Genomic DNA, 72089 nt, shown 5'->3' on the forward strand with positions numbered 1-72089 from the left:
TCATCCTGAGGGTAGACCCGCTCCCAAGTAGCCGAGATCAACTGAAACAGATAAGGTCCATAGATGGGGACCTTGCGGTTGTAGACCGCAAACCGAAGTTCAATCCACATGATATGTGAGACATCAAGTGGCTGTGTCTGAGAGTTGCGAGCATCTTCACACAAGAGCATCATATCCACCAGATAGGCATGCACCTTGTCCTTGTCCCCAATGCGTGGGAAGAGAGTGTTGCGGAAGATCCGGTGCATGATGTCAAGAAAGGAGTTGAGTACCCAAGTTGACTTGCCATTGGAGAGCTTCTTCTCCACAAGGTAGGGCATGAGCTTGTTCTTGTTGGCAGACTCGGGATTGGCATGAGGGCGAACACCTTGGGGTGTGGTGAGCCCCTCATCCGGAACCCCAAGCAGGGTCATGAATTCCTTCCAGGTAGCAGTCAGCTGTCGGCCATTGGTCATCCAAGTCATGGTCCTTTCCTCATTGGGATGAAAATGCACGGAGGCAAAGAACTGGGCAAGGATCTCAGGATCATAGTCTTTGTGGAATGAGATGATATGCTCAATGCCAAATTGCTCCACGAGGTCCAAAGCCTCACCAAAGTATTCCCGGTGCGCCTCTTTGCGCATGTGATGCATGTTGATCCACTTCACCTCCACATGGGTATTTTGCTTGGCCTTGATGACATCCAGATAAATGAGATTCTGCTGCTTGGTCCAAAATAGATCATTCCCTCGAAAGTTAGCACGAGGGTTTCCATACGGATTGACCTTCCTCCGAGCGATGAACTCAGCAAGCGGTATCTCATCCATGCCCTTGGCGGGTTCCTTCTCTTTGCTGGCGGTGGTCTTGGTTCTGCGTTGGGGGCATTGGAGCCCTCTGCTTCCTCTGTGTTGCGCATACGTTTGGACCCCGTGTCACGGCTTGGATTGGAGTGGCGAGCTGGAGCACCTGAGCCACCACCTAAAACACACACCACAAAACAAACACGCACGAAACACGAGAAGGATCAATGCAAAGACCACAGCAAAGCAGGTGAAACAAGTAGACATGGCACGTGAGAAGTGCCACAAGAGGGATTTGAGACGACGGTAGTAACGCGTGTTGTGCCACGTGCAGTAGTACCGCTCCAGGGAGCGGTAGTATCGGACGTGCGATAGTACCGCGCCCGCAGGGCGGTAGTACCGCGCCAGTAGGGCGGTAGTAGCGGACGTGCGGTAGTACCGCACCTGAGGAGCGGTAGTACCGCACGGTTGCAGATCTGAAATAGCCATGGAGATCTAAGCACAACCGTGTCAACACGCGGTACTACGGTCGGTCAAATCCATCACGGGACAACTATAGCAAGTACCAACACTACACAAAACTACTCTCCTACATCCTACTCTTGCATAGATTTGTCCTAAAATCTCAAGAACAACTTGCATCTCCCCAAAACCTAAAAGCAACAAGACGAACAAGAAAATGAGAGGGATTGGGGAGAAAACTTGTTCCATGGCAAGAGGGAGTGGGGAGGAACGGTCCCACCGGTCGGAATCCGAGGAGGGCGGCCGGAGACGGAGATCCGGCGAGGGCCTCCGGCGCCGTTCTTGAGCGAGAGAGAGAGAGAGAGAGAGACGAAGTGGGGAGAGAGACGAATGGGTATGGGGGAGTTAGAACTCCCCCTGCCCGTGTTTAACCTCCACGCGCCCTTGACCGCACGGTAGTACCGCACGTCATCGCGGTACTACCGCCCGGGCGGAAGTACCGCACCGAGCCCGTAGTACCGCTCCCCCAGGCGGCAGTAAAAAATTACTGCCGCGCTGGGTGCGGAAGTACTGCTCACTCCTCTTGCGGTAGTACTGCACGTCATCGCGGTAGTACCGCCCGGGCGGAAGTACCACACCGAGGCCGTAGTACCGCTCCCCCAGGCGGCAGTAAAAAATTATTGCCGCGCTGGGTGCGGAAGTACCGCGCGCCCCCCTTGCGGTAGTACCGTGGCAGGCCGCGGTAGTACCGTGGGCTCAAAAAAAGTTTCAACCAAAGATAACTCCTAAGCACGGAACCTTCAAGCGAGAGACCACAATAAGGAACTAACACACTAGACACCACAAGCACGAGCGCGCCACGAAGAAGGAGAGGCAAGAACCAACACAGACCAAAAACGAGACACAACCTCTCCAAGGAGAGGGCGGTGGCCGGAGCCACCTATGTTTGAGTCAATTGGTATGGCACCGCGAAGAATTATCCTTGGGCCCATGACCAAAACTCGTCTTTGAAGCACAAGTACCATCAAAAATGGCTAATGTGAAAGAGTTGATCACTTTATGCATAATGGGGGGAGGGAGAGTTCATTGAGAGAACCACACTCCCCCTATGTCCATGACTACACCTAGAATAGACAACAAGTTGAGTGTGGTGGGGTGTGCAAGGGGTCAAGCAACATTGCTCGAATCAATGATATTTAGCTCATGCCTTAACTCGCGAAATCTTGCTTCATCCAAAGGCTTCGTGAAAATATCTGCAAGGTTATCATGGGTGTTGACGTAGTTGAGCTCGATCTCCCCTCGCCTAATGTGATCTCGGATGAAGTGATACCGAATCTCAATATGCTTCGTCTTGAAGTGTTACACGGGGTTGAGAGAAATCTTGATGGCACTTTCATTATCACACCAAAGAGGCACTTTTTCACAAATGACACCGTAATCCTTTAAAGTTTGCCTCATCCATAAGAGTTGTGCACAACAACTCCCGGCCGCCACATACTCCGCTTCGGTGGACGAGAGAGACACACAACTTTGCTTTTTAGAAGACCAACTTACCAAAGAGCAACCAAGGAATTGGCACCCTCCGGAAGTGGACTTCCTATCCACTTTGTCTCCCACCCAATCAGAGTCCGAATATCCTACAAGCTTGAAGTTTGCTCCTCTTGGGTACCATAAGCCAAAGTTTGGGGTATGAGCCAAATATCGAAAGATTCGCTTGACCGCCACAAAGTGGCTTTCCTTAGGTGCGGCTTGAAACCGTGCACAAATTCCCACACTCAACATGATATCCGGTCTAGATGCCCAAAGATAAAGCAAGGAACCAATCATGGAGCGATATACCTTTTGATCCACCGCTTTACCATTGGGATCGATGTGAAGTTGGCACTTGGTGGGCATTGGAGTGGACGCCGGCTTGACATCACTTAGTTTGAATCTCTTGAGCATGTCTTGAGTGTATTTGGCTTGGTTGATGAAGGTTCCTTCTCTTCTTTGCTTTACTTCGAAACCGAGAAAGAACTTCAACTCTCCCATGGAAGACATCTTGAACTTTGAGGTCATGAGTGCGGCAAATTCCTCATTGAAAGCTTTGTTAGGGGAACCAAAGATAATGTCATCAACATATAGTTGGCATACAAACAACTCCCCTTTGACCTTCTTAGTAAAAAGAGTGGGGTCGATTAGCCCAACTTCAAACCCACGATCTTGTAACAACTCGGTAAGGTGGTCATACCACGCATGTGGGGCTTGTTTAAGGCCATAGAGTGCCTTATCGAGTTGATACACATGATCGGGAAAGTAGGGATCCTCGAACCCGGTGGGTTGCTTGACATAAACCAACTCATTAATGGGACCATTAAGAAAAGCACTCTTCACATCCATTTGTTGCAACTTAAAGTTGTGATGAGAAGCATAAGCAATCAACAAACGAATAGATTCAAGGCGAGCAACGGGAGCAAAGGTTTCACCGTAGTCGATACCCTCGACTTGGGAGTAGCCTTGTGCCACCAATCGTGCCTTGTTGCGAATGATGGTCCCATGAGCATCTTGCTTGTTCTTGAATATCCACTTGGTTCCAATGACATTGTGGTTCCCCGTTGGCCTCGGCACTAATCTCCACACCTTGTTGTACTCGAAGTTGTTGAGTTCTTCATGCATGGCATTAAGCCAATCCAGATCTTCGAGTGCTTCATATACCTTATGGGGTTCAACACAAGAGACAAACGCGTGATGTTCACAATAGTTTGCCAATTGTCTACGAGTGCTTACCCCCTTTTGAATGCTTCCAAGCACATTCTTCATCAGATGACCCTTGGTGGAGAGCTTGGATGCAATCTTGGCGGCACGACGCTCCAATTCCTCCTCGGTGGTGAGTCGAGGAGCGGTCACTTGATCATCTTGAGCACCGTCTTGAGCTTGTTCTTGATCTTGAACTTGCTCGGAGGAGAGAACTTGACCTTGGGCATCACTTGGTGTGTCACCACCGTCTTGAGCATGATCTTGACCTTGGTCTTGTTCATGAGGTTGAGGGTCTTCATTTTGTTCTTCGGAAGCGTGTGGGCCTTGGGTTGGTGATGGCTCCACTTGGGTGGAGCATTGTCCTTCTCCTTCGGCCACAAGGGGTTCCTCAATGGGTAGTATAAAACCAACACCCATTCTTCTTATGGCTTGAGGAGGAATTTCATCACCTACATCACAAGTGCCACTTTGCTCCACTTGGGAGCCGTTATTCTCATCAAACTCCACGTTACACGTCTCCTCAATAAGTCCCGTAGATTTATTGAGGACACGGTAAGCATGAGAGTTTGTAGCATAACCAACAAATATGCCCTCATAAGCTCGAGCCTCAAATTTAGACAACCGAACACCTTTCTTGAGAATGAAACACTTACACCCAAACACCCGAAAGTACTTGAGGTTGGGCTTGTTAACGGTGAGTATCTCATATGGAGTCTTGTTCAAGCCCTTGCAGAGGTAGAGCCGATTGGATGCATGACACGCGGTGTTGATGGCTTCGGCCCAAAAGTTGTATGGAGACTTGAACTCCGCCATCATAGTCCTTGCCGCATCCATCAACGTCCGGTTCTTCCTCTCCGCAACACCGTTTTGTTGAGGGGTGTAAGGTGCGGAATATTGATGCTTGATCCCCTCATCACTAAGAAACTCATCCAAGGTGTAGTTCTTGAACTCGGTGCCGTTGTCACTTCTTATTGTCAAGATCTTTGTATTGTGTTGACGTTGGGCTTCATTCGCAAAGTCAATGACGGTTTGTTGGGTCTCGCTCTTCCTCTTGAAGAAATACACCCAAGTGTATCTTGAATAGTCATCCATAATCACCAAGCAATACTTCCTACCCCCAAGACTATCAAAGGATGGAGGCCCAAAGAGATCCAAATGAAGGAGCTCCAAAGGCCTCTTCGAGTAAATGATAGTTGTGGGAGGGTGAGCCGTCTCATGTAGCTTTCCTTCGATACAAGCACTGCAAGCACGATCTTTAGCAAAACTAACATTCGTTAGTCCACGGACATGGTCCCCCTTGAGAAGACTTTGCAAAGATCTCATATTGACATGGGCTAACCGGCGATGCCAAAGCCATCCCACGTCAACTTTAGCCATTAAGCATGTCGCGGTCTTAGTGGGTCGCTCCGAAAAGTTAATCACATAGAGATCGTTTTCGACATGCCCAACAAAGGATACTTTAAGAGTCTTGCTCCACAAGAGGGCCACGGTATCAATATCAAAGAAAGTGGCAAAGCCCATGATTGCAAGTTGACGAACGGAAAGTAAATTGTATGCAAGGGACTCAACTAGCATGACCTTCTCGATCGTGAGATCATGAGAAATGACAACTTTGTCGAGTCCCAATACCTTAGAAGACGAGGCATCACCCCACTCGACATTGGTGGGCATAGATGGAATCTTGTGCACGTCCACCACCAAGTCCTTGCTTCCGGTCATATGGTTTGTAGCTCCACTATCGAGCAACCATGATCCCCCACCGGAAGCAAACACCTACAAGAGATCAATGCTTGGTTTTAGGTACCCATTTTGTAATGGGACCTTTGATGTTAGTAACAAGGGTCCTAGGAACCCAAATAGACCATTCAATATACTCATGAGGAGAACCAACAAATTTGGCATAAACATGCCCATCACTAGCACGGCATAGCACATAAGAAGGATTAAAGTCGCCGGCTTTGTTGGAAGGGGTGGCATTGCCCTTCTTGACACCGCCACCCTTCGTATTGTTCTTCTTCTCCTTGGAAGCACCCTCTCCCTCCTTCACAAAAGTTTGCTTGAGAGGAGGAGGTCGTTTGGTCTTGTCATTCTTCTTCTTGTTCTTGGGCTTGGATGCGAACCCAATCCCCTCCTTGGCCACAACTTCCTTTTGATTGCTCAAAAGGTCGTTGAGGTTCTTCTCACCTTGTATGCATGACACAAGGCCTTTCTCAAGTTGCTCCTTCAACTTAGCATTCTCCTCAACAAGATGCACATGCTCACAACAAGGATTAGTAGCATTTGCATTATCAATTAACACCATATGAGGAAAGGTGGCTTTCTCCTTAGTTAGCTTCACTTGGAGTTGATCATGAGACTCCTTGAGGCTAGCATGAACACCCTTCAAGACTTTGTGACCCTTGTCAAGAATGTCAAACTCCTCTTTCAGTCTAGCAAGATCAACCCCAAGCTTTGCCTTCTCAGAGTTTAGCACACGAGACACAACAAGAGCATGATCAAGATCTTTCTTTAACTTAGTATGATCATCGTTGTATGACTCCTCAAGAGCCAAACGAAGACCATGCTCTTCGTCAAGAGCATTGGAGAGATCCGAAATCTCATCGGCATAGTCACGACTATGCCCCTCCATCTTAGAGATGGTGTCTTCGTGAGCCTCGATCATGTCATTGGCTTCACCAAGTTGTTCCAAGAGAGCAACGAAGTGCTTCTTGGATTTGCCCTTGAGTTTACCCATAAAGGTCTCAAACTCATTTTCCTCCACATTTGTCGCCTCATGTTCATCAATGCTATCCGTCGAAGAAGGATGATTAATGATGGTAGTTTTGATGTTGGGGGTTACCTTGTTGGTGGCTTTAGCCATGAGGCACTTGGCGGCGATGTTCTCATTGGGTGAGTCGAAGAGAGACATCCGTGGAGTCATCGCAATGGCCACAGAGGCCATGGCAACCGACTCACCATCTTCATCATCGTCATCATCCTCGTTGTAGTCTTCTTGTACGACTAATGCCTTGGGAGGAGTCTTCTTGGTGAAGTTGCTCTTGTTGGGGAACGACTTGGCCTTGTCCTTTCGGATGAGCTTGCCACCATTGTCTTCCCTCTTCTCGTAAGGGCACTCCGCAACAAAGTGGCTCAATTGCCACAATTGAAGCAAGTCCTCACCCGTTGCTTGCCCTTTGCGCCACTTGAATTGTTCTTGTTGAAGTTTGGCCTTGAGTTCTTCTTGCTCCAAAATTGCCTTGAAGCAAGAGCCATGTGTTCATGATAGGCATACTTCGTATCTTCAAGGTTGCCCTCCTCTTCTTCCTCTTCATCCTCTTCCTCCATACTAACCTTGGCCTTTAGAGCAAGGTTGGGCTTCTTTACTCGTTGAGAGCGAAGAACCGCATTGTCGGCGGTCTTGTCCAAGATGCTCATAGCAACGAACTCATCCAACACTTCACTTGAGGACAAGGTGTGGAAGTCCGGCCTTTGACGAATGACGGAGGACATGGCTTTGTGGTAGGGCATCATTGCCTTGAGGAATTTGCGCTTGATCCAATTGTCATCAGTGTCTTTACTTCCATGATCTCGGAGAGAGACCGCGAGTTTGGTTACTCTCCGAAAAAGCTCACGAGGTTCTTCATCTTCTTTCATTGCAAACTCATCGGCTACATCTTGCACCACTTCATAGTTGGAGCATTGAATGCTTGCGCTTCCCCGATAGAGGGAAACAACTTGGAGCCAAGCATCTTTGGCCATGGTGTAGGGCCGGAGATGAGGAAGATCTTCGGGTGGGATTGCTTCTTGGATGATGAAGAGAGCATTCTCATTGAATTGATGATCCACAACTTCTCTAGGAGTGAAGTTACTTCGGTCATGCGGATAAAAACCTTCTTCAATGATTCTCCAAAGGTTAGTGTTCACATGATTTAAATGATGCTTAAAATGATAGACCCAAGAATCAAAATCTACATTCTTCTCAATCTTCGGAGCCGGGCCGGCATGATTCAAATGAGTGGAAGGGAGCGGTCCATCATAGACAGGTGGAGGTTCCACATGGGCAAAGATGCCGGTGCCATTTTTACCACTAGAAGAAGGAGCTTTCTCGCTAGTAGCTTCCCCTTTGTCGGAGGTAGCATCCGTCACCTTGTTGGCGGGATCACCCACTTTCAACGGTGCGGCGGAAAGTTTAAGCCCTTCTAAGTATTTATTAAATATGCTTTCGACCTCGGTAGTCATGGAGGTTTTCAATGTGTCCAACGCCACATTTAATTCCTTACGAGAGACCGCGGTTCCCCCATCTCCCGTAGACGAGACCGGATTCACACCGGAGTGCTCCTCCACACCGTCTACGACGTCAACCATACTCTTCGGATGGCGAAGTCCTTAATAAAGAGACGAGGCTCTGATACCAATTGAAAGGATCGATATAGTTGACTAGAGGGGGGGTGAATAGGCAACTAACAATTCTTAGCTTTTCTTTACCAATTTAAACTTTGCATCAAAGTAGGTTGTCTAGATATGCAACTAGGTGAGCAACCTATATGATGCAACAACAATAAGCATACACGCAATCAAGAGATAAGGCACAAATAAACTTGCACAAGTAAAGGCACGAGATAACCAAGAGTGGAGCCGGTGAAGACGAGGATCTGTTACCGAAGTTCCTTCCCTTTGAGAGGAAGTACGTCACCGTTGGAGCGGTGTGGAGGCACAATGCTCCCCAAGAAGCCACTAGGGCCATCGTATTCTCCTCACGCCCTCACACAATGCGAGATGCCGTGATTCCACTATTGGTGCCCTTGAAGGCGGCGACCGAACCTTTACAAACAAGGTTGGGGCAATCTCCACAACTTAATTGGAGGCTCCCAACGACACCACGAAGCTTCACCACAATGGACTATGGCTCCACGGTGACCTCAACCGTCTAGGGTGCTCAACACCCAAGAGTAACAAGATCCACAAGGGATTAGTGGGGGGATTCAAATATCTCTTGATGGAAGTGTAGATCGGGGCCTCCTCAACCAATCCCTAGAGAATCAACAAGTTTGATTGGCTAGGGAAGGAGATCGGGCGAAAATGGAGCTTAGAGCAACAATGGAGCTTGGAGGTGGAAGAGGTAGTCAACTAGAGGAGGAAGACACCCCTTATATAGTGGAAGAACAAATCCAACCGTTATCCACCAACTCAGCCTGCGCAGCGCGGTACTACCGCACCTGAGACACGGTACTACCGCAGGGGCACGCGGTACTACCGCACCTGAGGCGCGGTACTACCGCAGGGGTACGCGGTACTACCGCAGAACCCCGCGGTACTACCGCCCACGTGGCAGAGACCAGAACAGCCACACTTGCACTAAGGCAGAGGGCGGTAGTACTGCTGGCGCGGTACTACCGCTCCCCCTTGCGGTACTACCGCAAGGCAGGGGCTGCCCAGGGATGGGAAGGCACGGATATAAAAAATTACATCCGTGGCTACTTCCGCAGAGTTGGAGTCGATGCAAAAACCCGACGCGGTAGTACCGTAAGCCAGCCGCGGTACTACCGCGCGAGGTGCGGATGTAAAAAATTACATCCGCCCCTTACAGCCGCGTAGTTGCGGAATTAAGCAGGGACCACGGTACTACCGCTTACCAGAAGCGGTACTACCGTGGGGCCTTGCGGTACTACCGCACCAGCGGGCGGTACTACCGCAAGGTCCTGCGGTACTACCGCTCTGACGAGCGGTACTACCGCACTTCCTAGTTCGGCAGACAAGAGCTATAATTGAATAGACAAGGAAAACTTAGGATGCTCCAAAGGCAAGAGAAAAGGAGGTGCAAGGGACGATGTGTACGTGATGAATCCACCCAACCTTTCCAAAGCGGACCCCCTCTTAATAGTACGGCTTCCTTATGACTCAATACCACCGAAAAGAACCGAAGAGAAACGCTGTCTTCTATAGCCTTTGAGGGGAACCCAATCATCTTGTGCCTAGTCAATATATCTGAAATATTTGATGCATATGATTAGTCCGCAAAAGCATTGTCATCAATCACCAAAACCAACTAAGGGATAAAAATGCCCTCACAAGGACGTGCACTATCCGGCCGCGTCTCCAGCACAACCTCAAGGCGTTCGACGGTTTGCTCACAAGGTACAATGGATATCGGTGATGAGTTTTTCTTTTACAACTTCATTTGCTCATCGGATGATGAAGAGGTGGTGGCTGCGTTGGTCGTACATGAACACATTAGTAGGAAGCGGCCTCGGTTCAGCGGATCAATCCCCTACCATGCTCCGGCCTTGAACCACAATAGGGAGAAAGGCCACACCCTTCTCCATGTTAATTACTTTAAGGATGTTGCACTCTTCAAACCATATCAATTTCGTCGCCGATTCCAAATGAGGAGACATGTGTTCAATCGTATTCGGGAGGGAGTGATCGCGCATGACCCATACTTTGAGTGCAAAGAGGATGCCCTAGGCAAGCTTGGTTTCTCTTCATACCAGAAATGGACTGCGGCTATCTGCATGCTTGCATATGGAATTTCTAGTGATCTTGTGGATGAGTATATTTGTATGAGTGAGTCAACATGTCTCCTCTCAATGCATAGTTTTTGCATGGCCGTGGTGGAAGTGTTCGGCCCTGAGTACTCAGAGAGCCAACTGCCGCTGATACAGAGAGGTTGTTGGCGATCAATGCCGAGAGGGGCTTTCCGCGAGGTTGTTGGCAACCAACAGATCTATCTATCGGTTTAATTTCTTTTCGTGCAAACAAATTTCAATTGGATTGTAGTAAGACTATTTGATATATTTTTGTTTTGATGGGGTTGTAATAAGACTATTTCAGACGTTGAACTATTGCCATGTTTAATTTTAGATATTTGTTATTCTCGAACGGACGAGATGCGCCCAAAATGCGGCCGGCCCATCCACAAATTCAAACGGATACGACCCTGCCATCCTAAACGGACGAATAGCGGACGTAACAGACATCTGTTTGGGAGCTTGCATTGGAGTTGCCCTGATGTGGCCTGCATGCTTGCGAGCAGTTGCTGCCACTTCGATCCGTCAAAGATTCCAGCGAGCTTTACCGAGTCCACCGTACGCTTATACTACGTGGGAAATGATGAGCGCAGCATCATGCGTGCGTGCGTGTGTGAGGTCTCAGGACACAACAAAACAGAACACAGGGCAGGGCCCGAGTTTTGAGCCCATGATCGAGGTGCCCCGCTTGTCTGATTCGATCCTCCCTTGCTCGATTCACGCAACATGTAGCTGGACTGGACTGGCGGCGTACGAAAAATGCTTGTTGCCATGCGCGCCGCTACACCTTACCCATGCATGAGCATGAGCATGATCGCTGTTGAGTGACAAAAAAGAGACGGACGTGCATGGACGCGCACCGTGCTCCGCCAATTTCGGCCGGAATCCGTGGCCGGGACATACGTATAGACAATGTCCATGTGTATCTTGTACTACAAATTTCTCATCGGTTTCTTTACAAATTTCTGCCTTATCTGTTGGGTGTTGTCCATGTTTTTTTTTTAGAAAAGGAGGATGACCCCCGGCCTCTGCATCTGGGAGAAGCATACGGCCACTTTATTGATTATTCTCGAGGACCTTACAAAGTATTACAACAATGTGACTGAATCCACCATCTTGGCAACACATGCCGCTACTCCTATCCAAAATGATGAAGGGGTGCTAACTGGGCCACTACCCAAACCACTCACCTAAGCCTAACATCAAAAGCCGGAAGCCGAAACATATTCGGAAGCCCTGGCCGAGCCACATACCGGGTCTGGGGCACAATCCGGTCAGACGCACTCGTGTGTCGTCGCCGCCATCTTCCACAGGTCCGTCTTCAGATCATATTGAGGCTTCTACCTTGTCTGGCCACTCTGCCATCGACGTCACCATGACGCCAGACAGCAACCTCCTCCTGCGCGAGTCCATCTTCGTGCATCGGACGCCGAGCCTCCACAGCGCCATGCCGCCGATATCCGCCGCCATCGATGTGTGAGATGAAACACCGCTCCACCATCCCCCTAGCCAGCACTTACTCCAAAATGATGCCCCCAGGAGGGAAAGCGATAAAACGCCATCATCGTCCGATCCGGAAGACCCAGATCTAGGGTTTCCCCCGGAGCATCCCGAGCCTGATGACGCAGACTGCAACGACGATGGCTCGACAAGGGAACGACATCTAAGACGCCGCCATCGTCCGCCATGACCGTAGCCGGCGCGATTTTCATCGGCAGTTGCTCCACCAGACGTGCGCCGCCGACGTCGCTGGTCCCTTCAACCAGAGCAAACTCCAAAACAATGCCCTAAAGAGGGACTACGACGCAAAAGCGCCGCCATCGCTCGATCCCAAGGAGATCTAGGGTTTCCCCCATAGTTGCCCGCGCTGTCAAGGGCCAGACAAGGGTAGAATCCCGCGGATCTGCCCAGCTGCCGATGAGTCGCACCCACCACCGTGCCGACGGCCGACCAGCGATCAATCCGGCCGCACCGCCGTGAACCGATCCGGTCACGCCGCCGCCGTCCCTGGCGGCCGTGACGCACCAGATCGCAAGGCCTCCTGCCGCGGGGAATCGACGTCGCCGAGGCGCCGCCACCACCCGCCGTGGCGACCAGCCCGCCGTCACGCTCTAGCCCGGCAGCGCCGGCCCCACCCGAGCGAGAGAGCCCGAGTCCCCGCCGCCGCCGGCGACGGCTAGGCTTCGCCTGGCCGCGCCCTTGGGCGGCGGCGAGGGAGGAGGAGGAGGAGTGGGGGAGGTTCGGCGGCGATGGGATCTGGGGCCTCCCGGTCGCCCACGCGGGGGGCGGCTCGGGAGGGAGACGTCTGTTTTAGGGAGGAGGAGAAGGAGTGTTGTCCATGTACCAACCTCAAGTTAAAGCAACATTCAAGACTCGAAAAAAAGTTAAAGCAACATTCTTTGAGAGAAAAAAGTTAAGACCTCTTTTGGTTTGTAGGAATTTCATAGGATTTCTATAGGATAGGATTTGCAGAGGAAAATTTTCTTTAAAGCCCTTTGGTTTGTAGGATTGGATTCGTATTTCTATGTAGGATAGGAATCAATCCTTCACATTTTGAAGAGGAAAAAGCATTAACTAAGACTTAATGGAAAAATTCTTATACTATGCATCAAGCATTTTTCGTACGCCACCAGTCCAGCCACATGATGCGTGAATCGAGCAAGGGAGGATCGAATCAGACAAGCGGGGCACCTCGATCATGGGCTCAAAACTCGGGCCCTGCCCTGTGATCCGTCATTGCGCCTTGTGTATGTTTGTCAGGTTAATGCTTTATGAGTTTTATCGTGTAGTCTTAGGGTTTCATGCTTTGTGAGTTGTTCGCGTGTTATCTGATTATATTCGTTTTCGGTCGATTTTTCGTTAACTAATTGAGAAATTCTTTTCCGCTTGGGAAAAAGAAAAGAAAACTACAAGGAAAAACATGACATGCGGGGGAGAAGCTAAACGGCCGTAATGCAGTTTTATTCCCTCGGAGTTCACAAAATGGTTACAAGTTACAGAAGCGACCCAAGCACGATGAGATGAACTACTAGGCTCTAAATTAGACACACACACACGACGAATCCAACGACGAACGCGCATGCAGATGTAGCGCAAATTTCCTATGCTTCGATGCGCATGTTCCACGTCATGGTGAAATCAAGAAATTATTGGCTCGTCTCAATTACTGCAAATCCGTAAGTTATAGTCTCAAATCATGTATGTCTGGTGACACATCTTAAAAACTGTAACAAATACTCCCTCCGTCTGAAAATACTTGTCGCTCAAACGGATATATTTAGCACTGAAATGCAGAGTCAAACCAAAATCGTATGAGAGACGTAGCAACTCTCTTAATACAATTCGATTTCTTGAAAAGGCACAACTGTGATCGAAGCAACAGAATTAGAACTTACGCAAAAAAACAACAGAATTAGAACATGTTATTCTTCTGTAAACTAATGAAAGATGGGGGGTTCTGCATGTTATTCACAGAAGGTCATATTGGAACGGTTCAATTCTCATCCGTTGTACATGTGATAAATAAGCATTCTTGGTGGAAAAGAAAGCTTGAAAATGGCATTATCTCGTGCGCCGCGGCCAATCGCTTCGACAGCTGAATTAAGCATGCAGACCACTGGATTTACTGAAATCTTCTGTAGCTCAAATCTTTGTGTTTCTGCGATGATTATCAGGGGTACTGGCCCTTTTAAGAGCAAGTTGAAGGTGGTGTACAATAAGTACTCTAACGAAGAAGTGCGCCCACCGGCATTTGGAGTCTGCAAATGAATGAAAACTTATATAATTTGTTGCATTTGCTTTAGATTGCAATGGAAATCGTGTCCGACCTTTGCTGTGTTGGTCATTTCTTGCTATAACACTGCAAGAAGAACATGAAAACTTGAGCTACAAGTCAGTGACTTTTAATAACTATTATTAGGATTCCGTTGGCAATTCCCGCCACTCGTGCGATACACATGCGTCTTCTGAATTTTATCTGTGACGTTCTAAACAAGTAAGAATGTGACTTGGAAAGTGTTACCTGTCCTGAATTTTCTCCTAAAACATATGATGTGAGGATATGCAACTGTTGTTCAAAATCTGAACCGAGTATATTTACATTGTTTCTCATGATTTGTACCAGCTTACCTTAGAACACTATGCAGTAGCAGTCTGTAGAATACACGTGTTCTGAGTGAAGTTTGCAGATTATTGCAGTAGCAAGTCTGTAAAACAAGTCAGCTTGCCGTATAGGTTGCAGATTAGAAATTTTGTAGTAGTAGCATGAATGGTACGTCGGAAATTTGCAGATGAATTTTCAAATCCGTAACTAAACAGGAACCTGGAAAAAAAGTTGACATCGGTCAAATATCCCGGCTGTTGGATACAGAATGGGTGGCTAGATTGTCGTCTCAAACTTCCATTCCAACCGTTTTGAACAGACCTTGCCGAAATGCCCTGCTGCTCCAACCGCGTCCCTCCACCCCGTGAGACCGGCGGGTCACCCTCCCCTCGACCACCGTGTGTCCGTGTCGCAGCGCTCTGTCGTCATCGTCTCCGACGAGGTCCTGGCTTGGCCTCATCGTGGTTGACGCTCGTTGCTGGCCTCCTCACGTCGCCCCCACCTTCGGCCTCCCGTGGAGCAGAAATTCAACTGACGCTAGAAATTTCTTATCCAGGCGCCTCAATTTAGGAAATCAGTTAAATAAAACTGATGAAGTAGCCAAAACGATGGTGGAATGAACTGTATGAGCAATAGGGAATGTATCAACGTATCATCACGCCATCACGCATGAATGCTGGTGCCCACGAGGCCATGCCTCCGCACAGGGTACACGGTCCCGTTCCTTTCTTCTTATCCTGTGTGCATTGAGATCCCGACCGTTGGACCCGGGATAGCAGCAAAGCGTGGCTGGTCCAATGGCCAGGTGCACGACGTCGGTTTTGTCCTAATTTTATCCGTTTATGTAGGACAATCGGGAGGCGTCCAGCCGATGCATCGGCTCTTCACCCAACACGCAAGCGCATCTCGTTCGATCGTGTGGAATATTTTGCAATTAAAATTTTGTCACCACGGCCGCCGGCCAGAGCTGCAGCGAGCGGTATACATATATCAGCCTACAGAATGATCAACCCTCAAGTTTTTACACCGGCAACAAAGTCAGCGACCGACATGCTTGCGAGCCTACAAAATGATCAACCTCCAAGTTCTCTACAACAAATCTAGCGGCATGCACACTTGCCAGCCTTGAAAAAGAATGGACATAGTCCACGATCGAGGCCTCCTAGTTCATGTCGCCTCGGTCGAATATCTCCTTTTACGATACACGAACCAACTTCTTCTCTTCGAGGACATGTTTGCCCGGTCCACGCTCATGATTGCTAGCGCCACCTCTTTTGCTTTGGTGTCGGCATTGGTGGCCTCAATGTCGAGCTTCCTCCTCTTGGCGGCCTCCTCCATGTGAAACTTCTTTGTTTGGAGCTTCAAGTATATCTTCATTTGCTCCTCCTTTCCTTGGCACTTCCTCTCATCCCTCACTTCCTTTTGAGTTATCGTGCCGTGCAAAGTTTTTTGCAAGGCGGAAGATGCGGCATCGCGCTTCTCGTCAATCTTCGAGTTGGTCTTGCCCCTCGGCCTCTTCACCGCATCTCCATCCCCAGCCACGGCCGCCGGCCCTCCTTTGTTCTTTAGAGCGGCATATTGATTTTTGAACTTGGGGTAATCTTTGATGAGCGTCCAACAACGTGTGAGAGTGAATGACTTGTTCTTATGCCGGGCCTTGAAGGCTTCCAAAGATTGGAATGCCTACATAATCAAAGAGAAGGCCACACCCTGTAATAATGAAGGACACAAGATGCAACAACATGAACATGGCATAGCAACGAAAGAGGAAGAGGTCATACCAATTCGCTCACGCCTAGGCCACTCACGAGACGGGCTTCAACGCTCTCAAGCCCGGCACAAAACTTGTTGCATTCTTGTTGAATGAATCACCATCTCTTTTGGATTGAGTTGATGCCACGGTTGGTCGCCTCCATTCATGAAAGGTTTTATGAACTCTCGTCCAAAAAACGGATCCTTTTTGCTTGGCACGGTCTTGGGATCTGGGCCTATCTCCTTCCCACTCTCGCAAATCAACATGTCCTCATCTTTGGTGTACGATCATGTGTGAATGCTTTGCCTTCACCTTTGTGCTTTGGCTCTTTGGATGAGTTCATCTATATGGCTCCTCATCAATGTCGGCGCCCTCTTCTTCCTCATCTATGCAATAGATATCCTCATCTTCATGCCATGAGTTCCCATGGTCGTCGGCCTCTTCTTCGTCGGCACCATGTTGGTCGTGGTCATCTTGGTTTCAGGTCTCGCCGGGATCGTAGTCGTGGCTTTGGCCCTTAGTGTGGAAGGTCTGCCGTCCGGCGACGTGGAAAAGCGGGTCGGAGCATGCTGCCACGCCGAATGAAAACCGGTTGTCTCTTGTGATATGGAGGAGCTCGGCAACTGTGTTGCGGAGGGCGAACGGCTAATGAGCCTGTGCTCGACGCGACCATGGCGGCGGCGGAGAGAATGGCCAACATGGTTCGGCACACCCCTAGCATGAGGAGGGCGTGCGTCGTTCCTACCTGTGTGTCCTCGGCGACGATGGCTTTGTTGTCCTCTACGACGGCCTTGTGCTATGCGGCCGCGACCTCGGCGGCGAACTCGGCATCGGCTTTCTTCTCAGCTTGAACAGTCCGCCCGACCCTCCTCTTGGCTGATTCATGGTCGAGTCGCGTGATCTTCGCCGTGAGAGGTCCGACCATGGTTTCTTTAATTAGGCCGCTGTTCTTCGTCGTCGCGGGGTGGGCGGTTGTGGCAGTCGGATCGGCGGGTTTCTTCGAGACGCCGGCCACGGAGGAGGGAGGGGAGGAGCGCGAGAAGATTTTTGGGAATGAATGGGAAAGTGGGAGGGATGTGTCCCCAACAGGCGGAAAGGGGAGGACATGGGCGCGCGTCCCGTCCATCCGTGTGTTGTCTGTTTCGACGCAAATGCGGCCCAAATTTAGGCCAAGAGTGAGTCGGCGACGGACAGAAAACGGACTTTTGTCCATTTGCTCCCGCATGTTGGACCGTAATATTTGTCCGTCTCTCATCAAGAACTGCTGGTTTGAGGTCACGCGTTGGAGTTAGCCTCACTGCCCCAAGAAGACTTTATGATGATTATAATTTAAATTAAGCCTAACTAAACAAATAGTGTCTTATATGTAAAAAATCACGCTTCTACCAGATCGAGCGGGTTCTTCTTCTCAACGTCGTGTATCTTTGTCCTTTGGCGAATCTCATCAAGAATTGCTGGCAAGAAAAACATGCGTCTCCTTTCTCATCAAGAACCGGCGGCAAGAAAAATTTGCGCCTCCTTTCTGGACATCAAAAAGGCGCGCGCACTTGTTTAGACGTGATTACGGTAGTAGAAAAGAGACAGAAAGAAAAATGCACACTATTCCACAAGAGTAATAAACGGAAATGCCGAGACAGGCAGGCCCCAGAGGGCGCCCATGTCCACGAGGCATGTTCGTTCTCGAAACCCAAAATCTTTGCATGAGTCGTCAGTGAGAGCGCCAAAAGATCCCACCAACACCGAGACATGGGTGCTGCTTTCACGCGGCGTTGTATGCAGGATCTCTGTTTGTTGTGCCTCATCTGCCATTTTGTCGCTACAGGACTTCGTCGCGCTCGCCGACACCACCCAAAAACACCTAGATAAACTGACGTGGCTTCAACTCTTTCTTTTTTCTTGTGAAAAGATGTTGCATTAACTTGAGGCTTGTCTATGGACAACATTACTATACGTAGTACGTACCACTGTACCTTACGTGCATGGTTCTGACACCCGTAAATGCAAAGCAAGCAGCAAATTCACAATTCAGGCAGAGTCAAGTTTGAACAGAAACTGCGCAGGCACGTATATCCCGGCCCGGCCACGGATTCTGGCTGAATCGGCGGAGCACTTTTTGGTCACTCAACATCGACTGTACGCATCAGCTCATGCATGGTGGTAGATCATGGCGACCGTCATGGGTGTAGTGGCGTGCATGGCAACAGGCATTTTTCGTACGCCACCACTCCAGTCCAGCTACGTGTTGCGTAAATCGAGCGGATCGGAGGAATCAGACAAGCGGGGCACCTCGATCATGGGCTCAAAACTCGGGCACTGTGTTCTGCTCTCTTGTGTTTTGTTCTGACACCTCACGCACGCACGCATGATTTGATACCGCACTCATCGTTTCGCGAGAGTATGCGTCCGGTGGACTCGATAAAGCTGGCGGGCGGAATCTTTGACGGATGGAAATGGCGCCAATTGCTCGCAAGCAGAGCATGAAGGCCAAATCAGGGAAGGAATTCGATCCCATGCGTGCAGGGATACTCCTACGTCCCTCTCATATTTTAGGTAATGTTGTGGCCAATTAAAGCATCTCCAATAGATGACGTAAAGTCTAATACCCAAAAATCCAATTACCTACCGATGATGTAAATGAAAAAAAATTAGATCACCCGCCTCAAATGATATAAATGAAAAAAAAATTGACCAATTAACGGTGTCTGATCGCTCGCCAACCGCTAACCGCACTTCAATGTCCCCTCCACCCGCATCTTTTTTCTCAGTCCGCCCGCCGCCCGCCCGCCCACCGCCGCACGGAGCCGCCGTCGCGCGCCAGATCTGGCCGCCAACCAGCCCCCGCCGCCGGTTCCGCCGCCCGACTAGAATCGGGCCTGATTCTCCACCTACGTCGCCGCCCGATTCGAAACTTCTGCCACATGATTCTCCACCCCCAAACCCTCGCCCACCCCCACCCCACCGCCGCCCGCCTTGAATCCGCCCCGATTTGGCTGCCACGCACCCGCCGCCGCCATGCCGCCGAAGAAGATTCAAAAGAGCAAGATGGGGTTCTTCGGGGGGCGCGTGCGGTGCCGTATGGGAACTTCGGCGTGGAGTTCTATGACGAGGGCCGCCGCTTTTGGCTCTGGACATACTACACCACCGATATGGCCACCCGTGCATACGACGTGGCAGCGTGGCGTGCCGGGAGGCCGAGGACGGATCTCAACTTCCAAGAGATTGAGTCCCGGACGGATGTGGAGTTCCTCGTGGCGGAGGGTATCCAGAAGAAGAAGAAGAAGAAGAAGAAGAAGAAGAAGAAGAAGAAGAAGAAGAAGAAGAAGGAGAAGAAGAAGAAGAAGAAGAAGAAGAAGAAGAAGAAGAAGAAGAACGAGGAGGACGAGGCCGGCCCCTCGACAGTGATCCCTGTCGAGTCTGAGTCGGGGGACTGGGATGACTCGGAGGGGCAGGATGAGAGGTGCGACGACCCGGACAAGGACGAGTTCTGGGAGCAGCTCAAGAGCTCCGACGAGGAGTAGTTTTATCTTCGTGCAGTACAAGTAGTTGTTTCAACTAGTAGTAGTTCTTGGAGTAGTAGTAATTCGGTGGACGTAGTAGTTGTTTAATTTATGTTTTAATTTGAACTATGTTTAAATTATGTTTTAATTGAAGTAGTAGTTGAACTTGCTAGTTTTACATCATAAATATACATCATTTATTGGCGTTGAAGTTTTACATCACAAATATACATCATTTGTTGGAATTGGCTTTTTATTTCAAAAAATGTAAAAAGCATTTTTTTCTAATGTAAATTATACAACACCCACTACTATATCTTTAAATTTGCATCATTTATTGAAGTTGCCTGGTGCAGCAAATTGCATACCAGTATTAGTCAGGGATGCGGTGGACGGTGGAAATCCAATCCAGGATTTTACATGAGGCCGACGGTGCTCACCAAGAACAGAGAGTCTCTCTATAGGTATACATCAGTCTGCACCACCTGCCAAACATGCCTTGACGGTGCATGCATGTCTGATGAAGGCACGACAGACCAGCAACGATGCCAGCCACCAGTAGTACACCACACAGGCGAACAACAACGCGAGGGTTCGGCCTCCACTTTGTACGACGTGATCTCACTCGTCCGGCCAGTTGATCGAACGGCTGCTGAAGACTGTCGTACGCAACATCGTACAAATTCGTCGTACGTGTAGCAGTTCTCATAACCATACGTCGACCGATCGACCGTTGTTGATTGCGCTGGACACGTCCAAAGATGCGCTTCTCCAAAAACCAAGCCATCGCAAGTTGACACGAAACCCACCGCGACTCGCACGGGTTATGTGCAAGAGCGGCAGGTTTCCGCGCGCACCTGCGGCGAAAAGACGCGAGATCGAGTACTAAGTTGGGACAGGCTAGGCGCGTCATCAATTGAGGATTGTCGCCTCTCGTACTACGTGGACCGGTGGTGGTGCCCAGCGTCACATGCGAGATCGATCGGCATCTCGAAGGCACACCAGCAAATCTCCCGAAACCGTTCGGCTCTGAAAGTCACTCAACGTCGACATGTAACTATCTGCGGGACGGTCCGGACGTGATTTCTTTCGTAAATTAGAGACAAAAGTGTGGGAGGTTGACGGAAGTTCAGACACCCGAAACGTTGCTTTTCGACACCTCCGTCCCACCCAATCCTCCTCCCGATCTCATTTTCTTCCACTTCGCCCCTTATCCTCCGTCTTTGCATCCGCACCCTCCACCTCCGCCGCCGCTATTCATCTCCGGCCGACACGGAGACATTGTCGGACGCCCGCAACCAGCGCCGACACGCCCGCTCGCCGTTCCGACGGAGCTTTCCGCCCTGGAGGCGTTTGTATCAGGTACACTCCGCCCCCTGTCGACGACCTCCATGCCGGCTAGGTGTTCGGTTAAATGCCATTGAGCTTATTTTGAAATGCTATGTCGTTTTTTAAAGTACGAACCATGGAGGATGAGTTGTTGTGCGATGTGTGGTTGGCCGTATCCGCAGAGGGGCCACCCTTCTGGGAGTATACCTGGCCATGGGCAGCCCGGCCCGACCCGACCCGGCTCGAAAATCCTGGGCCAGGCTGAGCCCGAGTGTGCCATCCGGTCGGGCTCGAGCCTGGAAATTAAGCCCGATGGGCAGATCGGGCCGTGCTCGGGCTCGATATAGTAGGCCCGATGGTCGGGTCGGGCCGGGTTCGGGCCCGGGTTTTTAGCATCAGGCTTTTCTTGGCCCGGCTCGAGATATGCCCAGGTATATGTGGGTGCAAGTGCATGAAAAGTTCCACACAGGAGATGACATTGCGCCTTAAGACATGTACATCATTCAACCACGCAACGTGAGGTTGTTGTTGTATAGTTGGCACGCTATCCAGGTCAACGTCATCAAGTTTTGCAACTTGGTTAGTCAGCTTGAGGCAAGGTGGCCATTGCACGCGGACACGGAGGAGATGGTAAGTTTTACTTCCTCTTGCTCAACTTGTTGATTGATTCATTCACTTGTTGGTCTACACATTATATGTAGCCCGCACGCGTTGCCGTGATGTAGCACAGGCTAGAGGGACGTCCGTTTACGTCACTCTGTGCATTTTAAAACCGAACCGAAAAACCATACCGAAAATAAACCGAACCGAACCGAATTCACGGTTTTTATGGTTTCTGGTTTCGATATGGTATGAACTTTTCAGACCGTCTTGAATTTCGATTTTTATGGTATATACCAAAAAACTGAATGGTTAACCGAAATAAAAAAAATTCTTGAGGCAAACAACGATACAAGTAGTCATTTTTCTTGTATAAGAGTAAAATTTCCTGCAAAGAACATCCATTTTTTCTTGTAACGTAGTAAATTTTCTCTTGCAAAAATGCTAACCACGTCGTCCATAACCTTTCAAGGCATGAATTGACGCATGCATATATACTTATATAAAGTTATATACCGTTTGTATTTAAAAAGTATGTGTTTGAATTTATAAGTTTGTAAAACATAGTATGTCATTTTCAAATTCGCGTCAACTTTGGTTATTATGGTATATGCCGAAACCATACCAAAATAATTTGGTATATACCGAAACCGAACCGTATTTTAATATCATACCGTATAAACCAAAGTATTAATACCGTACAAACCAAAAAACCGTATAAACCGAACCATGCAAACCGAATAAACCGAACACACAGAGTGACATTTACGTGCACACACTGTTGGATGAAGCTGAAGAGAAGTATGTGTGGGACAACATGATCCGTTCATGAAAAATTTGTTGGACAACCGGGATCTAGTTGAATTTAAGACCATGTTGTACTAGACTTAATTTGCATGCTATGTGTGGATGATTTGTGCTATTTTCTATCCGACTTTGATGAATATCAGCCCGTTTGTATGAATTTCGTCCGGTTGTTTGAGTTATTGTTAAAATGTATGCGGCTAGCGTTGGATGGCCGCCTCCCGCATCCGTGTCTATGGACTGCACTTCCCTGTTGGCAGACGGATGCGAGAGGATTTTTGCGGGTTGTCGTTGGAGATGCCCTCACATGGCAAATAACAAAGCATCTAGCATATACTCATGTACACATGCCAACAGAGAAAAGAACAATTCGCACGAGCTCATTGTTGGCCATGGTGACGAAGACAAGATAATCGTGCACAGTAGTTATAGTAGTCGAAGCTGACGGACTGACCTCGATAATGTAGTCTAACTTAAGCAAGCAGTTGTACCAAGATGCATTCCGAAACCCTAATAGATCCTCAGCCGATGCGGGTTCTCAAAAGACACGGTTCTGGTGGCCCGCTCCTTAGAGCATCTCCAGCCGTTGAGCCCCCTAAGAGGCATATTTTTCGCCGCCTGGGGGGCTGCCGGCGTTTTTTTTCCTGCGAACGAGAAAATGTCCACTCGTTGCCCCCCACGCACTTATCCACTCGTCACCGCACGCCTTCGCCTCGCCTGCCGCTCGCCGCCTCCGCCCTCGGCCCTCCTGCTCACCGCCCTCACCACGGCGCTGCTCGCCGCCGCGGACAGCAGCGTGGGCTCCATCCCCTTCGCCGGAGACTAGGCGCTCCGCCCTGGGCCGCAGCAGGAGCAGGACCAGCGCGGCCTGCCGGGCGTGTCGAGCAACTCGACCAGCGCGGCCCTTGTGCGCAGCGAGCTTGAGCGCGACGTCGAGCGGCGAGACGACGGAGCTGCTGGCCGCGGACGGGAGGAGGCGCTGCAGCAGCGCGGCGGCGCGGAGCAGGGGAGGGTGCCCCGGCGGGGCGGGCGACGAGGGGAGCCGGTGATTGACCAATATCTCGCGCGCGCCAGCGGGGTCCCCGGCGTCGGCGCGGCGTGCCGCCTCGAGGAGCTCGTCTACCGCCGCCTGGGGCTCCAGATCTCCATCTCCTCCCCCGGCGGCGCCTGGTGCGGTGGAGACGGGGAACGGAGAGCTGCTGCTGCGGTGCCGGGACGGAGAGCTGCTGCGGGAGCGAGAAGGCGGCCTCCTCCAGTGGGTGGAGAGGGGGCGGGGCAGGAAGGAGGGGTTGAAGGGCTCGGGCTCCGGTTGTACAGCGCCGACGTCGGCTCCGGCGTAATATCGAATCCATCACAAAGTACCTCTCGCATTGCAAGATACATCAATCTAGCTGGCCAAACCAAATGGATAGATCGGAGAGAAATACAAAGTTATAAGTTCTGAGAAGACTCAAATAATATTCATGAATAATCTGATCATAAACCCACAATTCATCGGATCCCAAAAAACACACAGCAAAAAAGGATTACATCGAATAGTACTCCAAGAACATCGAGGAGAACATTGTATTAACGATCAAAGAGAGAGAAGAAGCCATCTAGCTACTATCTATGGACTCGTAGGTCTGTGTTAATAAACGACTCACGCATCATCGGAAGGGCAGCAAGGTTGATGTAGAAGCCCTCCGTGATCGAATCCTCGTTCAGCAGAGTGCCGGAAAAGGCCTCCAGATGGGATCCCGTAAGAATAGAACCTTGCGGCGGCGGAAAAAGTATTTCAGATGGAGTCTGGATGAAGGAGTTCATATCCGATCTAGGTGTCATACCTAGTACATCGGGTCCAATGAAAATCTTTTGTGACAATACTGGAGCAATAGCCTTGGCGAAGGAATCCAGATTTCACAAGAGAACCAAACACATCAAGAGACGCTTCAATTCCATCCGCAATCAAGTCAAGGAGGGAGACATAGAGATTTGCAAGATATGTAGGGATCTTAATATTGCAGACCCGTTGACTAAGCCTCTCTCACGAGCAAAACATGATCAATACCAACACTCCATGGATGTTAGAATCATTACTATGTAATCTAGATTGTTGACTCTAGTGCAAGTGGGAGACTATGCCCTAGAGGAAATAATAAAGTTGTTATTTATATTTTCTTATATCATGATAAATGTTTATTATTCATGCTGAATTGTATTAACCGGAAACTTAGTACATGTGTGAATACATAGACAAAGAGAGTGTCCCTAGCCATAGACATGTGTTGTCATTTGATGAACGGGATCACATCATTAGAGAATGATGTGATGGACAAGATCCATCCATTAGCTTAGCACTATGATCGTTTAGTTTATTGCTATTGCTTTCTTCATGACTTATACATGTTCCTATGACTATGAGATTATGCAACTCCCGAGTACCGGAGGAACACTTAGTGTGCTATCAAATGTCACAACGTAACCGGGTGATTATAAAGATGCTCTATAGGTGTCTCCAATGTTGTTTGTTGAGTTGGCATAGATCGAGATTAGGATTTGTCACTCCGATTGTCGGAGAGGTATCTCTGGGCCCTCTCGGTAATGCTCATCACTATAAGACTTGCAAGCATCGTGACTAATGAGTTAGTTGCGGGATGATGCATTATGGAATGAGTAAAGAGACTTGCCGGTAACGAGATTGAACTAGGTATGATGATACCGACGATCGAATCTCGGGCAAGTAACATACCGATGACAAAGGGAACAACGTATGTTGTTATGCGGTTTGACCGATAAAGATCTTCGTAGAATATGTAGGAGTCAATATGAGCATCCAGGTTCCGCTATTGGTTATTGACCGGAGATGTGTCTCAGTCATGTCTACATAGTTCTCGAACCCGTAGGGTCCGCACGCTTAACGTTCGATGACGATTTGTATTATGAGTTTATGTGATTTGATGACCGAAGTTTGTTCGGAGTCCCGGATGAGATCACGGACATGACAAGGAGTCTTGAAATGATCGAGACATAAAGATTCATATATTGGAAGGTTACATTCGGACACCGGAATAGTTCGGGTTGTGTCGGATAAGTTTCGGAGTACCGGGGGTTACCGGAACCCCCCGGGAAGTTATTGGGCCTCATGGGCCTAGTGGTGGAAGAGAGGAGGCAGGCCAGGGAGTGGCGCCCCCCCTAGCCCAAACCGAATTGGACTAGGGTTGCCCCCCCTTCCTTCTCTCCTCCTCCTCCTCCTTCCCCCCTTCTCCTTGTGGGAATAGGAAAAGGAGGGACGAATCCTACTTGGAGTAGGACTCCCCCCCTTGGCGCGCCACACCTTGGCCGGCCTTCTTCTCCCTCCTTCCTTTATATACGTGGGGAGGGGGGCACCCTAGAGCACACAAGTTGATCTTTTAGCCGTGTGCGGTGCCCCCCTCCACAGAAACACACCTCGGTCATATCGTCGTAGTGCTTAGGCGAAACCCTGCGCCTGTAACTTCATCATCACCGTCGCCATGCCGTCGTGCTGACAAAACTCTCCCTTGGCCTCAACTGGATCAAGAGTACGAGGGACGTCATCGAGCTAAACGTGTGCTGAACACGGAGGTGCCGTACGTTCGGTGCTAAGATTGGTCGGATCGTGAAGACGTACGACTACATCAACCGCATTGATAAACGCGTCCGCTTTCGGTCTATGAGGGTATATGGACACACTCTCCCTGCTCGTTGCTATGCTTCTCCTAGATAGATCTTGCGTGATCGTAGGAATTTTTTTGAAATACTACGTTCCTCTACAACAACTAGCAACTAATTTGACACAAGAATCCCCAATTTAACTTGAATTATTATATAGATGAACACCATCACAGAAAACATGAGGTTCAATACTACCCACTTTACGGCTCACATCTTGTGTTCTTCGGTATTAATACGGCTTCTGCTTGTTTGGCTTGTCTCGTGCTGGTATCAAAGAAAGACAGCTCTCAAATGGATTTGCTGGTCTATGATGACCAAGTAGAAGCATCCGTTCCACATAGGTGCCTTTTATAGAAGCATAGGTGCAAGCTCTTCTCGAAATAATTTCACTGATTGGCGAGCCATATATCAGAATCAGCATATCCCGAGTCCCCATCGTCGGCAGCGTCATCACCACCGCCACCATATCCTCCTCCGGACCAGGAGGAGCTCATATGCGGGGTCAAAACACCACCCTCTTCCACCACAACACTTGATCTGCAGATTCCATCTCCTCCATGGCCCAAAGCACGATCTCGATTGGATACTTCGCTTTTTCCATCGGTGAACAACCTCTCGTCCTCCTCTCTACTCGATCCTCGACACCGCCATCACCACCTTGGCCGCCTCCGTTGCGCTCACAAACCAGGAACTAATCTCGCCAGCCTGAACGACCTCACCCCCCCCCCCCCCCGCGCCGTGATATGTGCCATGCGTGCCTCCCACTTCGCCATCCAGATCTAGATGGAAAGGATAGCAGCGACCAAGTGCAACCGGAGACGAGAAAGCGAAGTGCGAGGAGCCCTACGACGAAGGGGGAGAGGCGAGCCCTACGACGAAGGGGGAGAGGCCGAGGAAAATTGAGTTGGTGGTGTCCATGTGTGAGAATGACATGTATCGGTTTGTTGCTCGAATTTCTGCGACAAAAACGGGAATGATCATTTGGTAGCGGGATTTCGACGTCAAAATTATTGCCGCTTCACTAAAAACAACCTTTCATCACTCAATACCCGAGAAAAAACCCTTTATTACTCACCACTCCCTCCGTCCCATGATAATAAGTATGTTTTGAAGAGAGCAATTGTTAAACCTTCTACAAGGTTACGCAAGAGAGAATCAGGATAGAATCATCATTGAGTTGATGAATCCCTGGCCTTGGTTGCGTGGAGTGAGTGAGTGAGTGACAACCATGCCGCGGTTTACCCGACCCCACCGGTCAGGCTGCGATGCAGGGTACCCCGAGAGGATACGGCGGCTATAAAGGAGGACGGTGCTGCGCACCCGTTGAACATGCCACTCATCACTCGACGCATGCAGTGTACCGCCGCACACTGACATCGCTCGCTCGCTCTCTCTCCCCTCATTACTCGCATCATTACAGCTCCCTCTGTCTCACTCCCTATCCGTCTCTGCTCCATCTGACTCTCCCACAATCCACACCTGCGACACGTCTCTGTGCGAGCGCAGTGTGCTCCGCCAGTGAGCGGGGAGTGGAAGGAGAATCCGGCCGGCGGGACAAGCACGGACGGCCAGCAATGCTCCCTCGCTCGCCTCCCCACCTCCTGCCATGGCGGTCCCTTGTGCTCCTCTTCCTGGCCTTGGCGGTCAGCAGCAATGGCGTTTCTGCGACCGCCAAGGCAAAGGCCAAGGCACCGGCGGCGCCGCCCAAGCCGGCCGGGTTCGGGTACAAGCTGGTGTCCCTGGTCCAGCGCCCCAACGGCGGCGGCCTCGTCGGCTGCCTCCAGGTGAAGCGCCGCTCCTCCACCTACGGCCCTGACATCCCCCGCCTCAGGCTCTTCGTCAAGTAAAGCTTCTTTCTTTTCTCCGCAGTTTTTTTTCTTTTTAGTAGTACTAATTCGCAGTGCTCTATGTTGATTCCACCGGCTGTGCTAGTACGAATATTACTACTACTTATCTTTGTTTGAGGGGAATGTTTGTTCGTGCTTGCAATGATTCCCTGTTCGATCTGTTCTCAAGAAAAGGTGAAAACAGCATCCCAAATTCGAGGGAATTGGTCTGTGAATGGAACCACAGGCATAAACATGCTCAAGAAACCAAGAGATTAGACGCATAACAATGCCCAGCTTATAATTTGTTTCCCATATTTTAGTACTGGTACAATGTGTGTTCATTGCTTCCATGATTAATCCGTCCAGCCGGCCGGATTAGTGGAGTATTATATATGCATTCCAATCATGAGTGCTCCTAATTTATTACTACACTAGTATTCTAGTGAAATGCAAGCTCGTGCATTTTGTTAATGGTGGAATGCGTTCGCGGTGCTACTTGTGCAGGCACGAGACCAAGGACAGGGTGCGGGTGCAGATAACGGACGCGGAGAAGCAGAGGTGGGAGGTCCCCTACGACCTGCTCCCGCGGGAGCCATCCCCGCCCCTCGGGCCCGCCACCGCCGGCGGCGCCCCCTTCACCGCCGGCGAGTACCCGGGGCAGGACCTCGTCTTCACCTACGGCCGCGACCCGTTCTGGTTCGCCGTGCACCGCAAATCCACCCGTCAAACCCTCTTCAACACCAGCCGCGCCCCGCTGGTGTTCAAGGACCAGTACCTGGAGGTGTCCACGCGGCTGCCCGGCGACGCCGCGCTCTACGGCCTCGGCGAGAACACGCAGCCCGGCGGCATCAAGCTCCGGCCCAACGACCCCTACACGCTCTACACCACCGACGCCTCCGCCATCAACCTCAACACCGACCTCTACGGCTCCCACCCGGTGTACGTCGACCTCCGGAACATCGGCGGCCGCGGCGTCGCGCACGCCGTGCTGCTCCTCAACAGCAACGGAATGGACGTGTTCTACACCGGCACCTCGCTGACTTACAAGGTCATCGGCGGCCTCCTCGACTTCTACTTCTTCGCCGGGCCGACGCCGCTGGCCGTGGTGGACCAGTACACCGCCATGATCGGCCGCCCCGCGCCCATGCCGTATTGGGCATTTGGTAACCAACCCATCAACTCTCTGCCTGCCTTGATATATTTTATTTTGTTCATGTTAATTAGTTTTCTTTAGCCAATGCTGCTACATATGGAATGAGCCAAATTCCACCAAGAATAGTAACCACAATTATATCTAGCTCCCCTTAATTAGTAGTAACCTTTGTTCAAAGTAGCACTAGTCATTCGTATATGCCAGCCAGGCATCATCTGAAGGCCCATCCAGAAAAATAGCCTCCGTGTACTCCTGAATCTGTCATTGTCTGAACTTTTGCTCCAAGAAGATACGGTATAAATTTTCATTGTCTGAACACCTGTTCAGTTCTGTCTTTGTTATCCGTGGAATTTTTTGTAGTATTTGTTTCTGTCAATAAATGTAGTATAATACTAGGTTCGATTCAGAATGGCAGTGGGCTCAGTAACTTATTGATGCTCACTAATTTGATACCATCTTGAATACCCGTGTTATGAATCTTCCTACTGGTAGATATTGTTGGCTATCTCTCACGTGATACTGGAAGACTTTACTTGCATCCTAGTGATATTCCCAGCTCGTGGACCAGCTTTGCTCTGAGAATGTCTCCGCAAAAACCAAAGACAAAACTTGCTCTGAATATGGTCAAGAGACCTGAGAGACAATACCAAACGGCAATAAATCACAGCACTTGTCTTGCATTGCATTTCTTGCAGTAGATGTGGTCCAATTGCTACCACCAAATACCTGCATCTTACACTTCTGTAAACGTAGAGTTTTTTACTCCGCAATGACCATTTCACATTCAGCATTTGAATTTTAACATTGCAATCTGCGAACCTCTTATGTAAACTTCTTATGTAGATGTGGTCCAGTTGCTATCACCAATACCTCCAGCTCACACTTATGTAAATGTAGAATGTTTTTTACTCTGCAGCAATTCCTCCACATCCAGCACAGAGCATTTGAAAAAGAAAATGACATTAGCATCTGCAAATGTCTTACTGATTTTTGCTCTTGTTTACAGGGTTCCACCAATGCAGGTGGGGATACCATAACCTTTCGGTGGTCGAGGATGTCGTGGAGAACTACCGGAGCGCGCAGATCCCCCTCGACGTGATCTGGAACGACGACGACCATATGGACGCCAGGAAGGACTTCACGCTCAGCCCCGTCAACTACCCGCGCCCCAAGCTGCTGGCGTTCCTCAACAAGATCCACGCGCGCGGGATGAAGTACATTGTCCTCATCGACCCCGGCATCAACGTGAACAGCACCTACGGCGTGTACCAGCGCGGCATGGACCGCGACATCTTCATCAAGCTCGACGGGCAGCCATACCTCGCCCAGGTCTGGCCCGGCCCCGTCTACTTCCCGGACTTCATCAACCCGAACGGCGCCTCGTGGTGGATCGACGAGGTGCGCCGGTTCCACGAGCTTGTCCCGGTGGACGGCCTCTGGATCGACATGAACGAGGCCTCCAACTTCTGCACCGGCAAATGCACCATCCCGACCACGCACCGGTGCCCGGACCCGACGTCGAAGGAGCCGTGGCTGTGCTGCCTGGACTGCAAGAACATCACCAACACCAGGTGGGACGAGCCGCCGTACAAGATCAACGCCTCCGGGAAGTCGGCCCGTCTCGGCTACAACACCATCGCCACCAGCGCCGTGCACTACAATGGCATCCTGGAGTACAATGCCCACAGCTTGTATGGCTTCTCGCAGGCCATCGCCACGCACAAGGGGCTGCAGAGCATCCAGGGCAAGAGGCCGTTCATCCTGACGCGGTCCACGTTCGTCGGCTCCGGCGCCTACGCCGCGCACTGGACCGGCGACAACAAGGGCACCTGGGAGGACCTCCGCTACTCCATCTCGACAATGCTCAACTTCGGCATCTTCGGCATGCCCATGGTCGGCTCCGACATCTGCGGCTTCTACCCGGCCAGCCCGCCGCCGCTGGAGGAGCTCTGCAGCCGGTGGATCGAGCTCGGCGCCTTCTACCCCTTCTCCAGGGACCACGCCAACTTCGCCTCCCCGAGGCAGGAGCTGTACCAGTGGCAGTCCGTGGCGAGGTCGGCCCGGAACGCGCTCGGCATGCGCTACAGGATGCTCCCGTACCTCTACACGCTCAACTACCAGGCGCACCTCACCGGCGCTCCCGTGGCGCGCCCGCTCTTCTTCTCCTTCCCGGACTTCGCGCCGTGCTACGGCGTGAGCAGGCAGTTCCTCCTCGGCGCCGGCGTCATGGTGTCCCCCGTCCTCGAGCAGGGCGCCAGCTCCGTGGACGCGGTGTTCCCGCCGGGCACGTGGTACAACCTGTTCGACACGAGCAAGGCGGTGGTGTCCACGGGCTCCGGCGCCGCCGTCAGGCTCCCGGCCCCGCTGAACGAGGTGAACGTGCACGTGCACCAGGGCACGGTCCTGCCGCTGCAGCGCGGCGGCACCATCTCCCGTGACGCGCGCGCGACGCCGTTCACGCTGGTGGTCGCGTTCCCGCTGGGCGCGGAGGACGCGGACGCGGAGGGCGCCGTGTACGTGGACGACGACGAGCGGCCGGCCATGGTTCTGGCGGAGGGGCAGGCGACATACGCGCGGTTCCACGCGGCCGTGCGCGGCGGCAGGGAGGTGACGGTGCTGTCGGACGTGGCCCTGGGGAGCTACAGCATGCACAAGGGGCTCGTCATCGAGAAGATCACCGTGCTGGGGCTACACGGCGCCGGCAAGGACCTCGCCATCCAGGTCGACGGCGCGGACGACGCCACCGCCGTCGCCACGTCGAGCCCCTACTTCGCGGCCGCGGACGCCGCGCAGGTGCTGCGCCAAGGAGAAGAAGAGGACGCCGTGGAGGGTGAGAAGAGGGGCGTGACGATGGAGGTGGGCGGGCTGGCGTTGCCGCTGGGGAAGAGCTTCACCATGACGTGGAACATGCACATCGAAGCATAGGTTAATCGAGCTACATTTGCCTGTGCTTCCATCTGCATGCCCGTTCTTCGTTTGATTACTCGCGTATCTAATCTAGAGTCTAGTGGTTCCGTAACTTGTGTGGGGGTTGGTTACTTACCCTCGAACACCATTTTCTGAACTCTGATTCGCCATTGAAGCTCACTCTTGCAGGGAACAATAAAACTGCATTTCGGCCATTTTGCTCTGCATATCAAGTTTTCCCTTGGAGCTATTTTTTTCTTCCAAAATGAGGAAAAGCTTGCCCCATCAATTAATTAAGTATCCCTCAAGTGACCTAAACCGTCTTACATTAGTTTACATAGTTTATGGGCACTAGCACCCAGCAGATATTTTTATAGAAAAAGCCCACCTAAATGAGATCGTGGAAAAATTCGCTCCCGACGGGAGTTGAACCCCGATCTGCAAGGATGCACCATCGTGTCCAGGTCCACTTCTCAAATTTTTTTGAAACGAGGCAAAAGATTTGCCATTTCATTGATTAAGAAGAAGGTTTCAGACAAAGCCGCAAGCGGCAAAAGGTAAAAGATTACTCTCGCGGCATTACAATACCCAAGTGCTTGGCACCTGCCAAAGCCCAAAGCGACACCTCTTGCTTGATCTTGTTAACGATTACCACCGGAGGGACTGCAACGTTGCGAAAGACTCTCGCGTTGCGCTCGGACCAAATCTCCCATGAGATGAGCATCATCAATGAGGCAAGGGCTTTGGGCGAGCCGAGACGAATCTGAAGGTTATCGTTCCACCATCCTTTGACCGAAGCGCTCGCCGACCAAGAAGAAGTAGAGATGTGGTGCATTCCGAGCCACGGGAGAATGTCATTCCAGATGCGCAAAGAGAAGCGGCATTGGAAGAGAAGGTGGGCCGCGGACTCCTGCACTTGCTTGCAGAGAGGACACAAGCCGCAGTTGGGCCACCCACGACGGATCAAGCGGTCTGATGTCCAGACCCTATTAAGGATCCACGGTTGGAGATACCCTAACATCCTACGTCTGTCTTTTCCCTCCGCAAATCTCATCAAGAAATACCGGCAAAGAAAAGACATGTCTTCTTTCTGGACATCTAAGAGCATCTCTAATAGACCATGTATAAAGCCGCGACACACAAAATAACCGTCAAAATACGGGTCGGCGCGGGAAATGCTGCCTGACCAGACCCCGCAAACGTGTCCGACCCGTAAATTTTTTTGAGGGGCGCGGCAAAATCCCGACCCCAACCCGCAAAAACACAGGTTTTCGCCTTGCCCCTACGATGCCCCGTATCCCAGGAAAGCGGTTGGCGGGAGGGACATTTCACCCCGCACCCTTTCCCCACCCCCTTCCGCCGCCGCCCGCCATTAGTAGCTATAGGATGTGTGTTGCCTAGTGATTGGCGTGATGTGGTCTTTGAGCTTCATGCCGGTGATTGCAAGTGGTGCCCGGTGGACGGCGTTCACTTCGCAAGCTCACTGATGTTACAAAAGTCCTTTCGCGACATCATCTATGTTACAAAAGATGAAGACAAAAAAAAATCCGCAGCTCAAAAAGAGGATGACAAGAAAAAAAATCGAGATAGGCGTACATGCAATGGCAATGCACCAGATGACCAGAGGGCGGCAATTAATGTCCACGAGGCATGTTCGTTCTCCAGACCCAGCAGACATCTTACTCGATTTTCACATTGTTGCTTTCTTTGCTCCTCGAAGTCTTGCATAGTCAGGGTCAGTGACAGCGCCGTGGGATGCTAAACACTCAGGACTGATTTCGCACGGTGATTCATGCTCTCTGTTGCTGTGCTTCACCTGCCCTTTTGTCGCTACAGGAATTGGCGCCAACACCTTTTATTTCTTTGCGGTGGATTGGCGCCAAATACCGTTTGGAGTCGAGGACTAGATAAAGCTGGCTGCTGGAATCTTTGACGGATCGAAGTGGCGCCGACCGCTCGCAAGCAGAGCATGCAGGCCAAATCATGGAAGGAATTCGATCCCGTTCGGCAGATGGCTTTGCTGGCTCTCGTCTACGGTAGGTTGATTGGCTTTTCTGACTGTTGCCAATGACGAAATCAAGTAAAACAAACATCTACGTTTTCTATGCAACTGCCTAAGGCCGTCTTCAAGGCGGACCCGTAAACCTTTCGTAACCGTTCAGATCACGCTGTCCGGACCGCGGAGGCAATCCAACGCCGATCTGTATCGGTCCGTGGGACGGTCAGGACATGATTTCTCCCGCAAATTGAAGACAAAAGTGCGGGAGGTTTGTCGGAGTCCAGACACCCAAAACATCGCTTTCCGACACTCCTGGCCCACCCAATCCCCCTCACGGTCTCATTTTTCTTCCACTCTGCCCCTTCTCCCTCTGACTTTGTATCCGCACCCTCCACCTCCGTCGTTGCTGCTGTTCGTCTCCGACCGCCACAAAGCCATTGCCGGATGTCCGCAACGAGCAACAACGCGTCCGCTCGCCGTTCCGACGGAGCTTTCCGCCCTGGAGCCGTGTTGTACCACAGGTCAGCGGGATGGCCATTTACGTGCACACACTGCTAGATGAAACTGAAGGGAAAGTATGTGTGGGAGGACATGATCCGTTCCTGAAAAACTTGTTGGACATTCGGGATCTAGTCAAATTTGAGACCTTATTGTACTAGAATTGATTTGCATGCTATGTATAGATGATTTGTGTTGTTTCCTATCCGAACTTTAATGGATATTGGCCGGTTTGAATGAATTCCGTCCGGTTAGTTAAAATGCGGTTTGAAATGTATGCAGCTAGCGTTGAATGGGTGCCTCCCGCATCCGTGTCCGTGGACTGATCCCCCTGTCCGCGGGCGGATGCGGGAGCTTTTTTTGCGGGTTGCCGTTGAAGATGCCCTAACTACGTAGCACCAGCCTGGGCTATGCTTGGTGGCGCAAACTGCATACATATTATAGCCAGAGAGGTACCTGTAAAACACGAGGACATTTTTATGGTTGTCGTGAGATGATAATTACCTTTAGCAACGCATGGCAAATATTGGCAAAAACTGCACTTTTTCTCGCGACGACTCAAATTTAGAACCATTATAGATGTCAATTCCTGTTAGATGAGGACATTTTTTATGAACTAAAATTGTCATAAAAATGTTTGACTATCATGGTAAAAATCTGACGTCGGATTTGTATATAGTTGAGTCCCATTATATTATCATCGCAAATTTTACTCGTTGGATCATCATCCAACGTCCAGCAACCATCACACACCGACAGTGTGAATCATATTTTTCTCTTCTTCCTTCCATCAACCTACCCTCATCACCGTGCTTTTTGCCGCCGTGACCATCCCTCTAAATTCCGCCGACATTGACCCGTCACTGTAGCTCGACCTGGACCCGTCAACCTCCCTCTTCCTAGGCCACTGCAACTCGCTGCCACTCGCAGCGTCATCCCCGTCTAGGACGAGGTCCTGGCTCGACCTCGTTGGGGTGGAGGCTAGTCGCTGCGCTCTCATGTCGCCCAAACTTCAGCCTCGAGGGAAACAAAAACTCGACTGAAACAAAGTTTCAGGCATCCCTTTTTTTTAGAATAAAAGTTTCAGGCATCTGACGTGTACGTATCAAATCCGCAAGATTTTGCGTGAGGCAAACGGTTGACACCAAGAAATATCCGTTGCCTGCACGGCTGCACCTCTGAGCGTTAGTCCATGTCGTGGAGCAACGGCCTAACACGCCTCGACGGTGAATCCGTGCATGCATATGTTGGGGAAAGGCGCGACAAACCAGTCACGATGCCAGACACCGGTACACGCCACACAGGCTACACCCCAAGGCGCTTCAGCCTCCTCAATCCACATGTCACGAGTCTTTACACACGGCCAAAACTCTGATCCCATCACCCCATGTGCAATGTGTGTGGAGGCCCCATGAACAGATCACATGCCTCGTCGACTAACATCTTACTGCAGCAATTTCGATTACAGTACATGTTAATCACCAAAGTCCAAAGCAGACGTACGTACGTGACCGATCGACTGTAAGCATATATTTCTAGATGATTACTGCAAACATATATTCTCCTGGAGTCCTGGTGATCTTTGCTAGCTTGCATTGATGCCTAGTGATCGATTCAAGTGTTACTGGCCATGCAAGCACAAGCAAGAGATTAGCTAGAGTATCCCGGATACGTTCAAAGATGTGGTCCCGTAACAAGCGCTTGTAACGAATCGATCGGTTGCGGTTGACGGTAGACCACGAATTATGGCACTGCAACTCAGGGGCAGGGGCTGTTTGGTTTGAGACTAAAGTTTGCCTAAGGCTGCCACACCTAAGGTTAGGCAAGTTTGATCAATTTGGGTGGGTGTTTGGTTCAAGACACACCTTAGGCAAGCCACACCAAGATCCCACATTACATACACTCAAAAAATGCGGCAAATTCCCTTAACCTTGCCAACTTGTGGCTCTCATTTTGAAGAACTAACCTTAGACAAGTGTGACAATATTGTATGGCAAAGTGTGGCATGATTAGCCCTAGAACCAAACAGCCGCTCATTACGACGATGGCTGCTAGCCACCTGACGCGACGATGGCTTGCGTGACACTCTGAGTGTTACGCGACCATGTACACAAGAGCGCAACACGTAAGCACGTTGCCATGCGTAGGGAACACAACACGGTTTATGTGCAGTGCAGTAGTGACAAGGTGTCAAATAGGTCCGTCATTTTCGTTTAAACTCGTCACTATTAGTGGTTAAGTGGTTTTGGCCGACAATCACAGCCTCGGTCACAGGATATGTAGACACGTGGCCGTGGACCGCTGGTTTTGGCGTGCGCCTGTGCGGCGAAATGACACGAGATCGCGGGGCTGCTTTGGACAGGCTAGGCGCGTGATAGAGTGAGGCTTTGTCGCGTCAAGTACGTGGACCGGTGGTGGCGGCCAGCGTGACATGCATGCATGCATGCATGAGATCGGTGCTGCTACCCGCATGGATATGGGATCTTCTTGGGGCAGTGTGTGTGCGGCCACGGGACCAGCCTGCTTGCTGCTATCTCGGGTCCACCGGTCGGGACGTGAGGATGAGATGAAAGGGACGGACCATGTATCCTGCGGGGAGTAGACATGGGCACGAGCATGCGTGCTGGTGGGACACATTTGTTCTGCAGGCCTCACACTGTCGTGTGGGCGGATTTGAGCATAGGAGCCGAGATGCTAAGAACAAACTTAGTAGCTAGAGTTGTCATATTGACCCTTTTTATATAGATATTGAGTGTGAAGGTTGCCGAGGTGATGCGCAAACTAAGAGTCTCTATATTATGAGACGGAATTGTGAATAAAACAAGTTTTATTAATCTCTCTGCCATCCCATATGAGGTGAAGACCACATTATGTCATGTAGAGCACCCCCAAACATTGGCCCCGAGACACTACCTGGAGGACAAATATGGGGGACGCTACATAAATTATGACAAGTCTGCTAGAGTGCCTTTTTTTGTGTGAGAATCGCCATATCTACAACTGTTATGGTGATTGGGTCATTATGGTGACTCTTCAGAAAAACTCATCATTTATATAACGATTTTTGATGAAATGACCACTCTAACAGAGTCGTTGCTCGGCTCCAAAACACCATAATTTATGGTGGACGTTGGTTTGGAGCACTCTCTATCAGCTAACTGTTCAGGTGGGAGGGAAGTTTCGTCACCAACCTCATCCTCCCGTCTCGCGCGTCTTCTCTCATTGCCAATGGTGCAGACGGCCATGGCACTAAGGACAATCTAAAAATTTTCCTTGTATACCCATGAGGTTTTCATACTACAAATTATGATAGATTTCTCATGATAACAAAATGCAAGCAATTCCTATACAAAGCGCTATTCGGGAACACATATATTGCATACCCTAAAACCCATAACAGGTAAAGAATACTCCGGCAATTACATAACCATGTGTATCTACCTAAAGACTATAAACTCCTACCTGCGAGCAAACTAAGGGTAACAATTACCAAAATCATGCGTATGCTCAGATTGCATTCACTAACAAACAAGACCAAGATACAACATTGAACTCTGCTATTTTAAACATATATTTTTTATCATGCAATTATATTTCAATCCAATTTAGACATATATAACATGGAAAGAGTTTATTTTTCGCAAAACACTACATTTTCATGAACAAAAATAAAAAGATCCATTCAATGCTTGTGTGGATACAAATGCTAAGATTTTATTCCGCCATCATCTCAAGAGAACATAGTCGTTGTTCCGTGAGATGCCCCGCCAGGTTGGGAGGAAGAGTGTAAAACACGAATGTAAATACATCAAGGACCTAATTTAAACCTTAATATGTGATTTTTTTTACATTTTCATAAACTTTTTTTAAAATGTCATTAACACATGTTGAAACGTTTGAATATTTTTTTTACATGTTACAAATTTTTTTGAATCGTATGAAGAGTTTTAAAAATTCCTTGAACATCTTTACATTTCACGGAAAAAAATCAATATGCGGCGAACCATGTTATAAGCTTAAGTAAAGTAATTTTGAACATATATATACTTCAAAATATAAAGAAAGTAAAAAAGTAGTGCTACAGTTCATAGAGGAGAACCGGTGCTTCATTTTTGCACTATATGGTTTTAAAAGGACAAAAGGTACATTCGTAGAGGAAACCCAGTGCTAAGGTGTAACGGGCCAGCCCATTAAAGGAGCACTGTTGGTGAGAAATTCTAGAAAACAATTTTTCGATCAAGTAAACATAAAATACACAATTGATCACATAATCATGGTTATGTAGATATTTTCTTTACTAGGGCTTTTACCTCGGTATAAGAGGGTTAACCGAGCTAAGAAAGTTTTTTGATATGGGTGTTATCGATGGAATTACCAATGGAGTGGTCTTGCTAGTTTTTTCTATAGGAGAAGAAACTAAATATGTAAGGGGAGGTCGAGTATTGTCTTATATATTCTTTTTTTACGTTATGTATCTCTGTTATTATTATTATTATTATTATTCTTTCTTAAGTTAAGGAATTAATAACAAGTCTTTTTCAAAAATAACTATCCTATCCCCTTATACAATCTCTCTATATCCTTGTTACTTAAGGTAAGTATTGTACAATAGTCCAGTTTTCCATCATTTTTTCTATTCCTCCATGTAAATAGGCTAATATGGGTTAACAATCAATAACATCCTCATCATCAGTGGCGGAGCTTGCTCCAAAAAGCTGGGCGGGCTGGTGGGCCTGGCTGCAAGGGATTCTTACTACCTGGCTGGGTGGGCTGGATGGTCTGGCTATAAATGTGAGGAGGAGGTCCAGAGCTGGGCGGGTCATGGCCCGTTCGGCCTTGCTTAAGCTCCGCCAGTGCTCATCATCAAGAGTAACTGGTGACCCTCCCCAACGTCTCGCAATAAGCGGGTTATACTGAAGTCACTAATTAAGGGGTACCCTTTGCAATGATCACTTTCAAATATCTCTATTGCAGACAAGTGGCACTTGTCGCAATCTGATAATTTTCCTCTATTTTCGTAAATTCATTTTAAAAAATGTTTTATCTGTTGAACTATGTGTCCAAATCTTGAACTGTTTTCATCGTTGGATTTCTTGCGTCGAGATCTTAGAAATCAGATCCCATATTAATAGGTTTCGACAAACTTTTTTTCAGAAAAAACCAGAAAAACTAGAAAAAGATACGAGAACAAAAAAAGAAAAAGAAACAAAACCGAAAGAAATGCGGAACCCAGAGCACAGTTGTGTTTTCCCCTTTTCATGGAAGCACATGTTGGGTTTTCCCCATTTCGTGAAGCATAGTCCGTGTTTATTCCTTTTCACGAAGCACATGTTGTTCTTCTCCATGTTTGTGAAAGTATAGTTGTGCTTCTCGTTGAAGCATAGTTATGCTTCTCTCATTGAAGCATAGACTGCGCTTTTCGTCAAAGAACAACTGTGCTTCTTGTGGAATGGCAGGCTACGCTCCTCGCAGAAGCATAGACTGCGCTTTTCCCATCTCGGGAAGCACAACTATTCATGTCACAAAAACACATCTTTTGATTCTTGCACAAAAGCGTTGCTTCCTAAAAGAAGTAAGAAAAAATGATATACATATATTTTCCACCAAAACCTACGGAAAACCAATCAAAAACCAAAAAGTTAAAAAACCATGAAAAAACTACATAAAACTCGACAACATGTGCAGAAAGAAAAAAAAGTGTCCCGAGCGCGAAATGTGGCGGCGTTTGGGCGCACCACTTGGCGCGCTTGAGGGGCTAGGAAAGTGACCGCTACGGTTGCCCCCGAAGGGGTCCAGTCAGCTAGTCGCTCCTGAGTTATAGTCTTGCCGGGCGATCCTATTCAGCATGTAGAACGACCTACCACGTACCCCACACGTGCCCGGTGCTCTCTATGGGCTGGTCCACTGTTGAGGAAATCGTAACTATTACCTGCTCGGTTGGCTGGCGAGCAGGGGATTAATAGCCGAATCGGCAAGTTAATCCATTAATTGGACAATTTATCGGCTTATCGATTACTCAGTGACCCTACAAGTACGGATTAATCTGTAAATTAACTGGTTATTCGGATAAATTTTTGAACAGAGGGCTGGCCCATGCCAGTTTTCACCCCATCTGTTGGCGAAGGTTCTAGGACCTCCCCATAACCCTTTTTTTCTTTTTTCTTCCTTCTTCTTCCTTTTCTTTTTTCTTTATCTTTTTTCTTTTTTCCAAATCCATGAACTTCCTTTCCAACTCGTGAATCATTTCGCATCCGTAAGTTTTTTCAATTATGTGATTCTCAAATTCATTATGTTTTAAAGTTGCGCACAAATTTTGAAGTTCATGTACACTTTTAAAATTTATGATTATTTAAAATATGTGCACATTTTCCGAAATACCAGAGTAAATTTCAAATTCATGACAATTTTTTGAAATCTGAGGATATTTTCCAAATTTCTGGGCATTTTTGGAAATCCAAAAATATATTTTAGTCTCATGAACATTTTCTAAAATTTGGTAATATTTTAGAATTTTTGAATTTGTTCCGAAGTTTATACCAACATTTTTTGAATCAGCAGACAGGTTTCCAAATAATTGACCATTTGTTGAAATCACAAAGTTTTTTTCGAATTCGATTACATTTTATAAAGTCTGTGAACATTTTCTTTTCAATTTGTAAATATATTTAGAAATTTCGAAAGTTTCTAAATTCTTTGACCATTTTTTAGAAATATTAAACATTTATTCTATTAATGACAATTTTAAAGAGGCAAAAATGGAAATTAGTAGAAACAAAGGGGAAAAAGGGCTGCACGCGGGTACACTCGCCTGAAGGTTTCTCGCTTAGAGCAAGTCCTACGTTACACTCGCCTGATGGTTTTTCTGCGCTCATTGTAATGGTCCGTCCACTTCTCCTCGCTCGCTCGATCGCTTGATGTGCTTGTTTGTGGCCGTTTTGTTTTGTTTTCTTCTCTTTCTTTCTTTTTCATTTTCTTTTGATTTGCTTCTTCATTTTCTATGAAGTTTCTTTATTTATTTTCTTTTTGTTTCTTGTTCTCAATTTTTTTATTAGGTTCTCTCCTCTTTTCTTCTTTTTCAATTTTTTATTCTCTGGTTTCTTGCTTCCTTTTTCTCTTCGGTTTTCTTTTGCTTCATTATTTGAGTTTCTTTTTTTCCTTTTCTGATCTTTTTTAAAGCACACTTTTAAATATCTCATATACGTCAAGAATTTGTTTTAATACATGCTTAACTTTTTTCAAATACAGGAATAACATTTTTTCCAAATAAATATTTCAATATCTATTGTTATCATACACTTTGTAAAATTCAGGTCCAAAGCTTTTTTTTAATACAGGAATAAAATTTTCTCATAGAAATGAATAACGTTTTTAAGATATATGTTTTGATGTCTAATTTTGTCATACACATCTTATATTTCTCTTATAGATCTGATACATAAGTTATACATGTATAACATTTTATATAGATATTTAATATTTTCTGAATACTACATTAACATTTTTCAAACATATGATTCGCGTGTCTTGTTACAGTCTACATTTTGTAATAGATTAAGAACAGTCTTATACACTAATATTTTTCCAGTACATGATTAAAATTTTTGAATACTTATAATTTTTATATCTCCTTTTTCTCATAGACATTGCACATTTTTTGTATACATCAGATTTATTTTTTCAATAAATCACTAACATATAAAAATGTAGGGAAAATGTGAAAAAACAACATAAAAAATAAGACACTGGCCTCCCTCGCGCAGGGCCTGCCCATTCACGGGCGTGTGGTTGCGCGCACGTTGGTTGGACCGGCCCATTCGCGGGCTCCTTCAGCGAGAGCTGACTCTGTGTCGCTTGAAGCGAGAGATAGGGCCAGTTCTTTTGGTGGCTTTTTTGGCCTTCGTGAATAAGCTGCCTATAGAAGCCCAAACAAAAATATATTTTTAGTAGCCTACTAATCAAGTATTAATTAGTAGGCTTCTAGGCAATTAAATTTAGTTGGGCTTCTAGAATAAGCTGGAATATAGGCCAGCAAAAGAACCGGCCCATAGTCGCACCCGGGGAAGCGGTGGTTGCTCGTTTGGGCAGCTAACATTGAGACCTGTTATTTGGCGCTTCAGGCTCCGATAGGGGGTCGGTGGCGCTCGCTTGATTACTTCGTGGGTCGCGGCACACTATTGCCACCACTCCCTCTCGCGGTTGCTCACTAGCTGATGAGGTTCATTGATATTCTCTTCCCCGTTCGGTATTGCCTACTATACTGACATGGGCATCGGTATCGTATGTAGTTTCAAACAAATTTGTGCACTCCTTTTTTTTAAATCGTGAATTTGACAAAAGTTTGCAGGTTACACAGAAATTGCGAAACTAAAAAATTATAAAAACTTCAACAAGTTCATAAATTTGAAAAAGTGCATAAATTTGAAAAAAAATCAGGGGATTTGAAAAAGGTTAGCGTGTTCTAAAAAGTTCATGGGTTCTGCCATTCAAAAAAATCTCGAATTTAGAAAACAAAAGGTTATGGCTTTCAAAAAAGTTTATGAAGTTGAATAAAAACTGAGGATTTCAATATATATTAAAAACTTTGTGAATTTGAGTAAGTTCATGAATTTTAAAAAATAGGCAAAATAAAAAATGAAAACAGAAAAGGGTAATGAACGAAACCCGTCCTAGGGAAAACTGAGCAACAAAGCTGAGGAAAAATAATAACAATTTTAATGTGTATGATGCGAACGAGAAAGTATTACCCGTACATGGGCCGGCACGTTTCAATAAAACTCGGTTGGGTGGAGTATTGTAACGAGAGCTTAAGGCGCCAAATAGGAACCAGCATTAGCGCTAGACTATGCGCGATATAGGTGGTCCCGCACGGTCACCTGGGGGGCGAAACGAAAATCATCAGTAAATGCTAAAAAAAATCTAATCTACGCCCTTTTAATTTATTTTCTTCAGGAATTGATCCAAGGCTGGGGACAGCGCCCCCCCCCCCCCCCCACCCCCTTCCCCCGGCCTTAACATAGCTCCGCCTCTGTTGAACTCGCTCTTAGGGGGCAGCCGAGTGCGAGGTCGCATGGATCTTTTTTTGTGTATGATGAGGATGATCTTTTTTCGCGTATGACGTGGACCTATGCAAAATCCTGAAATTACCACAATAAAGGATTTAAGCCACGAGAGATTTCAGTAAAGCAAGTAGTGTGTAGGCTTACATTAGCTGAGGGTCAGCGAGGCTACATAGACAGCAGCATCAACAACAGCATCGAGGGCACCTTTGCATCAGTTACCTCTCTTCTCCTCCCAATAGCAGAGCAAGAAATATACCAACACCATCAAATTCTTGTCCGTCGGTTCCCACAATTTGCCAACAGAACATAATTTCCCGATTTCCTGTCTTCAATACTCCACAGTCCACAACATGAACTTTTGCGAGTCGACATGCATAACCCAACACTAGTAGAAAACGAAGCTTTATCACCGGTTCGTAAGGGCCTTTAGTGCCGGTTCTGCAACCGGCACTAAAGAGTGGAGACTAAAGGCCCCCCCTTTAGTACCGGTTTGGCACGAACCGCCACTAAAGGCCCACCACGTGGCGCTCGCGCTGTGGTAAGGGGGACCTTTAGTATCGGTTGGTGTTAAAGGTTTTTTATTAAAAAAAATTCTGAAAATTTTGGAAAAAAATTTTGAATTTTTTTTCGATTTTCAATTTTCTAAATGATTTGATGATTTAGTCTCTAATCACCCCTCTTAACTACTCAAGTGTGGATCACTCATTTCAAATCGTCTAACTTCCCGGCCGGTCACCCATCCTCTGACTCCCCCAGCCTGAGCACGCTTAACTTCGGAATTCTATTCCCTCTACTTTCCAAGTCTGCACTTGTTGTTTTCTTGACAAATGTAAGCTGACAATCCTATTAACCCTCAGAAGTTTAGCTTGAGCATTAGGTCACACGTTTCACCGTTTGAGTTTGAAACTATTATTCTAAAAAATAGTAATTATTTAGCAACATCAATATTTTTTGAATAAGTTTGACCACATTTTGACCAGATTTGACCAAAATTCAAAAAATTGAAATAATTATTTAGTAACACTAATATTCTTTAATAATTATGTAGTAACATTAATACTTTTTGAATAAGTAGTTTGACCATAGTTTGACCAGATTTAACCAAAAAAACTGAAATTTGAGCATATCTTTTTTTCCTTTTGGAATTTGAGGATTCTAAAAAATTTCAAACAGTCCGTAGGCCGTCAAAATCATATGCGGATTCTCGTGCTGAATTTTTTGATATATTATACGTTTTTCTCTGACATCGTATGCAAAAGTTATAGCCGTTTTACATTTTCCCTACACTTTTTGCAAAACATGTCCAAATTGAAGTTCTCAAATTTTCCTAACTAGTAGATGTAGTAATATAGCTACCCCTCGAAGGATTTTATTTTTTGAAGTTTTTATCATTTTTTTTTATTTTTTCAAAACTGAAATGGCCATAGTTTGAAAATTGCGCTATAGTCCCGGTTTGTGTCTCCAACCGGGACTATAGGTCAGACCCCTTTAGTCCCGGTTCATGGCACGAACTGGTACTAAAGGTTAGCCCTTTAGTACTGGTTACTGGTACTAAAGGTTAGCCCTTTAGTACTGGTTTGTGCCACGAACCGGTACTAAAGGTGATCGTAGGGCCCCGGCCTGACGCCAGCCTGCCACCAACCCTTTATTACCGGTTCGTGGCACGAACCGGTACTAAAGGTTCAACACGAACCGGCATTAATGCATAGCCGTTCGAACCGGCACTAATGGTACCATTAGTACCGGGCCAAAATCAAACCGGGACTAATGTGTGTGTCTCACATTAGGTCCTTTTTCTACTAGTGCAACTTCCATTAGTTTGCAGCAATAGAATAATAATCCAAAATGTTTTAATCACAATAGTTCCTTCTCAAGAAATCAAAATGTTTTATCTTTCAATTACTTATTTTCTCATCTTTTTGCTACATTGATTTCTATCCCAGGAAAAGGAGTAATTCTGTTATGTGATATGCTCAGCCAACCCAGAAAGCCAGCCGAGTTGCAACATAGCAGTTGTTATACCAAAAGCAAGCCACTACCAGCAGCTCGCATGTATTGATCGTTTGTTAACAAGAAATGGAGTAGCCTCATTGTTCCTTGTATTTATTGTAATGGCCACAAATCGAAGTATGGAACTACTTAAATAGCTTGGCATACATCGATCTCATTCAGCTCTCATGCAATCCATCGAACACAATCAGAACCAAACATGTGAACAAAAACAACCAATTAATCAACAGTCTTCCAAGCATCATGAAATATGGTCGATATAACAAAGCAGGTACTATATTACATAAGTCACATAATTCAGGTTGCAGAAACATAAATTGATCATAGGCCTTTAAAAGGTATAGTAGCTGTGGCCTGACACTGAGTTCAGGGAATCGCAAAAGTGCAACACAACTAGAGCGACATCTGAACCTACTGAAATTGCATATCGACAGCAGTTCATCTTTCATATGAATGGAACGGTGGCAGGCACAAGATCGAAAATGACAAAACATCGCAACCCCATGCTGCCAAGATTAATTCAGGGACATGGAAGTTGGAATAACCAGGAACAATAGACCATCTGATCTACTTCCTCTGCTCGAAACTGAAGCATGTGTAATCATATAGAAGACACAATGAATACATCAAAGTGCAGATTAAAACATGAGAAGGTACGATCGAATAGCCAGCGGCATTGAAGTGCAGCAAAAAGTGCAGAAGAAATTGTTTTGGAAGATTAGACCGACATACAACTTGATCTCACTATGCAGATACTGGAAGAATGAGCTCTTAAATGAACCATACGCCTAGCCCCTCAAAGGAACTAAATAGTGAATAATACCTCACACTGTTTATTTGGTTGTTTTACATTTTTCACCCACTTTGGCCAGATCGCATTTTTAGTAAAATATGTAGACAGGATATTGTTGCAGATGTTGGGTGTACCTGATATTAATATATTGGCCTTTATTGAAGAATTGTAGAAATTTTAATAGACATTCTTCATTTAATAATATAATTCCCGCTTTTTCATTTATAAATTACCAAATATTTCAATGTCTAGTTTTAAAAAATAAAACATATTTCAAAGTTTGCCTGTCTAAATTTCTTTTTTTTACTGACGCAAGCAGACTACACAAACAATAGTGCATTGTAGTAAAACATACTTACAGGAAGAAGACCTAAAACCACGTTCGATGTTAATTTGTGCGGGAGTTACTCCATGAGTACGAAGGATCTCCAAAATTTGAGAAATCCTTTCATCTTCCTTGCAACAATAGATTTCTACTTCCTTGAGATGCTTCGACACCGAGAAATATTCCATTGGGTTGTAGCTTTCACTTGATTTTATCTCAGAATCCTGTGGCAAAAAAAATACTGAAATGAAAAATCTGTACATGGTACCTTCAATTGTTTAGTTGATTAGTTGGTACACATACCAAGCCATCACAAAGATGAAGGGTTAGCCTCTCTATAATTGGCGAGTGCTGAAGAAACTAAACTTCTCCAGTGAAGTTAGCAGCCACACACTAGTCATTGAGCAACACAGTTTTTAGCTTGGCAAACATAGGGCACCATTTCAAGTCCTTTCTGAAAATCTTAATATTAAGTGAAGAGGGTTAAAAAAACAATTTAAGTTGTAACTTCAGAATGTACAATATCAGGAGTATAAACTAGCAATATGTATGGAAAATATACTGCCATCTTCACAAACCAATTACAGGAGATGTTTGCATTGATAGATGACGACTAAAAGAGTGGATTCGCGAAAAAAAATGCAATTTGATATTAGGAACGACACGACACACACGGAGTCTCGGGCGAGTGTTCCTGGCGGCGGCGTGGCGAACTAGTTACTAGCGCCGCCGCTGCTGAGAAAGTCCGTGCAGAGGAGTGTTTAGGCAGAGGACGGGGGAGGAGAAACGCAGTGAGTGTCAGACCATGACGACTATGGTGGACGGTGATCATGGCGCCGCATCCGACACGACGAGCACGGAGTCTGTGAGCGAGCGACCCCGTCGGCGGCGTGGCGAACTAGTTGCTAGCCTACTCGCCGTAGAGAAAGTCCGCACAGAGATAGAGGACAGAGGAGGAAAAATGCAGTGCTCGCGCCATGGCAGCGTTAGTGTAGTAGGACGATAGAGAGAAGGGCGAGATGACCGGCGTCGGAAACGATTCCAGTGTAGTAGGACGCGGGCAAGGAGGTCAAGAGGAACAACACCGATGTTGAGAGGGACGAATAGGAGGGCTATGAGGCAGAGGACAGAGGAGAAGAAATACAATGTGCTGACCATGGCAGCGTCAGTGCAGTAGGATCATGGAGAGAAGGCCGAGACGAACGACGGCTACGATGATGCCACTACAGCAAGACGCGAGAGAGAAGATCGAGAGAAACCCCGCCGGCCTAGAGGAATGATTAAACAGTGTCTTATCACACCACACATATGCATATGTACAATCATGAGGAATGTGTAAATCCTCTCGTTTACGATCGTCAAAACAGAAAACGTGCAACACAAATGTCATGTGAAACTACGAGATTAGGCTACTGGTCAAAGGAAATTTTGAACGGTCCATCGTGCGCGATGAGTTTGAAAAAAATAGTTCAAAATAACTCCAAACGTGACCACCAAATTAAGCATTTATGGTCGGCGAAACTAGGAACCGATCATAAAAATAAAAACGTAACATCGATGTGCATCTTTTTCATTAGAGCTTATCTTGAATTGAAGCACTGTTGTAGATTAAAAGGGACAAGGAAGAAAGGAGATTAGGGAGGAGCTTAGTGGAGGTAGAAGAAGATAACACGTACACGCTGCATATGTGCTCATATCGCTCCAGCCTCTTCTCCTGCAAGGAGCCCACCCTTGTGCGCTCGACGTGGCTCAGCTCGGCCTGACTCGTTGGAAACTGAAGATCTAAGCGTTTCTAGCGAGACAGGTCCAGAGGTGATTTAAACATTGTGCGATGCTGGCAGAACATTGTATGCGGGCAATCAAACATGCCATATTCTTCCCGTGCGGGGCTGGTTGGGCCTAATGCAAACAACAAAACACGTCTTGAAAGTTTTAGCCGCTGCATCCCGCCTCCCCCCGGCCGCCGCCAGCGTGATTTCAGTGAACATTTTCCGAGCCTTCGAAAACACTTTGTGATGCCTTAAATTTTACTCAAAGCACTTTTTTTGTGTTTTTATAGGGCTGTTGTTGAAGATGCTCAAACACAACGCAGGTGTGACTTTTTAACTATGATAGGCTGACAGTTTGCGGAAAACACCCGATACTCGACCGGTTCACGGCGAACACAAATGCACCAAATATAAGTAAGGCAGCACCTCATCGCCGGCGGTGATAGATATTCCTTATTCCAACCGGAGACGGTGATAGATATTCCTCATAGCCAGGTCCTTCACGCCGGGGACGGGACGATGATGATATCCCGTTGATTCTTCCGTGCACCGCTCGCTAGGTAGCGCGCTGATCGCCGGAGACGGCGAGGGATACTTGGCTACAATCATGGGTTGCAAAAAGGCGGCACGCGTTGGGCCGGGAACGGGGCGGGCGATGATGATATCTGCCTCGTTGATTCTTCCGTGCATCGCTCGCTCACCCGGACAGCTCCGGACCGCCCGATGGAGCGAGCGGCCCAGCGCACGCGACGCAGACGCATGCCCACCACCCCGGCGCAGCAGGCAGGCACATCGGGGCCGACCAGGCCAGCAGCGTCCGGGACCGCCCAAGTTGCGCGCCATGCCAGAGCATAACAGGAGGATCGAAGCAACGACAAAATCCCGGCCTCGGCTGTCGTCCCGGATCTTCTTGGGACAGTGTGGCGTCGTCGTCGACCGATCACGCCCGGTCCTGACGCGACGCCATAAAAATACAGGCCACCGCCCACTTGTTGCAGCAGCCAAGTTGAGCGAGCCCCACGTCTCGCAATCCATCGGTCAGTTGCTGTATTCTCGGACTGCCGACATACGGGCAGCGTCATGTCGGCCCCTTAAAGTGAAGTGGTAGGAGTACTAGCCCCTCGTCGATCGCTTTAATGCCGAGATACGACCGGTGGTACCTGCCGCAACCACTCCACCGGCTCAGTACACGTACGTACGAACAAGTACTGTATTATCGAGTTAGATATTTTAATTACGAGATGATGATAGAAAACCGGTGGAACTTGTGCACTTGCAGCTTCTAGCAGCATGCATGCATTGCTGGACGTTACATACACGAACGAATCTCTGAACTACGCTTCACGGTGTCGGCATGCGGTCTGCACATGCACGCCGCCCTCGGCGCTCACCTTCCCGGCCTCCACGTGAGCCGCGACGGGATCAGCGCGACGCGCATGTCGTGCAACACGGAGGCGATCTCCGTCTGTGCGTACGTGCAACAATTAGTACACAAGCAAAAGGGTGAATTTGTCACGAAACGCACGGACCGCGATTTACCATTGCCATCGCTGCGTCGCCTTGTCGACCGGACCGGAAGGCCAGGAAGAACAGCGACGTGGCCAGGCCCAGTTGCGTTGCATGCACATCCACAAGAGTAGCCGTCACGGGGTCAGGTCGACGGACCCGGTGCAGCGTACGCACGCAGCCAGCGCTGAAGGCGGCTGGCGGCAGCCGCATGTGTTTCGGCGGCGACGGCGTGCAAGCTGCGACCAGGCTCAGCCCACCGCTGAACCGAACCGGTGCCGATCAAGTGGCTCGCCGCACCGCCAAAAAGGCGACCCGGACCCGACCCCCACCCCGCCCTACGAGTACAAAAGGGCCGCAAAGCCCAAGCACCATCGTATCACCCTAGCCCCCACCCCCACACTCCCCCAGCGCTCTCACTCTCCCCTCGCAGCAGAGCTTGCTCGCAAGAAGCAGAGCAAGTGGCCGGCGGCGACATGAAGCGGACCAGGGCGCAGAACCCCAAGGCCCAGGACCCGGAGCCGCAGGACCCCGCGGCCGCCGGGAGCAACCCCACCCCGAAGCCGCAGCGCCGCGCGAAGCAGCCCCGGCAGCCCAAGGCGGCGACGGCGGGTGGCAAGAAGACCGCCGCGGCTCGCGAGGCCGCTGCGGTGACCGCGACGGCAGCCGCTGCTGCCTCCGTCGCCGCAGCGTCCCCCGCAGCGGAGACGGCGCCGGTCGTCCCCGACGTCTGCGTCGGCGCGGGAGGAGGAGGGGATGTGGCGTGCGGCCTGCCGGCGGAGTGGGACGAGATGGACGGGTCGCCGTGGTGGACGTTCGGGGTGGAGGAGGAGAAGCTGCTGGGGTGGTTCCCGTTCGTGGAGGAGGACTTCCTGTCCGTCGGCAGCGGCGTCGGCCCCGCCGCCGCCGAGCCCTTCGACGACGACATCTGGCGGATCCACCAGATCTACGAGATCCCCAGCTACGCCGCCAAGTGAAGAAGCGACGGACGCAAAATGCGGGCGGCATTCCACCACTTGGAGAGAGAAACTACTACTAATCTATGAGGTTACCATCTCATAGATTTGTGCTACCAGCAGCAGTAGTGCTTTTGCGGTACAGGAACAGGGGAACGGACTAATCTATGAGGTTACCATCTACTACTAATCCCAGTTTAGGCGAGTGAGCGAAGCTAGTTTTAACGCCTTGTTATGCAAGCAAAGAACAAAGAAAAATTTCGACGGCGATGCAGTTTCACGTGCCCTCTTCTTGTGCCCTGCGTCTTGATTTTTCGGCTCATTCTCATGTGCGTTCTTCAAGCAATGCGGCTCGTCGCCAGAGTTGTTGCTGGGGTTAACTAGGGCTCCTGAGGGTGGCAAACTGTACTGTACAGTTGGTTTCATCGTTTCAATGGAGCGGGACGAAATTTGGGCGGGCTAGCGCGCCGGGTTTTCGCGCGCAAACGATGCTAGAACGGCGCGGAAAAGAAAGGAAGAGCAACTCCTGAATTTCTGGAGCCGGAGGTGGAGTACTGGAGTGCGTTCCCATGTCGGCAACTGTCACAGTCGCGTCGTTTCTGTAACTCTGTTTTCGTGAACCACGGTGCGTTCCCGTGTCAGCAAAATGTGGCTGAATCGCCTTGCTTTTCTCTGTTAACATGAACCAGAAGTTTTCTACTAAAAAATTGTATAAAGCCCTTTAATTTGTACAATGGATTCATGTCTTTCATCACATGTCAAAGAGCAAAACATTAGCCCGGACATAATGCAAAAGAAAATCCAATAAACCAAGCGACATCTCTTTCCTACAACAAGTGTCTATCTCACTACCAGTGATTTTTCTATCCTACGAACCAAAGATGATGAAAAACTTGGTGATGGAGAAAACATTTTTAGGGTAGGGGAGAGATGGTTTTTGGGCATCCGGCTCTTGCTGCTTTAACACATGATGTAAAAGTGGTGCCAAAAAATATAAAACTCAAGCATGATTCATTCCATACATCTAAATTTCAAACTCAAATACAAAACATTTACCATTAAACATCAAAACGACATTACAATAGATAATTAAACATTTTACTATGATACGTCATCAAACTACCACTCCTCATTTTTTGCAGTAGACCATCACGGGGAAGACGTCTTTGCGTGCGCACGGTACCCATCAAATTCGTCTTCGTGATCACCCCTCCGCCGGATAGTACGAAGGCCTAACATCTAAAGCCGAAGGCCCCAACCAAGCCACATACTTGGTTTGGGGTCGGCCCGCGAAGCCATCACCCTCCTGCTATGCTAACCTTACCCGCCAACAGCTAAAGTGTGGAGTCAATGGCCCCACCTGGCAGCAAGGCGAGCACTCCCCCTCCACCCGCCTCCCAGTCGTAAACAACACCCACTAATGACGAATTCCCTACCAAATCCTCCCCTAATTGCGGTTCTAAATCTGGGATCCGGAGCCGGGCGCGCTGAGCTGTCCCCATCGACCGCACTGCATTAGCAGCAACCTTTGCTTCCATCCGAAGCGCGAATGGCAGTGCACGGAGTAGGCATTGATTAATCGCCCTGTTTTTCACCGTCCTTTTGGCAATTGTTTTCCTTAAGGAAAAAGCTGATGTCGTTGGAGCAAGCCGGGCGGTGTGGCGGGATATTAATCGCACGAAGGTCCAACATATTGTTACATATAGATATAGCATCAGTCGAACTATTCCCAACTATGGCAACATGCATTCAGCAGAGATACGCAGCAAGTGCAGATGACCGCGTAGCCATCGTGGCAGAGATGGCACGGTACCCATCAAATTCGTCCTCCAGTCGTACCTCCAAGATACCGCGTAGCCATCGTGGCGGCATCTCCTTGACGCAGCGTAGCAAGAGCCCATTGGCGCACGAACCCTAGCGAAGGACCGCCGGAATTGATAGATCAGGGAAGCGAGTGTGTGTATGCCTGCCGGAATCAACGAGGAATCCGGTGGCCGACGACGCGGAGTGTGTGTATGGGGGGGGGGGGGGGGGGGGGGGGCGGGGGGCGGCGGTTGCCGGTTAGCGCGTGCAGTTCAGCCTTTTGCGACAGCCACAGCCATAGCAATGGTGTAAATATGTAACAGCGGCAGGTAAGTTTTAGACCGGCAAGATAATATGTACAACACCAGTTGCAACCGCGTTTTTGGGCATTGACTGGTTTTTCCATCATCTTTTGGAGACGCTCTCGATTGGATTGGACATCGTATTTGCTAGTAGCCGAGCCCAAAAACTTGATCCAATGTGCGTAGATGTTATACATGGCTTCCGCGCAAACCGCGGCAGTAGGCTTGGATAGATTTTGGTGTTCCCGTACGAGTAGTTCTCCCGCGCAAAATACAATGCCTTGCTGCATGCTGCAGGCCGTGGGTAGCAGCAGTGGCGGTGCACGGCCGACGGGTCATGTGCGCGCGCACGTACAGAGCAAGCAAGCAAGCATCCCTACTTGCCACCACAATCAATTGGAGCGCTACATCGGATCCTTCACCGAAAAGTCAGCCGCTCCCGATCGCCACCGCCGTACGCACGCACCGGCGCACCTCGATCCCCAGACCCAGCACAGCAATATCTTCTCCGGAACCAAAACAGATTTGCCCCGTCCCTTGCCCCGCTTTTGCTTAAACAAACAGCAAACGGTATATGGCGAGCGAAGGCGCGGAGTACGTACACATCGCCTTTTTCGTGAACCCCGCATGTCCTCCCCGGGACACGGGAGGGCGGCGGCACGTTGCAAGGGCGCGCCGACATGGGGCGCGAGAGGGACGTGTCATGTGCGCGCGCTGGCGACTGGCTAGGTGACCGGTCGGCGTCGGCCGCTAATGATTCGGTCGACCCGTGTGCTCCGCTTTTGCTTTGCCGCCGCCGGGGGCGGGGCGCCACCACGCCGCGCCGTCCTACTCATGGGCCGTTCCGCTCGCTCGCTCGATCAACGCCAAATCTCTCGCCCCGCTTTGCCCTTACCTCTGCAGCTACTCTAGGTAGGTAGTGCCAGCTGATGCCTTGACCTTCGTCATTATTGTTCAACTGAAAAAACCAGACTGGCACGCGCGGTTGGGTTGTTCCGGCATGAGCTGTCTGGCAAAGATCATCATTAGCCGGACGTAATTTCGGCGCAGATCGCGCCACTTTTCGTCGCCCGCGGCGGCGATTGATAAACTAATCTCGGTCGGCAGGGAACTGTCGAGCGCTGCGGCACGCTTGCCGTCGGTCCGGTCGGGCGGTACATGCCTGCATGCTTGCACGCACGCGCCCGCAATGCACAACGAACCATTGTTAATTCGGCACAACCGCTGCCGTGCACGCCATATCGTAACGGGGCTGGCATAGGTCGCGGTAGCGCCACCACGGGATTGCGATTGCGACCATCCCTGCTCCGGCGCCGGCATCGATCGCATCACATCACGTACAGGGAGAAATGCAACTTCGTTTTCCCGGGGCGCGAGTTAAAGCGGTCAGTGTCCTGAGCGCGACGTCTGCCCGCGCCGGACCACGACGTCGACGGGAGTAGTAGTCGTCGTACCGTATTCATTTTCGCGCGGGATCTCGGTGTCGGCAGGGACGTACCACGTACGCCCGCCGGAGGCCACATACGGTCCGGCGCCCGTGCCGGAACAGAAGCTGCAGTGATGGCCCCCGTCGTCCCCTTCCGCGGAGCCGTCGGCGTCAGAAAAGGAAACGGCCTGTTGGTATATGCACGCCGACGGCAACCAGCGCGAGAATGGGACGGCGGTGGACCACGGGCCCCCGACGGCGACGGCGCCCGCGCCGGAACAAGAAACTGCAGTAATGGCCCCGCCCTCCTCTTGCGCGGAGCCGTCGCCGTCAGAAAAAGGAAACAGCCTGTTGGTATGTGCATACCGACGGCAAGCGGGTGGTGGTCCACGCGCGGCCCGCCGACGGCGACGGAGGGATTTGGTCTCGTCGTGCCACACGGTGGTGGCTGGCGCGCAACTGTCCGGCGTGGACAGGCTAGGGCGGCGACAAGGCCCAGTCGGGGGCGCATGGCGTGCCCGCCAAAGCTTCGGCTGGTGCGGCGGACCACTGTTCGAGAGGATCGCGCCGGTTCACGTGATCCACGGCAACGGCACGGACGGACGGGCGCGGCGCGTCGTGTCGTGTGCTCCGTGCGTGCCAATGGCGGCAGGCAACTCGTCGGCAGGATGGGAGGCCTCGGTCCCTCTGGTCTGGTCCGCACCTGCGCTGCTGGGTTGGGGTTGGGGTTCGCGCCATCGCCTGGTTGATGTCGACGGGACGTGGGACGGGTCGTCCAACTGGCGGTGCCAGACTGCCCAGCCCATGCTGCGGCCGGCCTGTCCGGCTAGTGGGCACGTCCGTCCGTGCGCCGCGATCGGCGGAACATGCAGATGCAGTGCGGTACCAGTAGTACTACAGTGGCGCGCACCGATCAGTTGGGATCCTGACTGACAGAGGCAGAGGCCTGCGCCGCGCACCGTCGGCACGTCTGACCGAGGCCACAGATCACGCCCAGAGAAACGCGGCAGGTGCACATGCACTGTAAAAAGCCTACTGCTCCTCCTACCCAACAGCCTCCGCGGACAGAGCTGTGGCCCGAGCCTTGTGTTCAAAACTGCAGCGTCTTGAAAACGCCGCACCATACCGTACACCCTGTACTGTACTATACTGACCGAGAGGTGCTTTATTTCTGCAGGAAGGCTCGTCGCCGACAGGGGCACCGTCTGCTTTCCGGCCTCGGTCATCGAGCCCGGCATGGCATGGCAGGGCATGGGTGGTGGTCTGACAGCGGAGGGGAGGCAGGCATGCGACGTGGTGTGCATGCGCGGCCGGCGGCCAGTGCGCTTTCTTTGCCGGACCGAGTTGACGGGCCTTTCCGGTGTCGGCCTTGTACGTTGTGCTAGTACAAGCACGGCTGGAATCGGGCCCGTGTTTCTGCATCTGCTGCTTACTCGGATCCGGAAGGGCCAAAGAAAAGGACCCACGATCGTACATGAATCAAGAAGAAACGGAGGGAAGAGAAAGAAAGAAGCACTTTCGCGCCACAAGCATTCGTCCGACCAGCGTGCGTGCTGCTCTGCTCTGATGCTCGCTCTCGGCCATGGGCTTGGAGTCACGGCGCAAACGACTCGACAACTCTTGCCGAGGCTCTGCGACGAGGAAAAAGAAACAAAAGGTCCAGTGGGCTCATCAGAAAACAAGAGACGGACGGGAGCGGACACTTCCGTCCCGATGACCAGCGGATTCCGGTCCGCGGCTGGCCGTGCGCCTCGTGGGAGTAGTCAGCGCCTCGGGCGCCGGGAAAGGTGGTAGCGACGGGCGGGCGACGGCGGGATCGACTAGGGTGGGTGGCGCGGGGTTCCACGTTTCTCTCGTCTGCCCGCACGCCCTCCGATGACTCGGGGGATGCGATGTGTCGTGGCCGTACGACTTTTCTTCGATGCCATCTAGGAGTAGTAGCGCGGGATACCACGTCCTCTACCTCTCGCACGCGTACCGTAGATGGACAGTTTAGCACGATGTAAGTTGCGCGAAAATCGAATTCGTGTTAGCTGAATTGGTTTGTGAAGGAAACAAGTACTGACGGCGGCGAGCATCGCGATGTTGGGACACATAGGCATGGCCTCGATCACAAACGAGCCGTCGTCGGCGGCGAGCCGGCGGAGGTGAGTTTGACGGTTCGGAGTGTGGGGATGCAGGTTCGTCGAGGGGAGAGCGGGGCGGCAAGGCTAGTCTGCTTCTTGGGGATGAGTTCTAGATCTACTTGAAATCAAATTCTGCTCAGACTAAACAAAAAGACAGCTCAGAACCAAAATAGTATATTTCAACGATTTTTTAACTAATTAAACAGTAACTTTACATGATACTTATTTTTTTGTGAAAAGTTTACATGTTAAAAAAATTATTTGTGAAAAGGAAAGCTCCTGTGTTAAAAAAATGAATATTGAAACAAATATTTGAAATAAGAACGTGTTATAGGATAAAACTCATATCTCGCGGTAGGTTTTTAATTTCTTATGAATAATTCACCTATACTAGAATATGTTCGCATTCCTGAAAAAGCTGAAAATAAAATAGAATAAACTAGAAAACTACGGCAGAAGAAAACACAAAAAAGTAAAAGTAAAAGTAAACCTAAAACAAAACGCATCCAATAGACCGGCAAGCACCGAGTGCATCCAATAATATTAGAATTTAACATTTCATGATTACCCCGAAAACACATTAACTTAAAAGTGTTACTAAACATATTTAGAATTTGGAAAAAAATTTGAAGGTTACATTTTTGTGCTTGAAAAATGGTCTTCTTGTATTTAAAAATGTTCGTCATGTATCTGAAGAAATCCAACTTTTTATGTCAAACATAATCAATGCGAGATAAATAAGAGCGGTAGTGTTTTGAAAATTAGGGGATTTGATAGTATTTCCACTAGTTTAATCAAATGTTGTGAACATGTATTTTAGATATTAAATATGAGACTCGGGATCTTACTATTGAAGAGAAAGCAGAGATGGATAGCATCCAAAATGTATTGAATGAGATTCGAAAAGTGTAGGAGATCAAGGCTAGAAAAATTTCTAGGGATGGAGACATACTAGAGGGTAACAAAAAAACTGCATATTTTAACGCAGTGGCTAATTAGAGGAGAAAAGAAAGATAGTTGTTTTTAGATTGGCCTCAAGGGGTAGTTATTAATGGTGAATTAATGAGAAAATAGTTGTAGATTATCATAGGAAACTTTTTTGATGGGAAACTAGACCTATTATTGGTTTGATGGATGATTTATTTTCTGGGAAGAGGAAGTCGCACACGAGGAAACACAGTCCTAGAATATATTTTTACTGAAGTGGAAATTAAGATAGTTGTCTTGAGCTCTTATGCTGATGGATCTCTAGGACCAAATGGGTTTTCTTCCTTTTTTTTCCGAGCTATTTGGGAAATTATAAAAAGGTGGACCATATTAGAATGTTTGACAAGTGGTTTTAAGAGGTTATATATATTTAGACTAACATTTGCCATAATGGCTTTAATCCCCAAGGAGAATGATGCTAGAACCAGAATAAGTTTAGACCTATAAGTTTGTTCAGCTGTTGCTTTAAGATCGTTACTAGGGTCCTCACCAACATATGATGGTAGATTGTTTTCTGTTCATTAGTCTGCTTTTGTTAGGGGTAGATTTATTCTTTAGAGTGTGTTTACTGCACATGATATTGTGTGTGTTGTTGCTACTTGGTTAGAAAGGGCTACTTTTCAAAATTAACTATGAGAAGGCACATTATACGGTAGATTTAGACTTCTTTTATAATGTGTTAGCTCTTAGGGGTTTTGGTAAGAGGTGGATAGGTTGGATCAAATCATTACCGAGCGGGGATCTCCAGGGATTAAGCTCAATAGTGGTAGAGAGTGGTTTCTTTATCACAAGTAGGGCCCTGAGGCAGGGGGCTCTCTCCCCACTCCTTTATAATATAACGATTGATGTGTTTGCTATAATGTTGGTCAAAGGTGGTCAAGCTAGTTCGATAATTGGTCAATGTGGTAATTTCCTTCCTAGGGGTGTCATGTGTTTGCAATATGCATATAACACCTTTTTATTTTTGGAAAATGATCAGAAAGTTGATGCTAATATGAAGTGGATCTTAACCTGTTTTGAGTTAGTATCTGGGATGTGTATCAACTATCATAAGAGTGAGCTAGTTTCGACTGATTTAGATGAAGGAGAGCTAGAGTCTTACCTTGCAAAATTTCAATGTATTGCCGGTAGTTTTCCCATCATGTATCTAGGTCCACCTCTTCACTTTAATAAATTTAGTAGAGAGAATTTACAAACTCTTTTAGATAAGATGCTTGCTAGGATTGCTAGGTGAAGAGGCATGTTACTCTCATACCTTTAGGGGGGGATTTAGAGAGCTTCCAAGTTCTTCTGAAACAACTACTAAGAGCCCCAGTGTAGCTGGAACCACACTGATCAGATGCCATAATGTGTGTGAGCTTTGCTTCATGAGTGAGATCGAATGGAGGGGCTGAGCATGGAGGAAGGAGCTCGTTGGAGTACTTAAAGATGCATCTTTAGTGCGATGGTTCCATCGATGTTGTCTTTTCTGGTTGATGAGTGTTTTAGTGGTTGTGGTTTAATTGTTTCTCTTATCTCTAGTTGTAGTTCCCGCATGTGGTGAAGGAAATATGCCCTAGAGGCAATAATAAAGTTGTTATTTATATTTCCTTATATCATGAATGTTTATTATTAAAGCTAGAATTGTATTAATCGGAAACTTAGTACATGTGTGAATACATAGACAAACAGAGTGTCACTAGTATGCCTCTACTTGACTAGCTCGTTGAATCAAAGATGGTTAAGTTTCCTAGTGATAGACATGAGTTGTCATTTGATTAACGGGATCACATCATTAGAGAATGATGTGATTGACTTGACCCATTCCGTTAGCTTAGCATACGATCGTTTAGTATATTGCGTACAACCTCAGAAATTTATATGTGATGAATAATTTTATAGAAAATGAACACATTTTTATTTACACGAATTTTATCTAACATTAAATATTTATTATATATAAACACATGAATAATTTTAAAATAGTGTGAAGTTTTAAATCAATATTATTAAAAAATAAGCTATGAAGAGTTTTTAAAAATACATTAGCTTCTCAAAATTGCTAGAAGTTTTTAGAAAATTCACCTATATTTTGAAATTACTTAAATGATCCTTAAATTACGTATACATATTTACTTATTCGTATTGACCAATTATTTTTTATAAGTTTTTTAGTTACATGAACCAAGTTTCACAACAACATATGTTCGAAATATGTAAGAAGTAAATAAAACATGATAGTGAAAAAACTATAGCAAAATCAAACAAAATAAGAATATTTTTTGAAATTCCGAGCGGTTTTTGATGTTGGAACATTTTTTTAATAAGAAGCAATTTATAAATTTGTGAATTTTCCAAGAAGGAAAAAGGGAGAAAAATAAAAAAAGGAAAAGGAACGATAAATAAGAAACGGAAAGAGAACCTGAAAAATCAATTAAAAGCTGTAAAAGAAATCTGGTTTAGGAACCTTTGAGAATGTTCCCAAACCCGTAAAACCCTGGCTGGGAAACGATGTGTTTGTTAGCGATCTAAATGGGCCGGCTCAGTTCAATGGTACGCTTGGTTGCTTTGTGCGAAACGGTGACAATGTGACACAACGAGTGTCACATTGGGAATTTAGTGTGCGCCCACTCACTAGTAAAAGGAAGGCGACGCAAGGGTGAACAACCCATGACACTAGGCATCTCTGATTCCACTGAGTAACGACACACGTTCGTCTGAACGAGTTAGTGGTGTATATATGATGCACACCACTGTCAGGAACTTGCCAATCACATTCAATATTTACATCAAGTCCTGTCGGGATGCATAATACGCACGGTGGTCGACGCAGAGCACACACAAGAAAGTGAAAGGCGGAGATTCCACTAATCAGAAAAAAAAAAGAGAAAAGGAAAGGTTAGAAAACGCAGAGAAAAGAAAGGGTGTCGCGTCTGTCCCTAGGACGGATTGGATGGGTTGCGGTGTGTGTATTGCATTGCGCTGCATCACGGCGACTTGAGTCACGTCCCTTTCTTTTCCTCTTGGTGATGAGATTTGGGACCAGAAAGAAAGCATTCCCCGTCGTGTCCATTTTCACAAACATGATTGACAAGTGCTGGGAAGGTTTTTTCTTACAAGCGAGCACCCATCCTGTTGTAAGAAAATATAAACACTCTTATATTTGTTTACGGAGGGAGTACAAGTGTGCAAGTACATATGGAACATGTGTTGATGCTTTCATGTGCGATCCATCAGGTCAGCCGGCGTAAACAAATTAATCGGTACATTGTTTGATCAAAAGCGTAGCTGAAACCACACAAGGTCTTGTTTATTCAGACAGTACTACTCCACAGCACCGGATTCGGTAGGGCATAAAGCTGTTGCTAACTCGCCCTGATTGTATCTGACGGAGGTGTTGAAATTCCGAGATTAAAGTTGTGCGTCGACGTCGTCGCGTTCAGAACAAGTTGCAAGTTCCAGAGTGGGCAGGTAAGCTTATCGTTTCAGACGTAAGAAGAGAGAACGAGGTCTTAATGACAGTTTGAGAAATGAAGGAGAAATTGCCGGATCACGCACAAGGATCCAGGAGCAACGAAAGGAGTCAGTAGATGCCAAGTGTCAGAGTTAAATCAAACTGTCATTGACTAGTATGTGAGTGGTCTGGGCCCAAATAATTTCATCATGGGATCGGGAGTCGCCCATGATCTCTGGTCGGGCTTCTCTCAAGTACGCAAAGGTACTGTTCTCCATGTACCTGCTCGAGCACAGCACACAGCAGGCCAACACTAGCTCCTCGGTCCAACCCGTCCCCACTTTCCGTGCTTTTGCATTTTTACAAATTGAGAGCAAGGGATTTCTTTAAAGAGAGCATCATTAACTAGCCCGGGTTTTGTCCCGATGAAAAAACTGCCACAACAAGACAGTTCCTAGGCAAGTCCTCCTTTTCTCGCATCCGCGTCGCCGCCCTCCTGTAAGAAAAATCATGATGTGGAAACTTTAAATAGTGGCGAAGCCACACATGCGCTGTGTAGTTCATTGACTACACTTTTTTCTTTTTTCCGAAAAAGGTCCTACAACAAATAGACACCATGCAAAAAAAAAATAATCCTACAAATGCATATTCCTGACTACACAAGATTTAACTGAATACACATGATTGAATTCCTGGCACCACCACTGCCTTTTAATCGAGGATCGTATTGCACCGGTTGATCCAACCCTTTGATCTCTTTTATTTACATACATTGATGTCTACAAAATTCATGTTGGTTTACTGAAAAATGCATGTGTCATTTTTTGAAAATGTTATGCAATGTCAAAAAATATTTGAGAAATTCGTAAAAATATTTTGTATCATTAAACATGTATAAAAGGTTTCTATAGTTTAAAAAACATATTGTGTATCATTATTAAAAAAAATGTGTTTGAAAGAAATATTAATCAATTATTTGAAAAATCTTAAACATGTATAAAAGATGCTCAATATGTATGAAATAAATAGATGTCAAAATATGTATCTGAAAATTATTGAGGTGTATGAAAACTTGTCCTGATGTATATGGAAATTGTACGGTATATAAGAAAAAGTAGACATGTGTTACAAAAAATATGAAATAAAATAAAATAAACCCGAAGGAAATAAAATAAACCCGAAAGGAAACTTGAAGAAAAAAAAGGAAAGATAAAGAAAAACCAAAGAGAACCGATGCAAACAGTGAAAGCCGAAAAAGAGAAACACAAGTAAAAACTCACGGAGAGGCAGCTAGCGTTGCACAAGAGGCGAGAGTTATGTCTTGCTTCATGTTAAAACCAGTAAAAAAATTAACAGAATAAACTGGTTCAGGACCTTCGAGAAGGTTTTCAAAACCGGGTATAGTAGTCACATGTGCTAGCTAAATGGGGCCGACCCCATTACTGTTCGCTTCCCGCCCTCCTGTGTGTTTGAACAGCAATCTGACGAATGGGCGTCATACATGGGCTTGGTGTCGGCGTTTGCCACGGGAAGCACACAACTCAGCACCCACTAGTAGTGTACGGCCTGTTAAAGGAAAGCAGCCCAAGTGTGGCCACGACGCCGGGAACATCTCAGATTCCATAATTATCTGAAAACAAAATTCTCAGATTCCTCCAAGGAACGACACATGTTACTCTGATTCAGAATGATTTATACAGTGACTGCACAGTTTGACAGACAGAAACCGGCCATCGCATTCCATATATTTCAATCCCATCTGCTTTTTTCTTGTGCCAAAAGAGCACAAGTCAAACCGATAGGATAGTAGATGTACTCATGTAAATGAAAAACACCCATGACAAAGTGAAAAGGAAAGGTAAATAGCAGACGGAGAAACGAAAGAATGCGTCGTGTGTCCAGCAGCCACAGCTTGCACCACTCTCACGGATCGGATCGGCACGTTTCGGTGTCCGCGCTGCGCTGCACCGACGTGCCGTCGCTTTCTTTCTCCTCCTCTGATTTGGGACATGAAAACCATTCCCCGTCGACGCTGTCCACACCTCGCTCGCTTTTCCTCCATCGCAACATTCAGCAGCCAACCAAAGCTACCTCGCCTGCAACTACAAGTGATAGAAATACTTTATCTTCAAGCGCCAGCCAAGAAGTAGTATCATACAGCTGCTGCCGTATTAGGAGTGACGAGGCGACGCAAACAAAGTGGTAAACTTGGCTAGCAATATCACTCAATTTGAACTGGCAACGTAGTTGGAATTCTTCTTTCATTGCTAAGCAGGGAGATACGTTGCAATATCACTCTGTTTTTGCTGTCTAGCAGGACAATTCTTTCTTTGTTTATCTTTATATATAGTTCCTTGTTGCAAGAGCGTCCTCTGGAAAACAAAATTCAGCTGGTCCATCCACCCCATCGGCGATGGGCGACGGCTGGCCTGCCCTAGGAGGGACGTATGGTGATGCTATGTTAGCCATGAGTTAGCGTCATCACATTGGTACATATTGTCACGCCGATCCTGACAAATCGTTGCGGTACAGCTGCGGCTCAAGCTGTAAAGCTAAGGATTATAGTACAGCTACATGGAGAGGAAGAAAGATGATAGTAAAGTTGTGTCAAAGTTGAGACGCTTATTATTAAAATTAGAAGACATGTCATGGGCGATAAGTACGTGCTGCCATCTGCATAACATAAGCATACAGTGGAGATATTTGTATATATAACAGGATGGGTCAGCAGATCGCTGCAGATCAGTCTGACTTCACATAAACGATGATTGACATACAAGCGGTCGGAATGATTTTTTCTACACGCGATCGCATAGCATGTCGTTGTCCACATGTACAAGTGTGCAATTACATATGGAACATGTGTTGATGCGTTCTAAGTATGATCAGGGCCAGATGGCATATAAACAAACAAACCTACGCGCGCAGGAGCACCTAGTAGATAATTAGGGAATCAACGCACACATAATGGGAGCGAGTCGCATACAGTTAGGTCCTCACAACCCCTGGTCTAGAGTCTAGACTATTCAGACATGAGAAATATCATTGCACACGTTGGCTTCCTTCCTTTGATGTCCACATTCCGTTGGCCAACGATCAGCACAACACGTACGCCGCGAACTCTGGAACAAATTTAAAGGAGTCCGGAGGCGGCTGCCCTAGAAAGCAAAACTGCGAGCATCAAAGAAAGGAAAGATTCAAAGCTATAGAGGTCCGAGAACGACCTTGGCGGAGGACCATTTCTTTTCTTCGATGTGTCGCGCCTACCCGCCGCGGCACGGCATCAATCTTTCCTTTATTGTTTTGGGATGGCAGCATCGATGATCTCTCTGATGCGACTGCAAGGTATCTGCCTCTCTTCCCGGAGCTTTAGTTCCTGCGTGCACTTGCGTGGTCGGGCACCGGATTCTTTCGCTCGAGCAAATGGACCTAAACGGAAGCTTCGGAGGAAAGTTGCGTGTAAAACTGTAAATTGCCCAGCAGCAACGTCTGGCCGAAGCTAGCTGCAGCAAGTTCCAAAGCAGCTATGCTTCTGGAACTAGAGTTGAAGTTTTTCCTGCCTGGTTTAGGCTGGGGTTGGATAGGGTGGGTACGCACTTACCGGGATGGCCGGCCGGCTTTCCAAGCAAGCTTAATTAGCTGTAGGTACTTCTTGGTGAAAGCTTAATTAAAAGCCAACTCGCCAAGCTACAGATCGTTGTGTTTTGTACTTCTTGGTGAAAGACCATATTAAGTAGATGAGCTAACAAAGGCTCGTAGCTAGCCACACTAACTGAATCCACCATTGCGGCCGCTCTGCTTTGGGCAGCACAAATCAAGGGGAAATCGTCGGGTAATGCATCATCAGGAACATGGATGACAAGTGGCCACTGCAAGGGAAAACCGATTAAAGACATGCATGCTGCGGATGACGAATCCCCTATTTGCCGCCCTGAGCATCAAATAATTGGGCAAACGCCCACGGGCCCCTGATATGGGCCGTCTCAAAGGCGGCCCGATGGTTTTCATAATAAAAAACAGTTTTCTGAGTTATCTTTATATTTTCTGTGAAAAAGTATTTACAAATATTGCTAAAAAAAATAAATTTCAGGTATTATAATATAAAATATTCATTTACACACAATAGATTTGATATACAGGTTGTATCCTTGTGTTTTACAAATTTCATGTATATAATAAAATTGGCCATCTCGCTCTTTTGAAAACAAATCATGGATTTTGTTTTAAAGTAAACGAATACTTGAAACAAAATCTTCATTGCGTATTTGAAAAAAAATCACACATATGCACAAATAATATTTAATAAAATGTGAAGGCAAAAACAAAAAAAGGGAAAAAGAAAAATAAAAGTGACTAAAAGGTAGTAGAAAGCGGAAGAAAAATAAAGAAATTGAGAGGGAAATAGTAGACCAAGCAGGCCCATGTGTAGTATGTCAATAATGTGGCACACTAACCTCAAGTAGGGTTTTTTGCCGATGTTTATGTTTTTTTTTTCTGTTCTCTCTCCTATTTTCAGTTTCTCTTCAGCTATTTTTTTAGTCTTCTCTTGAGCCAGCTAAATACAAAATTTGAACACTAAAACAATAGGATAAAATCTTATAATTCAAAGACTTCCTATATACTATTTCACACTACTTGAGGTTTATTAGATTTTCATAATGTGTATTTAACTATGATTTAAATTCAACATCAATTGTACTCCAATTTGGGCTAAGTAGGTAAAATATAACTCAAGCATTCATGACAACATCGGAGATACAAAATACCATATTATCCTAAGGTCAAATTTACATGAAGTTTGATTAAAGGAATCATCACCAACAACATAATTTATAACTCTATAAATATTTGAATTTGACTATCTTTCACTCAATTGAAACACCAGAGCTATTCTGAATAATTCACAAACAATCTAGAGGCTTATTTTTTGTGACGTGGTGAACCTAAGAAAAATACAAGGGTAGGGATTTGATGATATTTTCTTCACAACATTTTTTTTTGCGGGGGCTTCACAACATCTATTGAAGTGCAGACTAGATCTATTGTGTGTGTGCAAAGTTTAGATTATAGATGTTTTAAACATACAACTATAAGGAAGGATGCTATGAGATGAGACCCATTACATTACACCATGATAAAGGCATCTAATCACAAAAATTTACAAGATGAGCCAATACACTTCCATGGCTAAATTTCTCAAAGTTGTCAATCACCAGAGAGTTATGGTGGAGCAACGACGACGAAGTTTGACCGTGGCATTAGCTAGAATTTTGTGGTTTGAGCTCTTGGCTGTAGTTTCCGCTTTGTTTAGAGCCTTTTTGGTGTATCTACATTTAGTAACCCCATTAGCTAGTTGTAACGATGTCCTCTTTATTAAATTTCTGCTAGTTTTAATTTAAAAAATGATCAAATTGATCTTCAAATTTCACGATTTAAATTAAGAAACCTAGTTAATTCTGTGTAAGCACGCCATCTTGCTAATTTTCACGAACATCATGCAAACTTTAGGTTTTCACCAATGAGCGACACATGGTACTCAGAAAATGAAAGATATGATGCCCAAAATAAGTCAGAACCTACTACCCATTCAATCTCATCTGCCTTTATTTTTCCTTTGCCAAAAGATCACAAGTCAAATCGATATACTCTTCGGTCCATGTAAAACACGCATGACAAAGTGAAAAGGAAAGGTAAGAAAGTAGAGAAAAGAAACAGTGTTTGCGCTGCACCGGAGCAACGCCACATCCCTTTCTTTCTCCTCCTCTGATTCGGACATGAAAACTATTCCCTGTCGACGTTGTCCACTCTTTTGCTCCATCACAACATTCTGCGGCCAAGAGATGGTACTCCTTATGAATGGAAGACTCGGTTCATCTTCAAGCGTAAACAAACAGGTTTCATGGCTAAGCAGAGAGAGGGGGCTGGTATTCCCGGGAGTATGAGTTTGTCTGCCGGCTCCTCTGAAGGAACTCTGTGTTTTTGTCTTAACAGGACAATTCTTTCTTTCTTTAATTTCTTCTTGGAAGAACCTTGAACTTGCGTCTCTCTGAAAATAAAAGTCAGTGCTGCATGGATAGAAGAAAATTCATAAACATCCTAAATTAGAAGGCATAAGGGGATACATGTAGGAGATGCATGCGGTCAGCAGATTGATGCAGATCTGTCTGACTTCACAGTGGAATGATTTGATTTTCTTGCAGGCGAGCACATAACATGTCGCTGTCGACAAGTACAAATGTGCAATTACATATGGAACATGTGTGATGATGCGATCGTGTATGATCAGGGTTAGACGGCATAAACAAACAATAAGGAATCAGGTGAGACTCCATAAGGAATCAACCCATATGTTTGTTCTCACAAGCCTCTGGTCTAGAGTTTAGACCATTCAAACACGAGAAATATCCTTCTCTATGCTTCACACATCCACGTTGGCAAGCGATCAACACGTACGCTGTAAATGGAGAAAAAACTAAAGCAAAAATATGCAAGTAGCAAAGAAGGAAAGATTCAATGATGGCTTTGGCAGAGCACCATTTGTATGATGTGTCGCGCGCACCCGCCGCGGCATGGCATCTCGATCTTTCTCATGCGACCGCCACACCGCACCGCGCACCAAGGTATCTCCATCTCTTTAGTTCCTATATACACTTGGGTGATCAGCACCGGATTCGCTCGAGCAAATGGACCTGGAGTTAGTTTAGAGCATATATGGCTATCTTCTGTACCTAAAATGGAAGCATCGTAAGAAAGTTGCCTGTATGTTGCATGGCGGCATTCGGATGAATCCACCATTGCGGACGCTCTGCTTTTGGTAGTAGAAATGAAGAGGAAATTTAATCGTCTGATAACATGTCATCATCATCAACAGATCAAGGCATGAATGTCAAGCTTGTCTGTTAGAGTTTGACAAGCAGAATGTCTCTGAAGATGAGTGGGCTGGCCCAAATAATTTCATCATGGGATCAAGAGAGTCGCCCATGATCTCTGGTCGGGCTTACTCTCACGCTCACACGAATTCAAAACAGACTGCTCTCCCGTCACCCCGCACAGCACGCAGCGTGCCAGCACTACCTAGCTAGTTTAGTGATCATCTTATCTTGGGTATAAATCGAATCAACATGGCCAACTTTAGTATGTCGACGGATGTAAGGGTTTTGTCTGGAACAAGCTCTCTTTTTTCGACACGATTGGTTGGGCGACCAGAAAGTAGAGGTCCTGTACGTCGCCGAAAAAGAATGGTGGATTTGTTGCAGCAAACCCCACGATGCCTAGAGACTTGATCAGCTCAAACAGGTGTACATATTCCTCTGGTTGGATGAAAAGTTCGATGTCTAATTAACAATGACGTCTGGTTCAACTTGTGTTTGCATTAGCATCTCTAGGGTACTAAGTACTACTAGTAGTAATATACTAGCAGCGGTAGGTTACGTACGCCAAGTAGGTATCCATCCTATTCGTAAAACCGGATGATCCCTTTCGATCGAAGCACATACTACTGCTTTAATCCTAATGAAGTACAGATATGTAAGCTAGTAAGATCTTTTCAGGTCCCAGGATAATTTATTATGCTGCAGGTGTCGTCGATGCATATCCTAACAACACTTTATCAATAACCTTTCTGTTCATCACCAGAAAACAGGCCGAATGCCTCATCCACTGAAACAACACACTGTTTAATACTTTGATTTCTCCAGAGGATTAGGTTAAAATTTTAATTTCCATATAGCTGGGACAGCATCTATCAACTGAGACCGTACCTTTAATTTGTGCCGCTCCTTTTCTACTCTGGGTGTTTTGGTGCTCGATCTCGTTTTGTCACCAGATAGATACTTTCTCCAGAGCATTGGCTAGCATTTCTCTTTTTGTTGATTTTTTCTTTTTGCGAATTGCACTTTTCTCCTCCTCATGTTCGGCTTATCTTCAAACGCGCATGCATGATTGGACGCGCTCTTTTGCTTTTGCTGGATCAATCCAGATCAGTCCCCGTCTGAAAAATCCACCTCCTACCTATCTTTGTCTCTCTTTCACAAGTGCCAAGGCCGTGCTATCATTTGCCTGGTCGATCTAGAGCACTAGCAGCTACAGTAGCTGATAAAGCCAGAGCCCGTCCACGTCAGTAGGTACAATTATTGGAGTCAGAAAAACACAGAACTGGAGTAGATCCCGGCACTTGGCATGTCTCAAGCTTCAAAAAAGGATGAGAATAGTCCATTCCAAGGCTAATTCGTGTATTGCCGATCGGTCGTACCAAGTGATGATGGAAGGAAATGAGAAATGGGGGAATATTATGTCTCCATCGATCATATATATCAACTTGCAAATGTGACCCCCTTGACCTTATATCCACTACTAATAGGAGTGCCTCTCTTTCTCAAGGTGGCGTTTATTTTACGGAGAATTAGCGGTCGGTTCATGGGCAAGTTTCCAGAGGAGACGAAGCCGTCTACGTGGAATTTGCATTGCCAGGATAGACTGAAAGCTACAACTTGTTAAATTTCTTCTGTGGACTACCTCATGTTGATGGATTAGTATGTGGACGTTCGTATGGCTAGGTACTGGTTGCTTAGGCGTAAGCGACCGATGGATATATGGACAGAGCGGAACATGTTTAGCCGCGTGTGCAGTGCAAGATCACGTCGGTTCGGACTTGGAAGAAACACTGCGACTTCTATACGCGAAAGAGATGTCCGAATGGCTGATTACTTTGCATTCTTTTTTTCCAAGCTCTGGGCGTCACCTTGAACTGACGGTCATGAGGAGATTTTTTACGGTACCGACTTATAAACGTGCTTTGTGTGCAGCCATGTTGATGGAAATGATCGGTTTTGATTGAGCAACTCGTTTGATTTGCTTATTTCATTGTTGTTGTGGTTGTTGGTTCAGACTCAAGAGCTGGTCTTCAAGGAAGCAGCCGGAGCATGTCATCGTTGAGGTTTGAACTGCTCTTGAAGCAACATGCATTAGTGCTTACATGTGGTTATTTATTCTCTGCTCATCTTCTGAATGAAAGATCATAAGAACTCGCTAGTTCTTTTTCGGGGGAAAAAAACACTGAAGTTAAAAGATGAGGATTGGTAACCGGGAAAATGAACACTAGGCTCAGGAGTTCCATTAAGAGAAGCGAAAGAAAAACCTACTCCCTTCGGTTAGGTTTATAAGTCGGGCATGGGTTTTAAGGTCTTCAACTAGGGAAGCATATATATATTTGATAGAAAATATATGTTTAGATTCATTGTCAACTGAAGTTTCTAACGATATATTTTTTGTGTCATATTATACATGTTTTATTAGTCAAATCAAGGACCTAAAAATCCATGCCGACTTTATTTTGACAGGGTTAAAAGGGATTCCATTGCTTGACAAATGAAGAGTTCGTTCCTACAAAACAGAGGAACATCAACCCAACCAGAGGAGTAGTCACAAACAAGATTGGCATACAAGCGAATGAATTTCTTACAGGCGTGCAATTACATATCGAACATGTGTTGATGTGTTCGTCTCTCATCTCAGTCAGACGGCATAACAAACATACAATACACGTGCATGCAGGAGCGCCTCAATGAGGAAGCAACGCATGTATAATGGGCAATGGAGCCAGGCGCATATAGTTTTAGGTTTTCAAGCATCTGGTCTAGATCATAGGCCATTCAACATTCAGACATGAGAAATATCCTTGTCTAGGCTGCACGACGCTGAGCGATCAACACGTACGCCGCGAACCCAAGAACAAAGTAAAGAAAATTTGCAAGCAGCAAAGAAAGGAAAGATTCAAAGCCAGATAGCTATGGATCCGACACCGACTTTGGCGAGGACCATTTTTCTCGATGTGTCGCGCGTACCTGCTGCGGCATCGATCTTTCTGATGCGACAACCATGGTATCTGTGCCTCTTTCTGGCCTTTAGTTCCTACACCCAGTGCGACCAGCACCAGATTCATTGGCCTGGAGTTCAGAGCATATATCGCCCCACAAAAGCTATCTGTACCTAAAACGGAAGATAGTCGCGTGTAAATTGCCCGGCAACATTCCAGTGAAGCTGCAACAACATCCAAGATATGGAGGAACAAAAGAGATACTGGCATGCTGGCTGAGTGATAGACGGACCAAAGCAGCTATGCTTGTGGAACTAGAAGTTGATGGCTTTCCTGCCTATTTTGGCTCGTGTTGGAATTTTTTTTCCCGATAAAAGTGGATTTTATTGACTCAAAATAAAGCATCAAGAAGATACATGGCACATGAGCACACAACCGGCCTTCGGATAGTTAGGATACACACAGCCAACACCAACTCACACCTACCCGAAAACTCGCCGGCAACAAGCAAAGTCATATAAGACCAAAACTATGTGTAGGCGAGGAAAAAAGAAAAAAAACCAAAGCGATCAGATAATTGATCGGCAAACTAGAACAACGACCATATTCGCACCAACCATCTCATGCCACCACATTGGCGACGAAATTATTCAACAACAACGTCTTTTAGGAAGGGAGCGACACTTAAGCATCGCCGTCGCCGGATCCAACCACAGGCTCGTGTTGGATGGGGTGGGTAGGCACTAACCGGGATCATCGAGCGGCTTTTCAAAGAAGCTTAATTTGTATTATAGGGACCCAACTTGAGAGGAAAGCCAACTGGCTAAGCCAAACAAATCATTGTGTTCTATACATCTTATTATTAAAAGACTAGATGAGCTGTGCCAACTTGTAGCACTGAATCCACAATTGCGAACGCTCTGCTTTTGGCAGAAGGAATTAAGGGAAATTTAATGGTCCGATAACATGGCATCATCATGAACAGCAGCAGCAATGAATCAAGACATGGATGTCAAGTGCGTTAGTCAGAGTTTGATCAAGCAGAATATTTGCAATGATGAGTGGTCGGGCACTAGTGATTCTTTCACGCTCACACATACTCAAACATTCTTTGATGGAGCTATTGCTAAGGCTGCAAACAAAGGGGCTGG

General features: G+C 47.4%; 2 protein-coding genes across 2 annotated transcripts; both read left to right on the plus strand.

Annotated features, from left to right (window-relative positions):
• Positions 1–27574: 27574 nt before the first annotated feature.
• Positions 27575–32347, plus strand: LOC109757376 (alpha-xylosidase 1). The gene is made up of 3 exons (XM_020316196.4): positions 27575–28086; positions 28577–29235; positions 30232–32347. Exons 1-3 carry the CDS (start codon positions 27818–27820, stop codon positions 32148–32150), a joined length of 2847 nt encoding a protein of 948 aa, XP_020171785.1. The 5' UTR covers positions 27575–27817; the 3' UTR covers positions 32151–32347.
• Positions 32348–50461: 18114 nt separating this feature from the next.
• On the plus strand, positions 50462–51327 carry LOC109757379 (uncharacterized). Its single transcript, XM_020316198.4, has one exon. The coding sequence runs from the start codon at positions 50568–50570 to the stop codon at positions 51066–51068; it is 501 nt and encodes a 166-aa protein (XP_020171787.1). The 5' UTR covers positions 50462–50567; the 3' UTR covers positions 51069–51327.
• The last annotated feature ends 20762 nt before the right edge of the window (positions 51328–72089 follow it).

Source organism: Aegilops tauschii, chromosome 3 (genome assembly GCF_002575655.3).
Source record: "Aegilops tauschii subsp. strangulata cultivar AL8/78 chromosome 3, Aet v6.0, whole genome shotgun sequence".
In the NCBI taxonomy this organism is placed as follows: Eukaryota; Viridiplantae; Streptophyta; class Magnoliopsida; order Poales; family Poaceae; genus Aegilops; species Aegilops tauschii.

Bases quoted from the DNA above. Each gene is read 5' to 3' on its own strand.
- LOC109757376 (XM_020316196.4), top strand. From the start codon at position 27,818: ATGCTCCCTCGCTCGCCTCCCCACCTCCTGCCATGGCGGTCCCTTGTG. The intron at 28,087-28,576 runs GTAAAGCTTCTT...CTACTTGTGCAG, and splicing joins CGCCTCAGGCTCTTCGTCAA to GCACGAGACCAAGGACAGGG. The intron at 29,236-30,231 runs GTAACCAACCCA...TCTTGTTTACAG, and splicing joins CATGCCGTATTGGGCATTTG to GGTTCCACCAATGCAGGTGG.
- LOC109757379 (XM_020316198.4), top strand. From the start codon at position 50,568: ATGAAGCGGACCAGGGCGCAGAACCCCAAGGCCCAGGACCCGGAGCCG.